The sequence below is a fragment of the Crassostrea angulata genome, chromosome 6, assembly GCF_025612915.1.
Source record: "Crassostrea angulata isolate pt1a10 chromosome 6, ASM2561291v2, whole genome shotgun sequence".
NCBI classification, from domain to species: domain Eukaryota; kingdom Metazoa; phylum Mollusca; class Bivalvia; order Ostreida; family Ostreidae; genus Magallana; species Magallana angulata.
The window spans coordinates 43,614,840-43,668,268 of NC_069116.1; the positions used below are offsets into that span (position 1 = coordinate 43,614,840).

The 53,429-nt window shown below is 35.7% G+C and overlaps 4 protein-coding genes and 1 long non-coding RNA gene across 9 annotated transcripts; 3 read left to right on the top strand and 2 right to left on the bottom strand.

Moving 5' to 3' along the window:
• The first annotated feature begins 4,661 nt into the window (after nt 1–4,661).
• Nucleotides 4,662–8,215, top strand: LOC128189590 (noelin-2-like). The gene is made up of 2 exons (XM_052861250.1): nt 4,662–5,884; nt 6,843–8,215. Exons 1-2 carry the CDS (start codon nt 5,215–5,217, stop codon nt 7,631–7,633), a joined length of 1,461 nt encoding a protein of 486 aa, XP_052717210.1. The 5' UTR covers nt 4,662–5,214; the 3' UTR covers nt 7,634–8,215.
• A 603-nt stretch (nt 8,216–8,818) lies between these two features.
• LOC128189591 (uncharacterized) lies at nt 8,819–13,245 on the bottom strand. Its single transcript, XR_008244254.1, has 5 exons — nt 13,033–13,245; nt 12,863–12,925; nt 12,678–12,761; nt 12,181–12,279; nt 8,819–10,748 (listed from the first exon to the last, which is right to left on the bottom strand). It is a non-coding gene; the product is annotated as an uncharacterized LOC128189591 (long non-coding RNA).
• A 691-nt stretch (nt 13,246–13,936) lies between these two features.
• LOC128187204 (glycosyltransferase 1 domain-containing protein 1-like) lies at nt 13,937–18,039 on the top strand. Its single transcript, XM_052857476.1, has 6 exons — nt 13,937–14,011; nt 14,172–14,290; nt 14,615–14,769; nt 16,667–16,769; nt 17,203–17,384; nt 17,902–18,039. The coding sequence occupies exons 2-5, from the start codon at nt 14,217–14,219 to the stop codon at nt 17,270–17,272; spliced, it is 402 nt and encodes a 133-aa protein (XP_052713436.1). The 5' UTR covers nt 13,937–14,011; nt 14,172–14,216; the 3' UTR covers nt 17,273–17,384; nt 17,902–18,039.
• On the top strand, nt 17,535–47,215 carry LOC128187202 (GAS2-like protein 2A). Of its 4 annotated transcripts, XM_052857473.1 has the most exons (11): nt 17,535–18,057; nt 18,498–18,547; nt 18,695–18,738; nt 18,905–19,025; nt 19,235–19,333; nt 19,435–19,560; nt 24,179–24,838; nt 37,519–37,626; nt 37,850–37,946; nt 40,849–41,455; nt 43,170–47,215. In XM_052857473.1, the coding sequence occupies exons 1-11, from the start codon at nt 17,877–17,879 to the stop codon at nt 46,522–46,524; spliced, it is 5,448 nt and encodes a 1,815-aa protein (XP_052713433.1). In that variant the 5' UTR covers nt 17,535–17,876; the 3' UTR covers nt 46,525–47,215. The 4 variants fall into 4 exon arrangements, with proteins under 4 accessions (XP_052713433.1, XP_052713431.1, XP_052713429.1 ...); XM_052857471.1 differs by lacking the exons at nt 17,535–18,057; nt 18,498–18,547; nt 18,695–18,738; ... (1 more) ...; nt 19,235–19,333; nt 19,435–19,560 and adding an exon at nt 23,349–23,694 and having other exon boundaries at nt 24,010–24,838; XM_052857469.1 differs by lacking the exons at nt 17,535–18,057; nt 18,498–18,547; nt 18,695–18,738; ... (1 more) ...; nt 19,235–19,333; nt 19,435–19,560 and adding an exon at nt 23,349–23,694 and having other exon boundaries at nt 24,026–24,838.
• Nucleotides 47,216–47,745: 530 nt separating this feature from the next.
• LOC128187203 (sodium/nucleoside cotransporter 2-like) lies at nt 47,746–52,763 on the bottom strand. 2 transcript variants are annotated; one of them, XM_052857474.1, is made up of 11 exons: nt 52,582–52,763; nt 51,890–52,193; nt 50,942–51,083; nt 50,326–50,517; nt 50,010–50,171; nt 49,614–49,739; nt 49,363–49,496; nt 48,919–49,090; nt 48,416–48,574; nt 48,093–48,273; nt 47,746–48,001 (listed from the first exon to the last, which is right to left on the bottom strand). In XM_052857474.1, the coding sequence occupies exons 1-11, from the start codon at nt 52,631–52,633 to the stop codon at nt 47,904–47,906; spliced, it is 1,722 nt and encodes a 573-aa protein (XP_052713434.1). In that variant the 5' UTR covers nt 52,634–52,763; the 3' UTR covers nt 47,746–47,903. The 2 variants fall into 2 exon arrangements, with proteins under 2 accessions (XP_052713434.1, XP_052713435.1); XM_052857475.1 differs by lacking the exon at nt 52,582–52,763 and having other exon boundaries at nt 51,894–52,002.
• Nucleotides 52,764–53,429: the final 666 nt, after the last annotated feature.

The following is a 53,429-nucleotide window of genomic DNA, read 5'->3' on the forward strand; positions in this document are numbered from 1 at the left end:
CAGAGCTTGGATTGATCTCGATCGTACGAACAGGTTGCATGTGTGCCATTGCCATTAGGTTGTATATCCATGCTTCGAAGCAAATGCTTTGTTTACGTTTTATTCATCTCAGGTGGAAGAATAGAATATAGGATAAAAGGGACAGGAAGTAAACGATTTCATTAGAAACCACCTGTCTCGGAGGACGGTGGGTAATATTCGGCGTTGCACGAAAGTTCCAAACGCAGAACTCCATCAACAGGTATCTATCGAAGGAGAAATCAAAGTGTATATACAAATGATTTAATTTGAAATGGAAGATACTTAATTCATGTATAAGATTGAAGAGAGAGAGAGAGAGAGAGCGAGAGAGAGAGAGAGAGAGAGAGAGAGAGAGAGAGATTTGTTAAGAAAAAAGAAGTATACGAATTAAACTTCAAAAACAGATTATATCAATCTTTACATCAAACATCACAAACAGTGTAGAATACTTTTTTGTTAGGCACACTTCTTTTCTCCTTATTTGATATGAAAAGTATAAGAGCGAAACTTTTTTCCCTTATATTGGAAGGAACACTTGGTGAACCTCGCGCGTTGATTTGAGTAACAGGGAGAGAGTTCCTGGAGTTTGCAATGATCGCTTCCTTCATAACCCGCATAAATAATCAAAGAAAGCATTATATATTGTTTATTCTTACATCTTTCTTTCAACAAATTAATTGATTGTAAAAAGTAAGTAATAGTAACTAATCATTGTTAATATACATCAATATGCTAGATGGGAATTTGAGTCTGACATCATCATGATTATTCCATGCACTCTGTGATTTTTCTTAGATTGCTGAAAGTTTCCACCGATCGAAAAATTGGTTAGAACTGGATTGTGTAGATTTCAGTCCTGTCAGTTTCTATGTATATAGCTGTGAATTCCAATTAATTTCTGTAAGAAGCAGAGAGAATCATACTTAATATTAATGTATGTAAATATACATGTACATTTATGTATCGTTTGTCTAACCAGTAGCATTGTGAATTATATATAGTGAACTCAACACTCTTGAAGTAAAGCTATAATTTACCCTTGACAATAGTACTCAAGTAATCCCATTTTGTAGGTGCCTTTCATAAATGATGTTTCTGAGAAAATTATCTCTAACCTTCGGTTAGCAATTAACCTTACACCAGTCACACGAGTGCCTACATTCAACAAGATAACAAAACTTTTTCCACTCGTTAATACAGCATTCAAACAAATTTATTCAGCAGTAAAATTAATATTCATGGTATAATTTCAGCTACATACGAAAAAAAAATAAACACAAAATACTAACACAGTAGTTACTAGTATAGCTGGAACAAGGACAAGAAATGGTAAAGCAAGTTCGCAAATATTGTTGAAAAACAGATTATAATTAATTAATCTGACTCCTACCATCTCATTGGTGATCGGTGTCGATTACGTAATACGTATACCGTCAATGAGTCGATGTACTAATGATAAAATCGCGTTTCAATCGGTCCGCGTTGATTAAATCCATTAATTATGCAAAAGTATTAGATTAATGCAATTAATGGCTACTATATTTCACATGGACCTTGTTAGGTTAAGGTCAATTTCTTTAGAAATTCAACCTGATATGGCATTGCAGTTACTCCATCTGCACAATATGAAGGTTAGACACGTGAAGGCATTAAAAGGCATTCTTAAATCTGCATATAGAAAAACGAATGACCATCATTGAGTTCCCTCCCCCCCCCCCCCCCCCCCCCCACTTTTTTGGGGAGATGTAAGATATTGAGGTGAATATAAGAAAATAAGGAAATTAACAGTGCAATTGAAGTTAATATACCCCCCCCCCTCCCCCTACGGATTAAGTTTTTTATAATTTAAAAATTTCTCTTTTTTTTTTTTGCTTCTCAAAATATTTTGGATGAATCTGCCCGCCCCCCCCCCCCCCCCCATTTCAAAAACGATTCTGTGCCTGATTAAATGTTGATACTGTGAATATAAAAATAAATAGAAACATTTATTGATGATATTTTTCTCTATAAATATTAATGTAGTTTAATTTGCATATATTTACAAGATATAACATTGGTTTAAATTTTTTTAAAGATATTGGTGTAATAAATCAAACTCCAAACAGACAAAGAAGTCATGCTCGAGATCCAGTTACTGGAACCATCAAGGTTTGTATGAAATTATGATGATAATGTGAATATGAACTCATACGCTGGCTTTCATATTACACGAATGTACTACAAAGCACCACATGAATTAAAGATTTTTTGATTCTGAATCTCGCCAAATCTCGCCGGGCCAAGATTTGATCTGATGAGTGAACATCTTTTAAATAACGCGTTTGTCGAAGATACATGTACATGCAAAGTGCATGTTATTGAGAAGAAGACGCATGCTGTATGAATACTCAATTCTATTTTCAAAATTTCAATTCATTTGATGTAATTATAATACAATTACATGTGCAATATGGCTTCGTATTTACACTTTCCCATTATATTCAATCAAGGTAGTGAAAGCATTAATCATTCTATCCTCTATATTTGTCAAACCCCCTATTTAAAATATGATTAATTAAGCTATAAAATATTATTAAGTGAAAAGAAAAATCCACAATTTTTAACGCTTTTTAAAAAATATTGTCCTTTATTTTTTTTTATAGAGTTCTTCTTCTAAAGGAGATCAAAACAGTCTAAAAATGGCCACGACAATCGAGGCCTCTTAAACATACATCCACATCGACTGATGGTCGGGGTTGTTTTAACTATTATAACAAAACAACAATTAACTCCTAACATAAGATACGAGAATTTATTAAAAACAAAACGTTAAAAAAAATCAAGGAACTGAGCTTTGTCGGTTTGTTGTCTTCGTTGGTTCATATAAAAAAGGTGTATTGCAATTGATTCTTTAAACAAGACTCCTTTAAAGAGTCATATAAATAAGTGCTCAATGCATGATGGAAGAAAACTGCCTAAAAGCACTAAATCATTCGTTGATCGAGCGGTGTTTGTTTCTTGCAATATTCTAAGAAAAGTGAATTATCTACAGCCCATCTCCCACGAAACGGGGATTGTGTAGCGGAGAGAAAAGATTGGGTTAGCCTATCAGATCAACAATTTGACTCACAATGAATGCTGACGAGAATATATGGACGAAAAAATAATGTGTATTCCTGAATAGACCCTGCAATGGGCAAAATGGACAAATATATATTGTATGCGCCAGTAATTAGTAGCACTACAACGATGGAGATCAATTAATGCATCATAATTTTTACACTGTCTTTATAGTTGTGCTTTAATTTAACTTCTACGCTCAAAATGTGGGGCATAATCACTGGAAGAAGTACGGATTACCATACACAATTCACCAATCAGCAAAGTACTCCAGCACTGAAAAGTGCTAGTCTTGCATTGTAACTATCACAGTATATTTCATTGATCATCAAAATTGTAATTTAAATATTTGTTGGTTTTTTTTTGTGAATACATTATCAAAAATGGTTTGTCTTATGAAAAGACTTTTTCATCTAAAAACCTATTAAAAATCTTAACTTGCAAAGCTTTAATGATAACTACGAGACGATTGAAATACTCATTTCGTTGCTGATGTAGCGTCAAATGCGCAGATGATATGAACAATAGATGTTGAATATTGCTACTACACGTATTATCTCAAATGTATAAAATTTCACATACATTTTACATGATATACATGCAAATGTTTAAGAGGTATTTTGTTTCATAGTTATTCAAACTGCATTCTATCACTATGACACTTCCGGCGTTGTCAAATTAATTGGGAATGAAGCGGGTAGCTAGAGGACCAATCTGGTACTGTGATGAGAACTTTCGACGCTAGATGTCGTTCAATTAATTCTTCCGGTTTGTGGGCAATGCCATAAAACGTTGTGAACAGTGTATTTACAGCTGAAAAACTGTTTGTGATAATTCAGACAATGTTTATGAATACCAAATGTTGCTTTTAAGTGGTCATAGCACTATCTTAAAGTAATGTGTAAATGCACCAATATCTTGTCAAAAAAACATCATAAAAATGTACATGTATTACGATGTCTTCAGTTCCAACACTTTGCAAGATAAAATCAAATTTGGGGTTTTACTATTTATTTTATATATAATGCTTCAAGTATCAAAGGGAAAAGGGACTGTAATAATTCGGAGATCAATAAGTCTCTTTTTAAAAAGTTCTGTACACACCTATATGCAAGGAAGAGAGATTACCCATTAAATCGTGTGTTTAATGTGCTTAGAAGTACCATGCTAGCATAAAACTGTTATGCATTAAAAAGCAATATTTTTTGATGAATAAAAATTTAAACGGTTCGAAATGTAAAACGTTGATTGAAAACGCTTTATACGCTTTTATCATGCATTGAACATCTATTCTGAATAAAATTTAATGATTTTTATCCCAACACTTGTTTACTTTTAAATCGCGATTGTTCCTTTATAAACAGTGGTTGATTTCAAAATTTTCATTGTTACAAACCCATTCGGATGTTTACAATTGGTTGAGCCGTTTATATTTTTTCCTATCCCATTAATCATTTTTTGTGCTATGTTGAATTCAAACAAATTCATCAAAAAGTGTTCCGAATAATAAAACGGTGGTTTTTTTTTTCTATCTTTAGAACGACGACTGCAGACATAATGAATTATTGATATCATACATATAATTTGGATCAAATGGAAATAAGCACCTTTGTGTGGTGTGATTTGGAAGCGTTTCTATAACCTGATATCGGGCATCCCAGTCTATATGAACCGACGAACCGGATTCTGGGCGGGCGATAATCTTATCATAATTCATTATTTGTTAATTATTTTCTCATTGACTGCTCTCTGTGGATTTGATCTCGAGTTGCTCCTTGGATAGTCCGCAAACAGCTCTGTGGATATTGGCCATTATTCATACACGGGAGGTGACATATGAAATCCCAGGGACCCGTATTTTCTCACGTCGCGAAATTAAACAATCAAATTAGGACATGGATTTCAAATTGGCTTGAATGTGTACAACAGATGACTGAGATGGGGGACAGTAATTGAATATTTACTCGACTGAAAGGAAATAACCCCTACAGAGCTCTCAGCTTGTTGTGTTTTCAATTGATGTTATTTGTTTAACGAACGGAGAACGGCTCTTAATTTCATCATCTGAGATGTAACGGTCCGCAAGAACAGACGATGGAGTTCTATATTTGGGTGTTTTTAGCTTTTATACCGTGTGTGTACAGCTCTATACCGGTGAAGAACGACAACTGTACCTACTTGTTTGACATGGAGAGGAACTCCATTAAAGTCACTTGTTCCAAAAATGTGACCGTCACAATCCGCGGCAAAGGGAACACTAAGTTACTGACCGGCAATGACCTAGCAATGCGGTACTGGTTCGAGGCCAACCAAAACGCTCACAACAACAAAACCATACGTTCTGGAAACTTTAACACGAAGGCTCTGAATAAACTGAAAGGCGCCAATCGGATTCTGCGAAAAACCAAAAAGATTCTGGGTAAACGGTTAGTTGCTCTAAACGTGACCTCCGGGGACCTGGAAGAGGGGGACGTAAAATTGAAAAACGATGTCGAAATTTTGCAAAGGTATCCCCCTGGGTCCATATTCGCTCACCAGTCCATTGTCGCGGCCATTTTGAATCAGTACAAGTATCTGCAGATGGCGATGCTGACGCAGAACAACGAAATGAAACAGGTCGTCAAGTCCATGACGTCATTAGTTTCGGCCACCCAGAAGTCCATCCGTAGTGTTATGACGATGGGCGAGGAATTGCAAGAGCAGCTGGTTCTTCTCAATACGGCACTTGTTCGTTGTAATATGACAATCGTCAACAAGCAAAAAGGTGAGTAATTTTCATGTTCAAGGACAAAAAGATCTTTTATGAAATGATTCCATTAAAAAAACGTTGGAAATATAAAAAAAAAAATGTCTTTTCACTTGCAGTTGTAATTTGGATGGGGTAGTGTGTACCATAATAGAATGAGTAGCAATGAACTGATGATTATTTTTGTCAGTATATAATAAATAATGAAACAAGTCTGTCTCAAGGGAGAAAAAATGGACTGATACATGTAGTACGATCGTGCGCGATAGGAAGGTACGATAGATCTTGTATACGGAAGATGGCAGAGTCGCTATATACTGTCTAATATTTGGCTGAGTGGTGGTTTTGTCGACCCTTTGTAGCTATAGCCTTCGTGTACTCATTCATCCCGCGATATTGACAACTCGTCAAGGAAAATGATTGAAGTTACTTAATATAAACAATCTGATAAATGAAGGGACGCAACGGTTAGCCGTCCCCTCTCTTGGTATAGGCCATGAGCCTTTGGAGAAGGAATGTTATTTTTTTTTCTTTATTGCATACAATGTATCCTATCAACACTCTAAGATGTTGAAGTGTTATGTGTAAAAGAACGAGGATTGGGAATTACACAGGGGATATACATGTAGAGCGATATCTATATCAAATATTTAAAGCAAATTTAAAAATAATGTTTATAAATGTATAGAACAAAAGAAAGAACGAAACGTAATTTCTTTTCATCTAACAATTAAATTAATATCATATCGTCATATGGACATATTAGATGCATTCTAGTGAAATGGCACACACGATGCACCGTCTGGTATTTTGCTACGTAATCTTTGTATATTCCATTTTTTTTCACATTTCACTCTTTTTTTCCTCAAATCATTAACACCCCCTCCCCCCCCCCCCCAAAAAAAATCATCGCATGCATGCATATATATACATCGTTTACTAATGTTACGTATCTGTTGTTTATATATATATATAGACTACTGTCCCCGGAGACTGACGGCTATCTACCCCTCCACAGACCGAGTGGTCAAGGTGGGAATCACTGTGGGCGCCATCATGAAAGATCCAGTTCCAGCCGGTTTGTACTGGGTGACGTATGACTTCAGTGACATCAACCAACTGGTCGGGTATAGGACGCTTGAGGACTTTGAACTGGACCTTTCCCCTGAAAGACGAAAGCTTCCCTTTTTCTGTGAAGGTACTGGTCATACGGTGTACAAGAATCAATTCTTTTGTCAAAAAATGATGACGAACAAAATAGTGCGTTACAATCTCATGGAATCTCGTTGGTTGGGAGAATTAGAACTTCCGGGAGCCGGTGCGCATGGTGCTTTTCCTTACCAATCGGACCGGTTTAGCGACATTGACTTTGCAACGGATGAATACGGACTCTGGGTAGTATATGCTTCCTCGGCGTCTAACGGGAACATTATGATCAGTAAGATTGACGAAGACAATTTCACGATATCAGAAACCTGGACAACTTTGATACCCAAACGAACTGTTGGAAACACTTTCATGATTTGTGGTGTTCTGTATGCAACGGAATCTTACACAAAGTCGCCAACGTTTATAAAGTATGTGTATAATACCCAAACTGGAGGCAACAAAGAACTTCAGAGCACAGAGCTTCCGTTTTCCAATACGATAAGGAATGAGTTTGTCTCCAACTATATGCTTGACTATAACCCGCTTGACCGGAAGTTGTACACTTGGAATCACGGGAGAATTGAAATATATTCAACTATGTCCGCAACAACGGATTAGCAATAAATTTCATATTTTTAGAAGCATTGGGGAGGGTGTCGGGGCAGATATTACAAGTCGTTTTATCTTTTTTTAGGGTTTTGTATTTTATCATTCTTACTACATGTAGTTATATCTATGATATGGTGTATTTATGTGTGGGTAAAGTGGACATGAAAGAGACTATTGATTAGCGCATCGTCAATAATACATACACCGGCTCCCCTCAACAGTACCCTTATCGTACTGTGTGTTATCGGGAGTGATTTATGAGGGTACTATCTCTAATTGCATTCCCTCGAATTAATTTTTTTTTTGCTACACACAACACAACACAATGGTACTTTTCTGCAATGACTCCATGAGGATTTAGATTCATTGTGTAATGTTTCCGTAACATCTGTTCGATATAGAATAGCATCCTTTGTTTTTTGTAACTTGTAAAAGTGTATGTAAGGAATAATTTAAGTGCATTCACTGTTATTATTTTTGTTAGATACTTGGTAATACAATAGTAGTGGAAGGCAATGAATTTATGCAATGACTCCATAAAAGGATTTTGGTTTCATTAACATCTGTTCAATAAAGAATTTTATTCCATTTTATGTGGCTTGTAAAACTATGTAAGAAACAACAAGGGTACTTCCTCAAAAGTTATTTTTGCTAAGTACAACACAATACTAGTGGAAGACGATAAATTTGTGGTTTACGTCTTTTAGACTTTGGTTCGTTAAGTAAAGTTTCAGTAAAAAATAGCATCCCTTTTTTGTAATATATAAATGTGTACAGTATAATTATGTATGTTAGGAATAACTTGGGTGGATTCCCTATCTATAGATTTGCTATTTGCAACTAAATTGCGTGGAAGGCAATGGATTTGTGACTCTTAAATGACTTCGTTCGTTCTGTAAAGTTTCAGTAACATCTGTTCTATCTATAATTGCACCTTTTGGTTTTGTAACCAATTTTATAAAGGTGTAGGATAAAAATAGTTCCGGGGGAGGGAAACAAGTACATATCAGGCACATTGCATCAGGGGGCCAGACACCCCCCCCCCCCCCCCCTTCGTTTTTGCGCAGCAAGTTTTAAAGATTTTTCTATACAAAAAATTGAACAAACATGGAGTGAACGGTAAACTTGCCCCCCTCATGGATTTTGATTTTCAGGGTTTTGTAAAGTAACATTTTTCCCTGTTTTTTTTTGGGGGGGGGGGGGGTTAGTCTGCCACCCACCCCTCATTTCAGAAACAATGCTACGTGCCTGTATATGTGTACAATGCGTCTTGGTCTTGTCCCTTAACACTGCAAGCAGCCATTCTGTTTCAAAATACAAGAGAAAGTGTTACTACCATGTCTCTTTGATTCTTTAAATGCTCGTCGACATGTTTATTCTTGACTTCCATTAGAACCCTCTTTAAGGACCATTACAGAAAATTTACTCTGACATCTGACAAGCCACATTTCCTCTGCATACGCATGTAATCATTTCCTCTATACTCATGCAGCTGCAGGTTCAATCAATTAAAAAAATAAGATTGAAAAGAGAAAGAAAAATAAAACGGACGGTTTCTGTTAATCGGATTATTTTATTGAATAAACTTAACGAAATTTGAAATGTTGTGTGGAAGTCAAGTTTTGTATATTCTTAATATTGGAGATGACAAATAAAAGCACGTATCAGAGAATTGACACCTCTCTCTCTCTCTCTCTCTCTCTCTCTCTCTCTCTCTCTCTCTCTCTCTCTCTCTCTCTCTCTCTCTCAACTCTACACGTACAAGGCCAAATTGATTAGAACTGAATATAAGAATCAAATGTTTTGTGATATCAAGTTAATAACTTAGTTATAATAAAGGAACGTTTGTAATATCATCCACGGTATGAATTTATGACTCAGTTCTAACTAATACATGTAACATTGGGGTGAACTTGTACTTTACCAAGAAAAATGCGCCTTTGTAATCTACTAACGATAAATGCATATTTGCAATTTCTAGATTATATCCCAATGCAGAAATTACTGATTATTTATCTATTAAGGCACACAACTGGTTATTAATTCACACAATTGGATATTAATTTGATTGAGACTGCAACAGTCTCTGGCATAATCAAATTAATGTTCTCCAACCTCTCTAGTATTAGTCTTCCTGGCGGGATATATCGATATAAAAAATCACTAAATTTCTTTTGTTTATGAATGAAATTAGAATTGCAGAGAAAATACGATCTAAGTCTTATGATTAGAACAATGCAGACGAAATAAACTAAAATCAACCTTTTGATTAAATTTTTTAGAACTTTGCACCTTTCTAGAGAGAGTTTTTCAGATCAGTTTACCCAAGGCGAAAGCCCGTGTGAACTTTTCTGATCGCGATGGCAATTGGAATCATTTCTATTCGCGGAAAATGGCGAAAGTCCACATTTACCTATGAATTTACACCCCCCCCCCCCCCCCCTCGAATCATGAAATCGATTTCATAATTCATGCAAGTAAATCTACGAAATTACGTCATAAGGAAAATATGGAACAAAAACCCACGAAATCTGATACCCTACGAAAATTTATGATTCCATGTAATATTTGTTTTTATGGTGTCTTCTCACATATCAATGTTTTTTTATCAACTTGGTCTACCTGGATGAATTATTATAAAACCAGAACGGCAAAATTAGTGAATTTAATATATATTTTTAAAGGCATTTTACAATTTATTCATTGGGCCAATTTGCAGGTCATTTTTGTTAAAAGCTTAATAAGTAGAATCAGTTTGTTCAAACCTCAACCTAAAGGGCTTAGGAGGGATGGGGGGGGTGAGTAAAGGTTTAGTCTGAAAGTAAGAAATAGAAATAGTTTTCTTACTTTTCCCTGATATAAGATGTTTGTAACGGGATTTAATATCAATTGCAAATAGCTTTTAAATGCTTTTGGCTGATGCATTTTAACAATATTATTCTGATTAAGATTCTATCTTGAAGTATCTTCAAAATGCTTCAGAAACCGATACTCGATATATCGCGAACGATTAAAATCATATCTTGAAATATATCTATGTACACAATCATGCATTTTTATATTATTAATATCCATTTTAATTCTCTTGTCTCTTTCTTTTCCATTTCGTAGGAGTTTCTTTAACCTAAAACAAAAATTAAATATGTCACACAAACGAACAACAATTAAGACATATAGATCTATGCACGTACTAGTATTACTTAATCACATGTATGCATGTATATACTGTTTTTTATATCTTCTATATAGCCTGAGAGAGTCCCTATAATATGAACCATAACTTAACATTGCACGGATCTATAAAATTATCAAGGAGGTCCGATTGATAATTATGAATGCCCGGAGGAGAAGGGGGCAATAAAGGAGACCTTTTTTTGGTAGTTTTGTTAGTTTTACTATGTGAATTGTGAATTCATGTAATTTTGAATTTTCCAGGGGAGGGGATCCGAAAATGGAAGAAAAAAATTCTCTTTCCATGGGAATAGCCTATGCAGCAATCCACAGGCTATGTACAAGTTGGCAATGTTGCAAGTTTGTTTCAATCAAAGTCTCTCGGTGGCTTTTATACAGCGGACTAGAAGCATAATTATATATGCCCCCCATGAAGCAATATTGAGAAGAAGCAACTAATGCGACGAGCAAAGGGTTCTCAAGATATAATCTGAGTGGACAATATCTATAATCGGAGTATTTCAATGTCCTTTAACCATATCCACTCAAAAACTATATAATTACTCTCTTCTTATGAGGAACAAGTGTACCGAGTATGAGGGTAAAAAAGGGGTTCAAAGATTATAAAGGTACAGCATCATTCTATGTCCTAGATAGTATACATGTACATCGCACTTTGACATGTACCAAATTCGATAACATGGTCATTTTTTTAAATGATAATAATTCAAAATCATCATATAAGTATCATATTTAAAATTTTAATATATAATATAAACATAAAAAAATTTAAATATCATTTTTTCTCTCACAAAAACGCTTTCCCCCGTTATATGCAATTGAAAGAGAAAAGTAATGCAAACAATTTTTAAAATGGTCCCTACTAAAAATCTAGTTTGATTTTTATGTTATTTTTTGATTGATTTTGATATATCTTAAGTAACTTTAACTCATATAAAATTTTCATAAAAATCGCTATTGTGGAATTGAATTTGGTTCGCCGTACTTAAAAGGTTTTAACAGTCAAAATCTAAATCCAGATAGTTTGACCCTTGACCTTTTGGTCATGTGACGTTAAAATCAGTAGGTGTCATCTACTTTTTTAAAGTACTTTGGTATATATGGTACCGAGATTAATGTTTGCAAAGCAAAGGATTCTTACAAAACTGATAAAGCAGACAACATTTATTTCACCAGTCAGTGCCCTTAGTAGTTTGACCCTTGACCTTTCACCTCATGATCTCAAAAGGTGTCATTTACTCCTTAAGAAAAAAAAACACCTACTTTTTCCCCAAGTTGGATGTGTATAAATATTCAAATTGTATTAATCTTAACCTTTTTATTAAGATGACATTATATAATCATAAAAAAAATAGTAATGTTACCTTCAGCTTTCTGTGAATAGCCAGGAGTCTCTTAGCAAGAGTCCTGATGACATGATTTATTCTTGATGATGATTTCTTTTCCTTGGTTTTCTTTTCTTTCTATTCATCAAAAATAAACGCTATTAAACTACATGTGAGGATCCAGAAATTTTTTTTCGGGTGGGGGGGGGGGGGGTCCGAATTAGATTCAGGGGGGGGGGGGGGGTCCGTGGCATAGTTTTTAATATATCTATTGAAAAAAAAATCCATTCATTTTTTTCATGAAAATGATCAACTATCTCGCTGGACAAATGCTTCCTCGGGCAATGTCCTAAAACGTTAAACCCAGATGAGAGAAAAAAAATAGATCGAAAACATATAATTGTTTCACTAAATATACATATAATTCATGTACATGTATTGTATTTACATGTATGTGGTTCACTTCGGTTTTTATAATATAACATAAAAAATATTCCAGTGTCCTCTTTGCCATAAACTAACTAAAATGCACTTACTACGAGCGGCTCTTTAAATCTTTCATCGAAATACATAGATGTATAGAAATCTATTGGAATCCAATCTGGAAAGTAGACGTGCAACTGAAATTGGAAATACAAACGTGGCACAAATATTCTGTTTAAAACCCGTTCGCGTTCGATGAAAAATAAAAAGAAGAATGGCCAATAGTTAACAAACTTACATAACTGTTGGACAGGTGCATCAGAAACTCAGATGATGTCGGCATTTTGAGCTGTCTCCAATGCTGAAAATTAGTATGAATATGGATTCAAGTACTGTAACAGTTTTGCTATGTGCATGCATGCATCAAATAAGTTGTCATATTTCAGAGAATTTTAAATTTGTATATACCTTTGTTTTTATTACCGATAATCCTCAGGTGATTGGTTGTTTTTTTTTCTTCTTTTCAAAATGGATACCTTTTCTTTATATTACACACCTGTCGCATGTGTAACAGTTATAGATGCACTGTACATCATCTATTTATACTCTGCAGTGAACACAAATGCTGAAGCATAAAGAGGTCTATGCAATTGTAACAGCAAGGCGAAGTCCTATATTACATGCACTCGATACAATGGTGTTATATATATGTAGGTAAAGTAATGCATTATATTTATTCTTGATCATGAGTCAATTTACATCAATTTGTGTAAACTGCATGTTGATTGGGACGGCGAGACACGAACTGCAACCGTGACTGTACGTAAAAGAAAATAATATTTTAATATAATGAATGATCCATATTAAGGTTTATGGGAGACAGAAACCGCAAGAGGTTGGGGGATAAAATTTATATTTTTTAATTCGACTACAAAATAGAGAAAAGATACATGTAAAGATTATACATGTCTTCAGGTTGATTAGTATTCCGATAATGTACTAGTACTGTGAGTAAATATGCCTATATGATTTTTACTTAATTTAAACATCTACATTATAGATGTCTAAATTATCACTAAGGCGTGCATCTAAAATAAGAATTAAAAGATCCAGAAAACACCAAAACTGTATTTCACTTCAAAATCTGCCTTTCAGATGTCTGAATCTATCATGAAAGCGTGGGTCTAATTTTTATAAAAATCAAATAAAATCAAAAATATTATTTTTGACGCTACAGTATAAACACGTATTTTGCTGGTCCTTGTAAGCAAAGAAATTGATTGACAGTAACATGTTTAAAATCTATGATATTATAAAAGTTCTAAGTTATTTCACACCAACCCATATTTTTTTAAACCGGAATCGGGCGATTCCGAACAGAAATTTAGTGACCGCATATCAACATCCTGGTAACATTGTAATCGGATCAGCTGAAGATCCGTAGGTCGTAAGTTTGTTTCTCGTTCTAAGTCATTCCTAAAGAATATCAGCAAAAATCATTTTAATTCAACAGTAATTAGAATTTTCTGTAATTATTTTATCATTAAACTCTTGATAATGATTAGTGATATTGGGAAATCGTGTACTTTCGATTTCATCGAACACAGGTATGGAACTTGACCAGCAGTATGGTGACCTAGCACAAAAAGAAAATGCCATCTACAGTTCTGTTTTTATCACCACTTCGGAAAGCCAGTGGAAACCATTCCACAATACAAAGAATCAGGTATATTTACTTGAATTTTTCAGGAGAGTCGGACCCCCCCCCCCCCCCCCACTCCCCCCTCTATATAGTTCCGCGCATTGCAAATCACTCTTAGTTCAGTTTCTTGACAGTACTGTTTTGACAGTTACCTGACAGTTTTGTTTTGTCTTGAGATTTTGACACATTAGTGCATCTTTGATCTTTTGCCTATCTACAGAAAGTTTTATACAGATTAAAGAAATGTACAACCATCTGTAGTTTCATTTCTAAACATAATGTAAATTTGATAAATTACACTAGAAGGTTCAGATTCATCATCAATTTACATTATTTGGTTTATTACAGAACACTTCTAGAATCAGATGCACTTAACTGTCTGCAATGGGATCCAGCTGATTTCCATAATGAAGAAGAATTTCTTTCCAAATTAAAGGAAAGTCCTGTGGACTTTATCATAGCATTACATGCTTATAGAGCCGGGCAATTCCTTTCTGCTAAAGGTGACTACATGTGTAATACATATATTATGTATGTATGTATGTATAGTTTCATAAAGCAGTTCATAATTTGTGGACAGACAGACAGACAGATGGATATAGAGACCAAAAAAACTGTACAAAAGAACTGTCTAATATGGAATACTCTCTCACAAATTCAATTTTCAGGTGCAAATAAATATATAGAGAGAGAGAGAGAGAGAGAGAGAGACACACACACACACACACACACACACACACACACACACACACACACACACCTGGTACATATTGCATGCTAGTCTTCTTGGGTAGAATCGGAAACTGCTGACCAAGGTTAAGTAATGGTTGACAATGATTTTTCAAGGGATGTCAGACTAAGTTCCCTTTAAAAGTCACTAGGATAAAATATTTATTTTAATATACTGAATGCAATCCAAATTGTTAATGCAAGCACATTGCAAAATTTCAAACACTTCACTGGCAACAGACCTTCAGACAAGAGCTCAGTTGAATGCTGCACACGTTTGTGCTGTCAAAAAAATGTTCAGTTATATTAAACCATGTTATAGTGCATTGCCATGATGTATTGCTTTATATTCTTTCACCCTGGAGGTCATTGCTCCATCATATCTTTTCTTTTTTATATAGTTTGTTTCTCAATCAATCAGTTCAAACTACGTATAGCTTACAAATGAATTCAACCCTCAGTTGGCTCTGCATTGGAGCCTTTTATGCATATGATTAACTGGTTTTAGAAAATGCTAGAGTGAGGTGATTTGTGTAATGACTAAATGGTTAAGTGGTTATGACTTGTATGACTTCAAGAAAGGGAATGCAAGCTTTTACATGGAGAACTGTGTATTTAAGCTTAATAATAAATTCTAGCAAACAGCTAGCACAGCGTATTCTCTGTATAATTCTGGGTTCGTTTTAATCATTTTCAATGAGCAATTCAATGTTATTACACACTCAGCAAAAGGGGCAAATTATGAAAATCTAATGTGATCTTATGTCAGTGTAGTATCCTTAAACCAAGGTTCACTGACTCATATTTCTACATGTGGTTCATTTTGATGTTACTATTCTCCGTTTCTTCCGTGTATGTACAATTTATGTACCTGCAAGGAGCGTCGAAAGCAAATTGAACGTGGGGAGGGCGAGACTTATCAGAAATCTTGAAAAGAAAAAAAGGGTTACAATTATATGTCTAACTTTGCAAACAAAAGTGACGGAAGGGGGCTAACCCCCCCCCCCCCTCTAGCGCCCCACCTCATTTTTTCCAACGCTTAGACCTGTAAAATACATTGAGTTTAGTATACATACTTAGTCTAATAGATAATCTGTAATTGGTACTTAACGTTAAATGAAATAAAGAGACAAATAAATTTTTGAAATATATATGAATTAAATGAAATAAAGAGGCAAGTAAATTTTTGAAATATTTATGAATTAAAACATTTTCGCATTAATGTTTTACTGTGGTTATGAATCAATATTTGCAGTACCTGTTGAATACATTAATGTTTTACTGTGGTTATGAATCAATATTTGCAGTACCTGTTGAATACATTAATGTTTTACTGTGGTTATGAATCAATATTTGCAGTACCTGTTGAATACATTAATGTTTTACTGTAGTTATGAATCAATATTTGCAGTACCTGTTGAATACATTAATGTTTTACTGTGGTTATGAATCAATATTTGCAGTACCTGTTGAATACATTAATGTTTTACTATGGTTATGAATCAATATTTGCAGTACCTGTTGAATACATTAATGTTTTACTGTGGTTATGAATCAATATTTGCAGTACCTGTTGAATACATTAATGTTTTACTATGGTTATGAATCAATATTTGCAGTACCTGTTGAATACATTAATGTTTTACTATGGTTATGAATCAATATTTGCAGTACCTGTTGAATACATACTGATATTTGGCGGCACAGACATCAACCAGTTTCACGAGGATAACAACAAACTGAGGTTGATGACTCGAGCTGTGAAGGCAGCAAGGTTACTATGGATCTGGGTATCGTAATGTTACCAGGACCTCCCTGCATTTGTGATAGGATGTTTATGTTTTGTTTTTGTTTTTTCTCTACATGCACTGGCAAGCAAATGGAGAAAACAACATCAGGTTGAATAAAAATCATATCACATCACGAATCACGGGAGATTATTTTCTGCACATGTATGTGTTTTTGCGGTCTTAGAATCGAGTGTAATGTCAAAAATATATAGGCCTACAAGTTGTATGCAATATTGTGTTGAGTGGGTCTTGTTCCTAAACATCTGTGATCAGCATGAACTGGGTGAAGATATTTCTTTGCATGTTTGCATGTTGAAAAAATAGCCACTCTAACAGCCTTGTGAGAACGTAAAGAAGTATACAGTAACTGCTTTGCTTTCTCAAAATGGGTCAATTTGATTATCTTTTTTTTTTCAGATACGTTATTACATTCAGTGCCCAAATGATGGACAGGGCTCTTCAGATCTGGGCAAGTGCTGTTAAATGAGTTATTTCTATTTAGACTTCGTGACAACACTTGAATTTTTCATTAGAGTAACGCCCTTCCTTTTCCTTTCAGCCTGATTTGGACCAATCCAAAGCAGTTACAATTAAACAAGGTAGATTATAGATGTTTAATTTGTGGTTTTAAATGAATTATTTTTACATGAAAGACGGTGAAATTTTTGTTGTTGGTGCGAATCCTAATCTATTCTAGCACCCTATCGTGTTCACTGTGAGTATTGAGCAGGGGGTTGGGGGGGGGGGGGGGTGCTCTCTATTCAAGCAATATTTCATTTGTTGATTTTAATTCTTATATGGAATTATGAAGTCGAATTTTAATTATTTTGTAAAGATTAAATTCAAAGTTCATAAAATACCAGCAAGTAACGTCATTGAGTTTTTTAGGAACCCAATTCTATTTTTATCTCTATGGCCTATATAAACCAGAATGTAAATGAAAACCCCGTCTATAGAATTGGCACTTGTATAGAATGCGCTAACTTGACGCAGAAAAGGGATTTTTGTTTTTAATCTGCAATTTGGTAACATAAACTGCACACCCCACCATTGATAGAAGACGGGCTTTTTTAATTAGAACGTCATCTCAGATGTTGACGAATGATTACTCCATAGGTATACAAACTATGCCGTCTTCTTTGAATCTGCGAGACGTTTTAGTGGAGCGAGGGCACGTGTCATCTCCTGAGGCGGGAAAAGCCTATATTTTCCTGTTTGTTGGTAGCATACGACCCGTCAAGGATCCACTGTATCTCGTCAACACAATGGCAGGTATCGTCTGCTGAGGCAGAATTATCGTCTGCTTAAAAAATCAGTACATTGTACAACTACAGAACATGGATTTGAATAATAAGTAAACCAGTGTAAATCTGTGTTTCTGAAAAATCCGTAAATTGCAATCAAACAAATGGTTTCTACTTTATAATGAAGAAAAAATAATACTAGGCATACGTGTCTTAAACGTAAAGATACCAAAATACTTTGAAATTAAATTTCATTTTTTTTGTAATATACTTCAAATATATGATATTTGTTGTGCTGAACGTCGTGTGGAAACTGCTAGATCTTATTGGTAAAGCCACCATGCAGTGACTACCCTAACAAATACATGAAAAGTGTAGTATACTAGTACGTTCTATTTTCAAATTGACACATTATAATATATGATTCAAGTTAAATTGATTTTGAGAATTATATATTTTTGAATGAAGAATGGCATAAAGAGAGAAAAGATGTACTCTACGTAATAATCGGACCAAAGGTATGAGCCCAAGCAAAATCCTAATCTACATAGAGTCATAGATTTCGACAGTACATGTATTAGATGGAATTCAGAACCAAGTTTGAATACATATTTCTCTGATTTTGTAAACTTGATCAATAATGTAGATGCATATTCTGTTAGCAGCAAGATGAGGATTATTTCAGTTCCTTCAAAACCAAGATTGCCAGGTTTGTGATCCATTGATTAAAAACAGACAATTCTACATTATTAAATTATTCAATTCATTGCTTTAAATTACGTAAGAAAAAATGGATTTCTTGTGTTTTGGGTGTTTTTTTTTTGGGGGGGGGGGCAAAAACCGTTTTCAATTTGTTTGATGGTTTTCCTTTGCAGTACAACTGGTATCATATATATGGGAGAAATGAGCATCGAAGACACGCATGCGTGTATGAAACACAGCAACGCTCTGGTCAACACGTCTGAAAGCGAGGGCATGGCCGCTGTCGTTTTAGAGGTAGCTGATTACTTTGTTTTCATATATTGTTTTACGTCACAGCGAGAACATTTTAGCACTGCACCCAGAAGGCGTGCAATAAAAGCAATAAAGCAGCTATTTCAAGAAGTATTTTTAATATGACACAAAGTCATTATATATATGAATAGTTATGATAATACTCTTTTATTCATGATTAATGATACCCATCATCCATTGGTTGTTTTAAGGCCATGGACTTGGGTACACTTGTGATAGCAAGACGAAATGAAGGAAACGAGTCTTTGATTCAACATGGCGTCACAGGCTTCCTGTTTTCATCTCCTCAGGTATAATATTTTTAATTTGTCTTCCTGGTTGTGTCCACATCTTACACTTTGTAGCTATGCGAAAAAAAAAAATCTTCGTACTTATCATGTTTGTATTTCAGGAATTTAAAACTATTGCTGAGAATCTCATGGATGATGACGAGGCACAAAGCAGGGTAACTCTGGAAGCAAAAAATCAAATCCATAAAGAACACTCGCCAGAAACTGAAAAGGACGCCTACCTTAAAGTGATAAATGGCCTTAAAGACCGAAATACAAAATCATAACATAAACTCTTATGTTAATGGCGCAGCATTATTGTTATATATCGAAGCATAAATGATACATGCCATGATTTTTATCCTGCTAAGGGAGCTTAACAAAAGCTTCACACAATAGACTGTGGGATTTTTTAAATTAGAATAATTTTGTAAATACAGGGTATTTTATAAATTTTTGAAATATTTATATATTTATAGATTGGATGCTCCTAGCAATGAATAAATAACTGTGATATGTATCCACTATATAATATATAATATATGATTATATGTACTCTAGTTTGTTAATTGTTTGCTCAAATAATTCGTTGTAACGACGTTGATTACATGTCATATCAAAATTGATTGAGGTTAACTGTCGCAGAAAAATGTCTCAAGTTTTAGCATCATATTCACGAAGAATTTCTTTAAGAAAATTCTTGAACAAATATGCATCCAATAACGTGGTTCGGTATATTTTCTGCAAATTAAACTACATGTACATGTACAGTTGTACTGAATTAAATAAACTGTTAAATTAAAGGGTTCTAACGGAAGCTTTATACCTATACATGTATATTTTCAATCATATCTTTGTTTACCTCTTGATGCTGTGTTATTTTCTTTTATTCATTTATAATGTGTTTAAAGTGGCATATAGCCTCGACGGGCCGGTTGTTAAACCTACGCTTTTTGTTGTTGATATTACACTTGGAAATGTATACACATATCACTATAAATAAATAAATTACTTACTTACTACATACATTTACGTTCATATCTGCATGAGTATGAAACTCGAGAGAAGAGGACTGCCTGGGTAGTCGGGGTCATTTCAATTTTAAACGTATATATTAACCTCTTTAAAAAGAAGAGCTCTCTAAAAGTATGAAGGTTTATTGTTAATATTTAGATTTTAAAGCTGCATTATTTCGTATTTTGCTTTATTTGTCAATAGCTAACAGCTAAATATTAAAAAAAATCAAATCTTAGACAGATTTGAGGCAAATCATTTATCACTCATTGACCTGACGCTTTGACGTAATCTTTGTACTCATTAAAAATTATTAAATTAAGATGTTTAATTTTAAGGATAAAATCCCGTTTGTTAGACTTACATGTATTTGCTATTTGGATAGTGTTTAGGGTTTTTATTTGAAATAAAGTGCAAGGTGTAAGATAGTGTTCATGTAGTGTTGTATATATCAACATTTGTATACAGTATACATGTTAACTCCTCCCTCTAGATATTTTAAAAATATGATATACATGTACTGGGAGGTGCAACATGCGCGGGTCCATAATTTTTTCCATGGGGATAAGAGGGATGAATGTGTTTGCCAAGGATGGGGTGGTTCCAATGCATATTCTTTTTCGATAATTTTGCTGTTGGAATTAAGTGAATTTTATTTTCCGCCCCACCCCCTTTCTAGATTCGCGCATGTGCTATAATTGGAATATTAGGGATCTTGAAATGAATGCAGAATGAATGCATTTAGGCGTTTGTCCCAATACAAAGGTAAATAACTCTGCAAACCTTATCAGGTTTTTTTCTTGATCGAAAAGTTATAATTTATCCAATGTCAGACGAATACCGTTCGCGGCCGCACTTCTCCGAAACTTTCACGACACAAAATAATATTCATAAAAAAAAATAGAGCATTTGTTCCATGAAAATATCGAGAGATACATGTACATGTATAGTGTCACTTTTTAGGTCATTTTTCTCCTTCCACTTCATACGTGTACATGTTCATAATATTATGTAATTACCAGGTTATGTCGTTTGATATGCACCAGCAGGAAACCAAACTTACGCAGTACTATTTTCAATTTCGTGTTGAATTTGTGAATAATTTTGTAGAATATTAAATTATCATTTTTCGGGAGATTTTGGTTTCATTGTGTTTATCTTTAAGTTTTCATAAAGTGACCATATCTAATACTGTGGTGAAAATGTGTGACAAATGTTGCATTTGCAAACTTCCAAATATGAAAAAAAAACAAGTCTAAGTTAGTTCCATACGGAAATGGATATTTCACTGACACGATTCAATTGTTCACATCATCATATCAAAAATATCAAAGAGTTGTGTAATTTGGGCAAATGCCTTTATAAATGCTCAAAATAACGATAAAAATATATTGTTTTTTGTTTTGTTTTGAGAACATACTCTTCATTATCCTGTTTACTTTTATATTAATTATATCATCTACATTTTGTTATTGTAATACTTATGCACACTGCTGTAAACACTGCTATGTACACCCGCAGAATAATTTAAGATTGTGATGTTTTAAAAAGTCTACATATGTTTGTACACTTTATTTATGTATATATGTACTTGTTAAACCCTTGAATCGTATAGCTCTTGGTAATAAACAATAAGATACAATCTACTGATCCTTGTAAATAGTTATTCTCCCAATTGACCAACCCGAACAACGAATTTATACTTCGTCAACTTTTTAAAATTTCAAGGTAGTTTCCTACATTTGAATTATTACACATATAATTAAGCTGTCACGGTAACTTGGATCGTTAACTTTCAGTGTTTTAATTAATTACATTATTAGGCATGCCATTCGAGGAAATATTAAAAAAAAAAACGCGATGAATAGACAAGTGGTCTTTAAATATTTTGTTTTCTGTGATGTAGGCACATGTACAATTATTCAGAAGTTTAAGAACATCCACTGATCCTGTAGAAAATTATAAATGGCCATTTTTTGGTTAAGATTAAGAGTTTTCAATTCAAACTACCAATATGTGTTGTTTTAATTATTTTGATATTTGCTTATAATGGCTAATGTAGGTTTGCATGTACACAAAATACAGCGCTATTTACCAAAAAATTATAATGACAATAAGCTTCCTTGTTTATTGGAGATTTCTTAAAAGGAGATATTGAGTGTTTATTGAACTATTAGATCAGAAAATCAGGAAAGGAGCACATTTTCTGAGAGAAAGAGGGCTTACTCTGACAGAGTTAAAAACGGCACGATTTTGGGTATAAAAAACCCATTGTATACAAATTGTCCTAATTCTAAGAGTTTATTCAGGAAACAGCATACCATGTTTTTACGTAATGTTATCACAGAATTCGTATTGTACCTCTCTCCCACAATGTCCAGGAAGTGAAAATTACATGTACAATTTACATACACACTTGATACCCCCATATCCGTGTAGCTCTACTTAAAATTATCATAAATATTCTCTGAAATCATTACCATATTAATTATAAAAACCCTTTCGTATGTACTTTAAATTTTAATGATGAAAACAGTTTTTGACAAATTCCTGTTTGGTTTCGAAATCTTATCTTTCTTTGAAAATTTCTTTTATTAAAGTTTAGTGAATAATGCGCTAAGTGTTGAATGGTGGGGAGTAAGGTTGAGCAATGAAGTACCATTGGTCTCGAGTCATTGAATGAACATTACCATCCCATTAAAGTGAGATAAAGCCCGAGGCTCGAAGATTTAACATTCAGGTAAAATATTTTACGTTGTTTTTTTTCTTGATAGAAGCGCTAACTTACGATTATAATGTACTGATTTAATGTTGATCTTGTGAATCGAGATCGGCACGCAATGAGATGTGTGGATTCCACTGACAAAAATTAACATCCCCGCGCTTGAAATACAAGAATTTTTTTTTTTTATTAAAACTTGAATTGAAAAAAAAATCTGCTAATGCATAAACGTTATTAAAAATCTATTTTTAGCCTCGAGTGAGTAGTGGAAGCCTGAAATTGACGCTCTTCTAAACAGTACAGTTGTGAGTGTGCTGGCAGATGGCAAACAGCATTGGAAGATTAGGGGGTGATAAAAACATATGTTTATAGTGCTGTGGGAGAAAAAGGCAAAAACACGGGACCTTTTTCACTCAGATTTTCGACTATTTACTTTGGCGTACGCTTAATATCGATCTTTTTTTCGAACTTGCATAAGATAAATAATCTGTATCTGAACATGGGAATATCGACTGATAGCATGTCTGGTTCTGGCGAATGGCGGTTGGGATTTTTCATTCACACGTTCGGTCATCTTCTCTAACAGGGATTTTGTAAACGGAAATGTGTGCCGTGAATTTACGACATCCTTTTCATGATCATGGAGGTAAGTACGTGAAGATTTTCACTATCACTTTTTAAAGGTCTTCTCCTTGATATTCAACGCGCCTTGATCCGCCTTAAGGTGGACGTTCAAGCATGAGCGTGTATATCTGGGGACAGTTGAAGTATTTACTAGTATACTAGCGTACGTGGATACCGACGGAATCTACATACACTGGGTCGGTACTGGGGATTTTGTCGCGTTTTGTATGCTAAAGTATAATAATCTTTGACCGTGGGTTTAAACTGATATGGCGGGTTAGAAAATTATTACTCATGATAATTCATGCATGATCGCTACAACTTTAGATTATTACAGGCTTTTATTTTGCCAGTGACAAGCCGGCTGACGGAAGGTTTTAAACGGAGTGCTGTGAGAATAATGTAACGAAGAAAGCGTCTACCAGACGACCCCAAGGAGGGGATATATTATTTTTTATTTTTTTTTCTGGGGGGGTTGTGCTTTTTTATTTTTTCCTGGAAGTGAGAATGTGATTTTATTTTCCATTGGGAATTGCGTGTGTGCGTGGATAACGATGGAATCTCCGGGAACCACCGGGCCTAGCAACACGCTGCTAGTGCTCCAACTAAAGTCCCTTGTGGCGTACAAGTCCAACGACGAGTACCTATACGCCATGAAGGAGGACCTAGCCGAATGGTTTATGTGTCTTTACCAACTGGATATCACTGTCGACAACTTCTTCGAAATCTTGGAGACGGGGGTGATTCTGTGCGAGCATGCCAATAAGGTGAAAGGGTACGCAGACGAACAGCGCCAGCTGGGGAGACTGGCTGTCATCCAGTCCAACTTTGTCCGGCGTCTGGAGATTCCCCTGTACGAGGTTCCATATCGGAAGGAGGTGAAGCCCCAAACGTTCCATGCTCGGGACAACATATCAAACTTCATCACTTGGACCAAAGATTTGGGCATCCCAGACGTCTTGTCATTCGAAACGGACGATCTGGTGCTGCGGAAAAATGAGAAAAGTGTCGTGTTGTGTCTGCTGGAGATTGCCAGGATTGGCGCCAAACTGGGCATGCTGGCTCCAACTTTGGTCCAGATGGAAGAAGAAATTGACGCTGAAATAGAATCAGGGGAACCCCCACCCCAGATTATAACGTGCGACATCAAATCATTGGATGAAATGGTAAGTCAAATAGCACAGTCAGTGCAATTGTTTTTACTATATACTGTATGTTTGCATTTTTTTTCGAAATCAGGTCACACGATATCTGTTTTGGGAAACACCTTATTTATTATGTGTCCCCTAGGGGCAGCATAAATTAGCGGTTCGTTAAATAGTGTCCACTACAATGAGGTCCGTGCTTAATTTACCGGAAAATTTCATTTTGATGTACATTAAATCAGATAACGTTAAAAGAGGTTTAGATCAGATTAATATTGAAATGGTTGCTACTTCTAAATTAACCCTTAAATTGACAAAGGTAGATTTGTGTAAGAAATGAGGCGTCTAAACAGCTCGTGTTGTAAATTCGCTACTTGAAACGAGAATCTTAAAAGAAATAATACGTCAGGAGGATTTCTCTTTCTCTGTCTCTCTTGTATGTAAAACACTCTTTTTAAGCTACTGTTCGTAAAGAACCTCTCACAAGAGTTTCCTGTATAAGTTAATTGCTGGAAAATGATATCTTTTTTTACTGGCTGTGTTTACATAACATTGCTCTTTTCAAAATTGTAATGAAAAAAGAAGAGATAAGACAACAAATGAAACATTTGTCCCACCAGTGTCACCGTGAAATTAATGAGAGTGGTGCAAGATAGATATTGAGTGGTCTGGAATTTGACGTCGTTATGCAATTTGGGACATGTGTAGTTGGTCTCAAAGTGGTCTGTCTTTTTTTGTATGATGAGGAATAGAGGAAAGGGAATCGCTGACAGGCCTGACAATTACATACGTATATAGATGCAGGCTACTTGTGAAGAAAAAAAACCCGTGTGTTATGAGGGCCATTTCGTATGCTAAACAGCAGCATATTATAACAGGTATACATCCATTTCATACCTGAACACGATAGAACAAAAAACAGTTGGGCCCCCACTTGGCAGTTGATGGCGCATTTTGGAAGGTTTTAACCCCTATCTATTACCCCCTGTTTAATCAAATTGAATGCGCACGTTACCCCTTTTATAAAGCTTTTTATGGCTCTATATAATTTACAATGCCAAGCGACTTTTCAATCCTTCTTGTCGCTTTTGAAGTTTTGCCAGTTTTGAGTTCTTTCTTTTCGAATATGGTGGCGTATTTGCTCCATTTTTTATAGGGACCATTTTCCCCCAAACTATATATATGCACGGACAAGTTCTACAATCTATTAGTATGTTAGAGGGAAAGTATTATCTTTCAGTCAGAATAAAGATTAATTAGGTCTTTATCTTGAGCCTAATTCCGACCTTAAGTTTGGATAATCTGTGTTAATATTCAATTAACTGTAGGTGGTAATTGGCAAACTATAAAACGCTCTGAAGAATAGGGATTTAACACGAGGATTTAAACTGTCAGATTTCATTATTTACATTTAAAGTTTATTATCATGTTTAAATATATTTGAAATTTAAACTGACCCATGAATATGCCTATTAATCAAAACACATATTTCACATCATGCCTAATTAGCAATTAAGAGTTATTTATTGTCGTGTCACATTAACACGATAATTGCTGTCACATTCCTAAACACCTGTTATTTCTGAATCTGCTATGTGAAATGTCGGAAGACACATGACGTAACTAGTAAACCTAAGATCCGCCTAATGATTTCAGAAACATGCTCGTCCTTTATAAGTTAACACAGTGTATTATGCAAATAAGTGTTACACGTTTACACAGTTCATATATTTACATGTAATATGCTGTACATGTACTTAGAACCATTTTAACAAGACCTTGGACTTTCAGTAGGATGTAACGATCTATTTATTGCGTCAAAACGAGTTGAAATGACGCTCTTTTCAAGCGAAATAAACACCGATTGCGTAGTCTTCGCTCAAAATCCAGACAAATCGTGTTGACATCAAAAAGCCATGACTGAATGGCTCAAAATGAAATAGAAAGGCCTATGTCAAATTGCCGTTTGACTCAACTCTCCAAGTCCAAGCTCTTGTTAAAATGGTTCTATATTAAACTGACATGGGTACTATAATTTATAATATTAGTCCTTAGATCCGCCCCTATAATGATAAATGGCTTTTCGTTTCGTTGACACATGGCCCCTACTATTTCCGGATGTTTTATAACATTATATTATGCCTTATTTGTGTGTTTAAGCTCATGCTACTGTTATCGTCCGATAAATCCCCGTGTTAATATTATTCCATACAAAGAAAATACAGAGATTTCTCCCCTTGTCACCCTTATATCAACTACTGGTAGCAGAAAACACAATCTCTTCATAAATGTTTACAGGAATGGCTCTTAGAAAATTAGGATTTGTACTTCAAGGATTTCCATGCCAAAATGTTTACACAGAAACATTGAAAGTTCGTTTACTCAACTGTATTCGGGATTTGTTTTTCCTTACCAAATTTCAGGGTCACCTATTGGTAGACAATTTTCATTCCGCTGAGGTGTGTACATGTCTTCTGACAGCAAGATAATGTATTGGGTGAAGACAGTTGTTCTTTTTGGTGTATTTTATTGCTTTGGATTTCGTCTCTCATTGAGAGAAATACACAATGTAGATCTAAAAGTCCTTTGTCCTCAAAGGCCATATAATCGGATCGCCTTTATAGAAAACAAAACAAGCCATTATTCCGGGGCATATTTTGGGTTTAATGAAACCGTCAAAGCAAATAATCCTAATTCTTTCGTTTTCTTTGCACAACAATAGAAGAAAAATGGCTCCATGATAATGCAAACTTTATTGATCTGCCGATTAAATGCCTGAATGTGCATTATGATGTATATTCATAAAGTTTTTACACATACAAAGGTTATTACAGGTGGTGTATATAAATAAATATATATACCGATGTTAAACCTGCTCTTTTCATTGGAATCTATATCAGCTACTATGACATACTAGCGGATATGACTCATTCTAATCATTTTAATGGATTTTCTTTAAACATCTTTTCAATTCATTTCAAACTTTTGAAAAATGTCTCTTTGATGTGTTTTATTTGCTAAAAGCATTTAGGTCGTCCTGACTTTTTCAATCGCCTTTCAAATTCTCAAGTACGCGAAAGGGCTGATAGTTTTCTTTTGTTGTGAAACTCTCAAAAAGTGTAATATACATTTGTTGTGAAACTCTCAAAAAGTGTAATATACATTTGTCCTAGTTCAACCCAAAATGAAGTGTTTTCTATCCCATAGCATTCTCTCTCTCTTTTGAGATCACGCACCATCTTTCTTCTGCTTTAATTTTACTTCCCTGTCCAGAGAACAATCTTGATCCCATGAACCATTCATCGTTCGTTCGGTTACCATTTTGTCATATGTCCATTAAGGCGAGAGAGAAATCACGCCCCTCCATTCCTCCCCATTTTGTTCAAACGGTTAGAGGTTCTAGAACTTTTCGTTTATTTCGTTAAGGCTTCTGTGATTTGCAGACTTTCCTGCATGTCGGATCACAAACAAACAACCTTAATTGCCAGTCTCCCTGATACAGCACACTGCTTTGATAGCTTCTCTCAGTCTCTATCCGCTGCAAAAGAAAAATACACACGGTCTTTATCGAGTTCATTTGTTGTGCAAATTATGCGCAATGCAAGAGTAAAATTAGAGCCGTAACGACGGAAAATTAAGGAAAATCGGCATATTGAAAAACATCTGGCCGCGCTCTTCAGCAGCAGGCGGCAGGCGATAGAGACAGACACGAGTTTCTTCTCCAACTTCGCGTCATTCTTGGACGACCTTGCAACGATTTTCCGTAGTAATCCAGCGACTAGTCATCAAATATATCATTCATCCTATCATTGTACATGTATGGCTCATCAATCAATAATGTTATTCTCTCTCTTCGTCTCTCTTCCCATTTTTCTCATACGTTTACGTATGTAACAGACGTACAGTACTCGTGCAGTTACATTGTACATGTATATGTCACAATTCAGCATTTCACAATTTGTTATCCATAAGTGTTCGTTACAATACAGCAGTACATCAAAGAGGATGTATAGGAGAGGTCTTGAGAGTGGGGGAGACAGCATTCAGTCGTCTGCTATTATACAGTCTTTATTTTGACACTAAGTGCACTATACAAACAGTAGCAGTAGTAGTAGTAGCGCTAGGTTCACGGTTACAATGTTCTACAGTGTGTCTGACACGACATTTGATGGTAGGCGCGATATGTGATGAACATAAAAAACAACAACGCCCTGTTATAATACATTTTATTAATACGGTCAATGGGGATACATATATATCACGCTAGACGATCTTGCTCTAATTTTGTAGTTTGTGCAGCACAGCATTGCATAAGAGATTTTTTTTCGGGGGGGGGGGGGGGGGGGTTCAACATTAACTCAAACCCCCGCCCCCACCGAAAACGAGGAAAATAGCGTTTTACAGGAGTCATGTATGTATATGATAGTAGCTGCAGGTTTGTAGACCGGGAGCTACAGACCTGCAGCTAGTATGATAGGTGGTCTGGAGAAAAAAAAGCAAACAAAGACTATCAATTTTTCGTTCATTTCAGTTCATATGTAAATTTGATTGCTCACAAACATGGAATTCAACCTACACGGTTAATAAAACAACGAAATACACAACTATAAAATTACATTGTTTGACAATCAATTATACTCGCTCTTGTATGACATATTTTTATGTATTGTCATCTCAACTGTTGCCATTTATAGGGTTTTTTTTTTGTAACTTCAGAATGGGTGGCAAGTTTCAAGGATAGGTGACAATGAATCCAGGTGTTGTTCGTGTATTACAGATACTTATCTCAGCAGGTGTAAATGACACTCGTTTACATATCTGAGTATCTACATATCTTACTTATTGATTTCCGCTAACTCTGTCCCCTGATTATCTCGGACACATTTATAGATCTCCATAGGCGTCCCTAGTAACTAAGGACGCTATTTCCCCCTCGGACATCTTTGGAATTTACTCTATCGACAGATTCTGCGGTTGGCGGAGCCGTGGTCTGACACCGATCCATCTTCTTTCATTAACTGTAAAAATCTTGAGGTGACCCAAAACACAAACCTATAGACATTGGCGGATTGCCAAGGTTTTTTTTTTTCATTTTACGTGAAATATAGATGCACCGTTTCCGCTGCATGCAGCAAAAACTCGTGCTTGTACATTTCTTCTGTAGCAGTATATTCGTCATGTCACTGAAAACATGTGCATCTCGATGTTGTCTGCTTCTGACTACAATAAGGACCAATAGATCTTTGTATCAATCATTTTTGTCTCGGCGAAGGGTGTTTTTGTAATCAGTTCGTACGAAATATGAATCATTTTTATCCACACATATGTTTATACTGTGATTATTTTATTCAAGCGTAGTTTGCCTGCCACCACAGTGCTATGAAACAGTTTGTCGTTATCAATAGTTCCAACGAACCTTGGCAGGCCATCAAAAGTGTGTCAGTATTTTCAGCAATATTTATACACAATGGATAAATTTGTATTTTTATGTTTAGAATGGCATCGCAAATCAATGTTCTGGTAAAAAAATAAGACCAAGATATAAAAGACACGTTTGCCAGATTTTTTATTATTTGTGAAGGAGTTCTGTACACTAATTCGTTTTAAAATGAACTCGTGAGATAGGAATTAAATAAATATCATATCTTTGGGAACGATCTTGTTAACGAAGAAGTGAAAATCGATTTTATATACATTAAATTGGCTTTCCAAAGTACCTTACGCAATATCTTTATCCTCTAAAAAGCACACGAAACAAAGAAGTCTACAGTTTTGTTCACGAAATTTGTCTTCCATTATTTGTTCAGTCCGTTATTTTTGCTGTTGTTTTGGGTGTTTGCTTTGTTCTTGGTGAAGAGTTTTAAAGTTAACTTTGTGTATATCTACTTTTGTTTAAGGGATTTTCCATGTTTGCCAAAGTGATGTTATATAAAGAAAATTGACAAGAAGATTTGTCACTAGGAGCGAGTTTTTTTTTTCAGACAAAAAACAAAACATGCCACTGAAAAAAAAGTTGGCAACCATGTTTACGTATACAACTATATGGATTTCACCCTTTAGAAATCAGTTGCATACAGGATATGCCTAAAAACTTGAATGAAAGTAAATGCAATTGAAAAAACTTAGTTTTATTGGGTCCCTTTTATAACTTTACTTTTATTCGCCATATTTTTCTTAGGTAATAAAATGCATCCTTGGACCCTGTTGAGTTCTATAAAAAAAGTGATTGTCAAATAGGGGTATTCTAATCTAAAAGTTTTTAACAATTGTGTGGACAAATTTACATTTAACGCACACGGTGGCAATTACAAAGTAGGGACGTTGAAATTAATCATTAGATTATGGTATACGGTGATCTAGCGATCTATATACATTATACATATGATTAGCAGGTGCACTGTATTTTGAGAATATGGAATTTTTTTATGTAATTAAACCCCTATTTAAATCTAGCTTAGTTTTTATCATTAGCTCTTTGAGTTCTAGCTTGACGAGTTTTCATTGTCAACTTGCATGCCAAGACCAAAAGATCAAAGTTACCCTGGTATGGAAATGCGATCATTGCCTTTTAATGCCCTCTAAACGTTATAAAAACCCATAGATAATTGTTTATTCTCTAATATTACTTAAGGATATGATTAAAGGGTTAATCTGGGTAATGCACCAAAACAGACAAAATATGCAAATAAAATACAAATATTGAAATGAACGATTTACCTCAAAGTGAGGAACATGTAAAATGCATGCTGTATGTTTCTTTCTTTGGTTCTCTTGTCGCTCGTAAAAAGCCATCAGAGCAAAGTGCAAAAGTTCAGATTATAGATAAATGAACAAAGAATAAGAAACTCAGCTATTTTTTCGATTAAAAGCAGTTTGGGTTTTTTGTTGTTGTTTTTTAACCAATCATTTGCAACATGACTTTCGTGCTTTTAAAAACCTCTCACAGTCCTGGTTTGCTGCTTGTTCAGAAAACTAACCCAAAACAAAAACATGAAACAAGCAATTAGCGTAAAACTGGATAATTAACAGTAATGCCAGAAACGGAGACGATTTTAACAAATGGCTGTTAGAACTGATCTTTTGCTCCTCGTCATCGGGGAACAATGATGGCCGAACCATCTGGTGGTGCTTTGTCTTGGAAAACTCATTGTCATAATTGTTTTGATTGGTGCTTTGTCTTGGAAAACTCATTGTCATAATTGTTTTGATAAAAACCATAGGACTGCAATTTTTCTGCAAAATTACCGTCCCTGACGCTTACTTAGGATTCCCTAACATTGTCCGCAATTTTAGCGGGAGACACTGTCACGTATGATGCATCATTGTCGTCTGCCTTTCTGAGTTCTGTTGTCGCCTAAATAAAAGTGATGACTCCATCTTTGACACGGTGTAATATTTCGGTACATGGGGGGTATCAAATTGAATTATTGTTAGCCCGAACCGTGAAATTAGATATGCACTTCGTAAATTAATTTTAGTCGTTAAGACGCAGCCAAGACCGTGTTATGTTGCACCAAAACAAACACATCAAAGACTATTTGTTTTATGAACACGCAAGTCAAAACCGAGCTATGCAATGGCCGAAAAAAATCATAATTTGCACGAACACATAGATAATCTTATCTCTAAGATACTTTTGACTCATGCCCTGTCTGGGTGCTGTTCTGTAGTATACCAATTTTATGGTTCGTTAGTGCCTCCTTTCATCACGTTGATTTCCTGTAAGCAATATTGGTCAGTTTCACTAGGGACGGCGATGGAAATTGAACAGTGCCACGCAAACATCCTATTATAGATAATCAATTGTGATGTCTTTCAAAATCAACATTTTCCTTTATTTCAATTATGCATTTTCAATTCCAGTAAGCAACCTAACTATTGATAAAATGTCATTGATGCAAATGGAACATTCACAGTGACACAAACTAGTTTTGCTTTTGTTTCGAATCTTTTCTCTTTTTGTAATATATATTGGGGTCTATTCTTTCGGAGAGCAAAGTCGATTTTAATCGAATAATTATTCGAATTTTTTTCCGTCGTGGCAAAATATTTTGAACAGACCCTTAATCTCTGCGATGAAAGTCAATCGACTTGCAATTTTGTGCATTGTTCTTTGTTTTTAAGGCATTTGACACGGTTTTTCATAATTCTGAATGTCGTCTTGTGGCAGCCTAAGATCCTAATCAATGTTTAAACTACTAATTAAATCCATATAAAGCGTGCCCTCAACAGCGTGCGCACAACTTCACGTCCGCATGCAAGACATCAATATTGTTAAAAACTTGGCATTGTTTTATACCCCAAAATATACCCCCGAGTTAAGATTTTTGATTGCGATTAGGTTGTACCTAGTTTTGATGGTTAACACTAAAGGGTTGTGTATTGCTTGCCAAGACTATGAGGTTTTATTGTAATATTTCATGCACCCTCTGATCTTGATCTTGGAGATACGATGAAGAAATATAAAAATCTATCTTCCGGTCCGGCTAATGTTTGGTTGTTAAGGGATTCCACTGATGAAATCTTGTTGTCGCAAATATCTTGAAAATTGAAGATTCAAAATAGCATAAATAAACAAGTTGTTCAAGTGATTGTCCATCTTGAAGGCCCATAATGCCAGTTGTCTTGGAGAGCAAGTCTATTGAATCAAATGGGATTACGCGGGATGGAGAGAGCAATCCCAGGGATTTAGAAAGTCCTTGGAGGTGGGATTGTGATGAAGAGGTAGGTTGGCATGAGTAGAGAGCTCTTTTATTGAAAGGAGGGGAAAGTAGCCCCAAGATCCTGGCAGGTTATTCCATGCAATGACCCCGATCAGGCAGATGCCCCCTATGTCAATTTGGTTGTCAAGATAACAGTGGAACTAGATCCCTAAAGGGCCGATATTCTAGATAGATTTATTGGACGAGCAGACGTTTCTCATTGAGGACAAGTGTTTGGTGGTATGGTTTTTTGGCAATAGGTGTCAGAAATGTTAACGACCATAACAATGAAGATCAGAAGACATTCTTGGCAAAATGAATAACTTGGTATCGTACTATTATAACCCCTGTGACTAGATCACAAACTTGTGTTAAAAGGGTCGGGTGTAGATTTTAACGATGAAATATGTTGATACATAAATTCATACAGGTATGAAGCAAATCTGATATATGGGGGACGATTCACATCAAACGTCGTGAATTTGTTTTCTGATGTTTTTAAATGATGTCACGTTTGGTATGAGACTACACTATAAACGTAAACATGTACATACTATAAATGTTGGCAACAAATGGAATGCCGGATCGACTGTTCCAGTGAGTGAACTGAATGCCTTGTATACTTTTGGGAATGTGTTTATAGATAATGGTTTTGTATACACAACTTTACAATTGTTGAAAACATCGTCGCGTTTGATTTGAAATGAAAAAAAGAGATGGGTGTGTTTGATAACATACCACGTAAATGATACGAACGCCATTGTAAAAAAAATTGCACGCCATTTTCTTTCGTAAATTAAGAAAATATGCACGCTTTTTTATACCCTCAAACAGCAAAGAAGTTTATTTATGAGCATGCGATCGTAATGCAATCTTTCTTTCGACAGAATTGATTAGTTATAATTTTCATGATGTTAGTAAAACAGCTGCTGAGTAATCAATCGACGAGGATAAAACAAAATTCTGCTATGTCACGACAAATAAAGTTTTATAGTATTAGAAACGAACCAATGGAAACGTTTTTGAGTTGTAGACCCCCTTTTTATGGCGGCTGGTGCATATCACTTTCATGAATCTATAACACAACCTGAAATACAAACTTTGCGAAATCTTGTTAATCGGTTTTCTTTATCTCGTTTTTGAATAAGAATGTTCGACATCTTTTTCGACTTATTGTCAAGTACAATTCACAAAATATATTTGCATCAGTTTGAACCTAATCAGAGTTTTTCTTGGCAAGAAATCATGATTAATTATCTGTAAACACGAATTCTTTTAACCCGGAATATCATTTTTGTGTGAAATATGGAACGAACATCTCAAAACACAGCATGAAAGCCAGTACAAAACTTCAAAAGATCATCAAAACTATTTCAAAGCGTTCGAAAAATAATCTTCTTGTCAAATGGGGGGCTTCAGGAAGATCTACTTTATCAGCCGCGTATGCATATAATGTAAGCTGGACATGACTAGAAATAAGGCAAGGTAATAGTTTACGCGTATATATTGACAGATAATGACTTAGCAGCAGTTTTTAATTAAATGCAGCGGAAGCTCTCTTGCGTCATGTTGTGACGTTCCTAACAATTTTCAATTCAAAATCGATGTCCCTACTTTTGTGTAGAGCCGGGGTTTATGGCCCATGTTGATCTCTCTCTACTGACCAAATCAGTGGTCTATGGCGCTGATTGCTGGCGCAAACAGAGGTTTGGTTTGGAATGTTGAAGTGACTTTACTGGGATTAGTCTTATCAGGTTTTGAAACTTCAAGATAAATCAATGAGAGATCCAATCGAACTCGTCGACATTGCTTTGAGATGTGTCAACAATAAGACTATTCATTTCCACATCGAACTCTTTTTAGAATATTAGATCAACTGACCCAACGTTTACATTGCATCCCTAAATCTTTTTTTTTCTTTATTGAATGTACCGTAAGTTTAATCAGCTAAAATGTGTGGGAAAATACTTAACGGGAGTTCAATCAAATACAAAGGATCTTGAAAATCTCTTTACATATATTATGTATGTAGTTGCAAACACAATTCGAATCAAATATTTAAAGAAGGATAATAAACAGAAATGCTTTGCGGGTTTCCGTTTAAACCTCATAGAATATACATTTACTTAATATAACAGAAAGAGGGGCAGCGCCCCGTGAAATATTAAACAATGAACATTTGTCTTAGGGTAAGGAATTTGTCGTAACACGTTTTTTGCAACAACAACAAAAATCGATCGCAATCGGAAAAGTGAAAGGCGCTGGTAAATAAAACAGCCATTATGAATATTCCAGACATTTACCTGACAATTCTAAGTCATCGATTCCACAGCCTCCCGGGCCATTCTGTTGACAGTGCACACCATAAGTAGCCATGTTTTGTCCGCTCTGGGTTATTCTTTTCTTCTGACTTTTTTTTCTGGAAAGGTACTTCGTGTGCATTATCCATGATGTCCTATGCTTTTTTCTCATAGAAGTGTTCTTTTTCTTGTTTTTACACAGTTTTTAATAGTGTCGTTTTAAATTGTGAGGAAATTTGCATCACTGTGGTGTGACAATGGATTCTAATCATTTTCTTACTTGAAAATCGACTGATGAAAATTTTGTCTCTTTTGCAATTTGTGTTGTGATTTATATTTATATCTAGCAGAAAAACAAAAGTTGCGGATTAAGAGTTTGTACCAAAGGTTGTGTAATGTGATGGGAGTTACAGTGTCAATAGAGAATGGAATTCTAACTGCAAAAACCGAAAATGTGCAATGTGCAGAAATAAATACTCATGAACCGGGGGTTATTAAGTTGTCGTCTGTTGATGACATCATCAGAGTTCTCCAGAAACTGGACGATGCTCGCTTGGAGAGCATTCCAGTTCATCCTGATACGGATGATAAAGTAAGTTGATGTGAAGGATTTGTTGTTGAATTTTAGAGCTTGTGTTACTCTAGATTCCTTGTGGTTTCTTTACTCTAGTCATTGGTGATAAATGGTTTTCTCTCTTTTTAGTGTGTGTATGTGTGAATGATTGACTGAATTCAGTCGGTGATACTTTGATAGAAAAAATATACATAAAAGAAGTCACGCCCTGTCGTGTAAGCTTCTGAAAAGATCGTGAAACCAGATAGGCGTTCTCATTTGATTGTGTCGTGTCGAATATTGTAGGCTTTCAATAATCGCTCTTATATATAAGGTTTGGCGTGGAATTAAGACGTTCCTATTGTCCGATTGAATAGGTGCTCTTAAAAAATCAATTATGTCTTGAACTATTTTTGCTAGGTCGCATTACCAAATATTTTCTTATAAAAATTAATAGCCGAAGGCATTTTTATTGGGGCTTTTTGTAGGAGCAACAATAAATACAAAACCTGGAATATTACTTTGAAATTAAAACAGCTGATTTATTGAAATTGCTCAAATATTGTGCCATAGTTCACGAACTTCCGAAATCTCACCGAAATAATCAATGGTTGGCCGTACTTCATCAATGACACACTATATTTCCATTATTAAAAACCAATTCGACCTAATGATATAGTAATTGTTCTTTTGAATTTGGGAAAGCTTCTAAATCTATATGTCATGAAATAGACCAATGTCATTGTCCGTCAAAGGGTCATAACCGACGCATAAGTATGTCACTTCATACATCATTGAAAGAGAGATAACTCCAACTCCTCACTTACAGAGTAGCACGTTGATCGATCATGTCTCGCAGTTGGGGGAGGGGGCTGACGCCTTCACTCGTTGAAAAAAAGAACAACTTCCTTTTATTTTTTTATTAAAAGAAAATGTATTTAACGTCAAAGACAATTGGCCCCTCCACTTTTTGTCTGATCCCTCTGTCCTTTTATTGAGAATCAAAATCTGTACATGACCAAAATTTGAATCTCAGTAATTTAATTTTTGTAAAGGACACCTTTACATTAAAAATGATGCTTCTTGCCTTTGTAATGAAATATATACTAAACTAACATCGTTAATTATTTTGATTTCTTTCTCTAGGTGAAATGGCTGGCAGGTCGATGTACTTGCCCTGTACAGTTTCCCATCGTCAAAGTCGGGGAGGGGAAATACAAGATTGGAGATTCCCAGACACTCGTATTTGTTCGGGTGAGTGACCAACCCTTTATATATCTTTGTCTGATTTATTTACTTTTTCTCACAGTCCCGATAGTTTCAGCGAAAACAATTTACTTTACATATTGGACGACCGAAAAAAAAAGATTTGCTCTTTGTTACTTATATTTTATTGCGTTTATAAACTGACCAAATGATTTGATTAAAACATCAGCAGAATTTGAACGATATTATATTTATATTGTTCTATTATTAGATATTACGTAACCACGTGATGATCAGGGTGGGTGGAGGCTGGGACACCCTGGAGCACTACCTGGACAAACATGATCCCTGTCGATGCGGATTTTCCGGTAAGAATTTTTGTGGACTTTAAATTACAAACATAAAAACCAATATTATCAATTAAGAACAAACTCTACCTCAACACAAAAAACCTATACTAGTACTTAAGAAATATTCACATTAATGCATAGATATGTGTATATGCATTGAACATGTATCTGGAAGAATCTACTAAACAAAAATGTGAAACTGCTTTCTCTGAACCCACTCACTGCAACAAATTGGGATTCACACAAAGTGCATTAAATTCAGCACCGCATTCGTGATTTAATGATTCTGTTACTATATGTACATATATGGGAAGAACAATGAAAAAACAATTATAATGACTGGGTTTTTTTTTTTACCTTTAATGAAATAACTAATAAAATATTTCACTGTGTAAATAATTTCTTCATGTTTTGTGATTAATTACATATAAGTCCTGCTTCTTTAACAAGACACTCCTTCCTCAAATTCAATATTGTTTTTAAATATTTAACTTAGTATTTAGAAATCAAAAAGATTTATGAATCATTGTTGATCGTAAACAGATAAATAAAGGTCCTTCCCTGATTATATTCTGTAAATAGTGTACATGTTTTAACCTTTCGTCACAAATTTTTAAAAAATCATGTCCTTTTAAGAAATAAATGTCCTATCTGTCAATGACATCTGATTCAATTGAAGCAAATTCGATGATTAAACGTTTTCTTTTTAAACTATAATCCGACCTCAATTCCAAGTGAAAACAGGCCTATAAAAAGTGGTCCATTTAACTGTGACGTCATGGGCGAGACCGGATGTATGGAAATTGTATTTACATCTCAAAAAGGATCGAAAAATATATAAACACTCCATATCAAAAGGAGTACTTCAAGTTAAAAAGAAAGGGACTTCGGAAGTGCAAATAAACAAGATAGAAATCTTGTGTCTGATGTTTTTGTGTCGACATGTACTTATTTCAAGACTCTCAAACTGAAAAGTTCGAAATTAAGTACATTACATAATTATATGCTTACAAATTTTAATTTTCAGAATGTTTGGGGGGGGGGGGGGGGGGTCCAGACACCAGATACAAAGATGTAAATCGTTTTGAAAATTCATAACATGTAGCCCACTTGGCGCAAGTTTTAAGAGACAGTTAATAGTATATATAAGTATGTGTATACAGACCAAAAGACATAGTTATCGAGTACATGTAGGTACATCGATGAGTTCTTATCAAGTCTTGAGTGTTGAATCAATACAGTTTAACGAGATTATTCGGCCACTTTAGCTAGGGATTTATGGGGTCCATGGCCACCAAGAAACGATACTTTAGTTTTTAAGATGGTTGTACATATTCATTTATAAGTCTATCATTTTAATAGCACTGACCAACAATTTACTGTCAGAACGCTATTAACATATTGAAATATACTTAATATTGAAATATACACAAATCAGCTGACTGGCCTTATTTCAATCCCAGTGCTTGTAAATGGGTTTTAATTAAATCAAATGCGGGGTTTTTGATAGCAAGAGTAAATTCAGGTGCGATAATCCCCTCCGTTGGTTATCAATTTGAATTTACCTGGATATTCGGTCAATAAATGGTATCTTTCTGTTGATTATTGCTTTCGTTTGACGTTATTAGAAATCGTTGAAATCCCTCTTTGTTAGGTACATGTACATATATAGACTCTACATAAATGCACACGTTTGTTATGAAGCTAATCGCTTTACTATAATCAAAAAAAGAGAAATTTATCGGTAAGAAAGGTGTGGTTTTTTTTTTTAAAAGAATGAACAAACGAGATTTTGTCCCACTCAATTCCCAAGCTCATAAATATACTTGCGCAATTAATCACTCTTGTAGTAATGATTTTATAATGAGATTATCAATGATTATCACCCGATAACTAAAAGAAAACCATTTGGATTTGTGCCGAACTGAGTTCAATAAGATCTGTAGATAAATTCCAAAATACCACACCACGTAAATCTGAGCAAGACATTTTAAACAGTCATTGAACTTAAAGCTTAATGTCAGGACATGCAGCTCGAATGATTTTTTACATTTTATTTAAAACACTCCTCAGACATCTGATTAAATCTTGCAGATGTAAATTCTTTCTATGCACTGTTTCACATATGTATTTAATTTTTATTTGAATTATCATCCCTGTTTTGTTAAAGTTTTCAAAAGCTTAACTATGAATTATATATGATGAATCACAATGATACAGTTCATGATCACACAAATTTTTAACACTGGAAAATGTCATGCAGATAAAATTAGATTTTGATAGAGAACGAAACTTTAAATGCCTTTTATATATATAATTTTTTTATCTATATTTACATGTATATGCAAAGATTTAAGAGGCATGCGTAGAAAGAAAGTCATATTGACTTTCATTTTTTATTGCGTCCTATTTTTCTTTAAAATCCGTATGTTAAAGTATTTTTTCGACTTGTTCTTCCGTCTCTTGGGAATGAGATGGGGTATCAAATGCATCTAATCAGACTATATTTCTCGTCACACACACAATCAAATTTATTGTTGTGACCTTAATATTGACATGATTTTGCGTTGAAATGTTCATTTGTCAAAGTTTTAGAAAACTTTGGTGTAGAAACATCATAGACCATGTTAAGGAAACCTTCCATGGGTTAACGCCTTCACGTACTATATATATATATATATATATATACTCGTATATCTTTTAAAAAAAGAATTGCTAAATTCAACACGTCTCGTATTGGAAGACAAGGTTACCTTTGTTTGTCTGAATAAACATTTGAAAACAATAAACAAAGGTCAACCTTCCAAAGAAATCTTTCCATATTAATGTCTGCTTCATTTGTCTTCTTGAATAAGCATTTAAATTGCTTTCAGGTTAAAAGTACAAAAAACTGAACGGCGTATCTTTTCTATTTGTACAGGTCACAGGAATACCCCAATACCTCAATCCCAGAGAACCCCCACCCGTCGGGCTAGCACCCCAAATGTGTCTCAGACATTACCAGCGAAGTCCCCAAGAAAAATATCTGTTGGTCCAGTGTCACATTCCATATCGGAATCGTCTGAAAGAACAAATTCACCGGCGCCGCGCATGCGTAGCGCGTCACCTGGCCCTTCTCCAGGAAAGCTAAACATTCAAAGTGTCAGTCAGAACTATGGAACCAAGCCCCCGGTTTCTCCGTTATCGCCTACTACGGGCAATGTAAATAGTCCCGGTTTTAGTGGTCAGCGGACGAATACTGTGCTTGCCAATTCACGGAGGAGTCAGTCCCCTGCACCCGTCAGTCGTCTGCGTTCGCCCTCACCCGTTTCAGGAATCAATAAGGCTCTACAACCACGTGAACAGACCAGTAAGGTACCGCGGCCAGCCTCTCCCTCCAAGAGATGCCCCTCCCCCTCCCCTTCCGCTAGGAGTGCTTCCCCTGGCCCCAAGAGATGCACGTCACCGTCCTTTCAACGAGCGGTGTCCATGTCTCCGGCGCCGAGTAGGAAAAACAGCCAAGCAACTCTTGTCTCAAACTATTCAAGGTAAGGGATTTATTCTGCCAATAAAATCAATTTTTTAATTCTCTATACTGGAAATGAAAAGTAGATTGAACACTTAATTGTCGGCAGGTTACAAACTAGAGAGTGTCATTTTGTTCACGTATTGATTTCTTACCTATTTCGGGAAAAACAAAATAATATCGTGTATTGAAGGCTCACAACAGTTCTTCGATTTTTTCACGATCCTTTAATTGTTCATTCAAATTATTTATTTAATAGGTCGTTGAATTACATGGCTATTTTAATAGAATGTGGTGTGGATATTTTTAGTGGCCTTTATCCATATTCAACTGTTGTCGTCTGTAAGCATTTATCATGAATTTTTAAAGATATCGAATGTCTGACATGCAAGTTAGGACCTCTGCCTGTTTATCAAATTAAGGTACTACCATTTAAAATCCTTTATTTCTAAATGAGCTCAGGGGGCTAGAAATTACCCTCCTTTATGTAACAGCGACAACAAATCCCTTTCTTTTCAATGAGCATTAGATAGCACAGAACCCGACAGAAACCTTTCGCTAATTTTCTAAAGATCTTCACACACACAAACCAAAAACGGAATGTTTGTACATATACTGGAAGGTATTTAATCGGACCCTTTCCGAACATGCACGAACGCATCCAAGAATTTTATGCCTCAGAGTAACCGTGCGTTTCTTTTGACATTTAAAATTTGTTTTCATAAATTTACCTTTAAACTTTACATATAGGGGAATATTCAAACCTTCAACACAGGGGTTTATATATATGCCTGCTTTTCGATTCGGAATTAAGATAAACAGATCTGCAATATATTTCTTTTGTCTGGAGACAGTGTACATGTGGAAGACCAGGAACAGTTAGGTAGTGTGTGTGTGTTTTATTATTTTACGACCCGAATAGGCATATTAAAACAGACACTAACCGCCAAAGACGGGTAATTATTGACAACTGACTACAGGGCCCCGTTTTAACAATTTAGCAGTAGGCCTGTCAAGGATTTGGAATTTCGACAGGTTTTCATCGTGATCTGTTACAAATAATATCGATTTGTCTTTCCCCTTTGGCGTCTTCTGAAGGTGTTGTGGGGGACACTATCTCTCCACAACAAAGGAGCGCCACGCCAGGGATAACCATTTCTCTCGATAAGGAGGAATTCATCAAGTGTATTGGAGAACTAATTTCATTTTGAAATTGGAATAGATTCTAGAGCTCCAGGTAGAAAAAAGCAATCCATTTAAATTGATTTCTCATAAATAATTTCATATAAATGGGTTGAGGTCAAGTTTTTTCATCAGAGTAGATTATAAAATTGCAAATAGTTATTGTGTAGCCGTAGTTCCATTAACAGGTATTTTAAATGCGTCAACATCCAAGTATATCAGTAGAGATTTGTTTTGTGCTGAACAATTGATCATGGAAAAGCATGAAAACCGAATGGTTGAAATGCGATATGAAATTAATATTGAGTACTTCATTGTTGGACACCATCCATCTAAGACTTTAGCATGACCATTTCAGTTTCGGGTATTTTCGTATCAATCATTTTGTTATTCGATAAATTCTCTTTCTTTGACACTTACTCTTTGTTGAGAGATTATTATACAAAATGAAGTTTAAAATTTTTCACTGCTTCTAGGTCATGTATTTTCTACCTTAAACCAAAGGTATTTTTTGTATAAATTAAATTGCAAAAATTTGTTCGGTTCTTTTACAGATCAAAATCCATTCCAAATACTCCTCGTCCTGATCGTCGCCAGCTTCCTCAGCGACCAAGTATGGATTCTGAAGGAAACGACAGCGTCGGAACAGACGACACATCGGGTTCCAACTCAATGCAACCGTCTGTTGACATAAATCAAATCAGTACGATGACTCTGGACGAATTCAAAAACTTGCTGAATAGTGCTCTTTCGGTCCCTAACGGGAATGCGTCGGAGGGTAGTTTAGAATCTCCAAGATCCCAAAGTAGTACTGATAGTTCACGGAACATATCATCTTACGGAGCAAACAGAGGTGGTAAAAAGCCACCGATTAGTGAAAAACCGTCCCGATATAAATATACGGGGAATGCCAGCCGTAGTTTGGATACCAAGTCTTTCAAGGATCAGTATTCAAGTAATGGTTATTTCGAGATGGAGAAACCGAAACGGACAATACTTGCTTCTTCAACAGTATCGAGACCTAAAACACCAGTGTCAAATTCTGTGTCTAGACCTAAAACACCTGTAAGTTCTTCGGTTCAAAGACCTAAAACACCGGTCAGTTCTGTTCAAAGACCAAAGACACCGGTCAGTTCTAATACAGTACAGAGACCGAAAACCCCTGTCAGTTCTATACAGCGTCCGAAGACGCCTGTCAGTAGTGTACCTAGACCCAAAACAACTCCAGTAAGTTCTGTCCAACCTGGTTCAGTTCAAAACGTGTCGAGACCAAAAACACCGACATCTTCATATTCGATGCCTCGTCCAACACTGAACACAACTAGAACACTGCAAACTAACGAGATCAACACTGTTAAACCTCACACAAAACTCCACGAATCTAAGTCAGACTCTGTGCTCAGTGAACGAGAACGACCAGTTCAAAATGTGAAACCTAATGTAAGCTACGTGTGCATTTCCTCCGAGGAACCAAAAACAGTGCCGTCTGGTGAATTTAAAGGAACGGAAACCTATACTTTATCTAACGATAGCGTAGATTCTTCATGTGACTTTAACGGTACGTCTTCATCGAGCATGACTCGCAGTATTACCGACCCTGGACCGGAAAAGGTGCCTCAATCCACACAAGAAGTACCGAAAAGCAATACGAATGACTCTCTCATTGCAAGCTTCAATGCATTACAAAAGTCAATTCAGGAGCTTCGGAATCGAGCCCAACAAGCCTGTATAGCAGTGGAAAATAACAAAAAGACAGAATCTAAACAAAATGAAAATAGTAAGATGGAGTCAACAAATATTGTTGTAACGTCTAGTTCAAGCCAACCAACAAATGAAACCACCACTATCAAACGCCCTGCAACACCAACTGGCAGACCTTCCACCCCCTCCCTAATCCCCAGACCGATGACACCGGTAGGTAATGTTTCCAAATCGCTAAGCTTGACGCAAACAATTGAGCCAGTGCAACAAGAAACGACTAGACAAGAGAGGCCGCCTACTCCTAAGAAGGCCACTATTCTGGCTAAATCACCATCTGCAAACAAAGTAACGGCAAACACCCCTAAAAAGATTACATCCTATACTGCAATACATGCACAACGTCGTTCAACAACTCCGGGTCCAAACGAGTTATCGAAAATAAAGAAGGATGATACTGGTGCTGAAATTCCACGATCAAAGACTCCGGGTCCAGGAAACAGGATAACCAATACTGGTAGTCAGCCGAAATCCTACGTCAGTCCAATAAGACGACTGACGCAGAACCAACAACAAACCTCAACATTTACAGCTCGAGAAATCCCAGAATCTGACTACAATAATCCAAGAGAACAAAGAAGTGTGTCTGCTAGTCCAGCCACACCAAGGAGGTCAAGTATCACGGGGCTGAAAGCAAAAACTCCTGTGAAACAAGACTCTTCTGAAGAAACCATCATGGTGACTGTAAATCGAGACAGTGGGCGACACAAAATCAATGTGAAAGACGGTGAGGAAACCAAATACAAAACATCCAAAACAAACACTGGTAGAATCATTGCTCGAGCCCAAACTCCCACGAACCAAAGGACATCAACTGAGAGTTTGGACAGGTCAAGAAGTGCAAAGCCTGCAACAGAGCCTAAATATAGACCAAGACCCAGAAGCGTCGATCCTGAGAACTGGAACCGGGGAGCAAACAAAGAGGAAGAAGTTTTACGAGTCAAGAGAAAAGATTCTGGTTCTCATGTTGTGTTAAACAGAACAGAAGCATGGGTAGAATCGGCCGCAAAGACGGTTTCAGCTGGGAAAACACCCTCAAAGAATAAAATTCCAGCTGGAATATTACGAAGATCCAAAACCCCTAATCCTTCTGATCTGGACCAATATAACATGGAATCGCGTCCGCTGGAGGAAATCAAAGCAGCCCTGACTCTTCCAGTCAATGGTTTACGAGATATTGCTGCAGACGAACTAGAGGCACCACCAGAGGACCCTGAAATGTATGAAACCATGGAGAAACTCTTCCAGAAAATGCGCGAAAGAGAGTTAAAGGCGTCTGTCAATGAAACGCCTGGTGGTGATCTCATGGGAGATATTGATGTTAACTGTATGGAAAATGAAGACAATTTGGGTAGTGATGAAATGTCTTTAGACAGTAATGAAAATATAAAGAGAAGAGGAAACTCTCCAGCTAGTAAACCCAGTTCTCATCAGTCGCCGGCATCTAGTGCAAGAGGTTCTGTTCCTTCTACTCCAAGATCTAAAACACCTTCGTTTTCTCGGTCTAGTTCGTCATCTCAACCAATCAATAGGCCTGTTTCAACTCCACCTCGACCAAGCACTCCGACCCGTTCTTCTGTCAATTCTTCCAGACGATCTAGCATGAAGTCAAGTAATGGATCCGTCCCAGAATCCCCAACCACCGCCAATGTTGATCATGCAGTTATTATTGTATCCAAAATCAAAGAAATCCTGAAAACAAACCCACGCAAGGACAATAAAGAGGGACCAAGATCTAGAATTCCAGCCCCAAAGTCACTTAGTGCAAGTGGAAAATCCAGGTCATTTTCCAATTTATTTAACCTTAGCTCCGCAGAAAGTTCATATCAGAAAGAAAATTCGCCAAATCACAAATATATGAACGGCAATACAAATGGGGAATATTATGATGATGAAATGGAAGAAATTTCAGGCATTACTGCGCGAGCTGAACAAAACGATCAAACCGAGAACGTGCGTAGCCAATCCGGAACCAAGACACCAGTTCCAAAACTAGCCACTCCCTTAACAACTGGGCGGACCGCCGTCCTTAATCGAGAGACCAGCACAGATAAGTCTAACCGACTCGTTCGCGCAGTGTCCATCTCTAGTTTATCCAGTTCTTCGAACACACTGTCTTGTACCTATGGCGAGGAGGAAGAATTTGTTTAGAACTTCGTCTGCCTTTTTGCATGATAATTTATCTGTGATATTTTGGACGTTTATGTGTTTTGTGTGCGTGTGTTATGCGAGGGTCCATTTTCTTTTTTTTTATGTTCCTAGATTAGGGAGAATTCACGAGTACTAGTATATTGTAGGCATGAAGAAGTCATTGAGTTGCTTATTTGTTCTTGGTCTAGAGGAATGTTCGGGCTATTTAAACACCTTTCTGCAATATAGATCAGATACTGACAGAATTACCAGTTCAAGCCATTTATCTTGCGTTTTGTATTCTATTTAGTTAGCACATTCCGGTTATCATTCCATAATGTCAGACAAGACCGTCGCCCATGGCTCAATTGTTTTCTTCTACCCTTCCCCCTTGGGGCTTTATGTGATGCCTTAATGTATTCTCAACAAAGTACTTAAAAAAGTGAAATCGTTATCTGTTCCAATGGCTGTAAATGTAAATAACGACAAAGTTTTGTTGAAATTTTAATTGTGCCAAAAACAACCTCTGTTCTGTCCAATCAGCATTCACAACTATATTACGTGAGAGTGTAGAGATCACGAGCGCATGCGCAGTAGATGCAACACCTGAAATCGTCCATGAGAATGTTTTGTCTGTGATCATTGCTTATTTATGTCTTATTTATTTGAAATCGAAAATATTATATAATGCAATAAACATTATGAAAAATAATTTTACGACGTCATTTTTTATTACGTGATCCATGAAAGGGATTATGTGTTGACCTGTAGGTGGAAATATCCAGGACGAAATAAAATATATTCAAAATGAGTAAATGAGCAATAAGCACCTAGTCATCAAGTTCTCTAAGGAATCAGAAATCATTATAGACGATAGAAAAATTGGCGATGACAAGCTTGAAAGGCATTTTGTTTATTGTCGGTCTCGTTCATAATAGGACCTTATTATGTCTTTGAGAAGGTATTAGGAACTTGCACTTGCTTACACAGGAGCTTTGTGTCCGATTAGAAACCAATAATGAAGTGTTAATACCTATATACTGAGTATATTGCAAGGAAAGGCTGGCCGTATAACCTACCGTATCGCTCGTTCAACAATTGTGCATTTGTTTGAATATATACGTGACACATTAAAAAGTAAATCTTGTGAAAAAGAAATTCATTGTTCAAAGAATATGGACTCAATCTCAACTGCTTTACAAATAAATTTTCTATCACACTAAATTAAAGAGAAATGTGCACTGTAAAAAAAATAATTTTTAATAAATTCGTAATGCTTCATACAAGTAGAATGAGTAAATTTGATTGTATTTTCTACTTAAAAGTCATATACATGTAAATATAATGCCAGAGATTAATATAAAATTCCAAATCCAGTGTATGTTATGAATCTTTATATATTACGTTGCAGTTGGAATCGTTGTAAAATTTAATGTAACATTGGATGGGGAAAATGGAGTTCGAAGAGGCTCATTTTCTGTTTCTGTGTACATCAGACCTGAAATATATGATGCAAAGTAATCATTAAATATTGTTTGATATATCTATTTTTGAAAAATATGATCTATTTAATTAATGCCGCTATTTACCTGCAAAACAAGCAGTCAAAAAACAGGCGATGCTTCCAGCAACCCATGACGTCATGACTAGTTTTGCCAAATCCTTCCGCCTCGAAGGGATTAGTGCACCGAGGCCGGATAACGTAATACCAACAGTTGTCGGGTTCGAAAACCCGCAGAGTGCATATGTTGCTATTGTTTCAGCTTTTTTCTGAGGAAAAATAGTCTTAAAGTATAAATTCTCATCTTACTGTGACTAGATCATAAAATCCAGCAAATAAGACCGCAAGGTATATTCTATTGAACTTTGGTCGATCTCATTTTTATTGTTGAATTGCAAGAACGTTCATTACCGATATTTGGTTCGCCTTGATGTATGACCCGAGTCTCTGGTAGCCTACAAACTCATTGATTACGGTTTTTAGCCCGACCACCTCTCCCACAACTCGACAATCTGACCAAGGCACACCCATCAGAAAGGTAACAGGAATCAGAGCAAAGGACAAAATCACCTAATGGAGGGAATACACGATTATTACACGATACAAGAAAACACAGGTGTAGTGTAGCGCATGTGACGAAAGATTTTAATTTCTGAAAAAATTAATTCGATACTAAGATACAATTAGTTTAAAATACAACTGTAAGTTTTTGGAATGAAACTGACGTTGCTTTAGACTTGAAATATGTTATTTTTGTGTTCTCTGTAACCGTGTTTCACTGTATGCTATATTTTTACAATTATTCGTTTCCCTGAATATGTGTGATTGAGCTTGTTTTGTACTCATTACAGCATTTTGGAAATCCAATGAAAATGGCAAGAGTATTATATTTTTTACTAGACAAAAATACTTGCATCAAGAGATAGGTCCTCTATGTCTACGAGACTTCCAAGGTAGGCAATAACGGCGTTAATGAAATGTAACAAGCTGAGGAAAGCGATCAGACTAGCCACCACCGCGAACACCACAAAGATGGCGTCCGTCGCTCCCCTAGCAGCCGCATCGATCAGGTTGGCGGTTTCTTTGCTGAAAATGTCATAAAGTAGCATTTATTTAAAATCAAAACATGATTGTTGCATTATCATGCATGATTATTGTTATATATATTGCATTAATTGATTAATCGAAGTTCTTGAATTGTAGAAACAATTCTTCAAATATTTTTAGTGTCGCTCATTAATTTCATGTTACATGCATATTTTCCCCTGTTTTCGTAATTTTGTTAAAAAGTGCATTTTCAAACCAAAACCGTAGATTTATCTAAAGAAAAAAAAGTGACAGTGAAGGGAAACAACAACCTGTCTTCTTGATGTTGCATTTTTGAAAGATCTCTCGTTTCCGGTTCTTCGACTTCCGGATAAATAATCTTAGAGACGGCTAGCCCCGCTGGCGCTGACATCAGAACTGCCGTCAGAATGTGGGCCGAGGATATCTACTGAATCAAAATCTCTCCTACATCATGCGTTCTTAAAATTTGAGATTTCATGTCGTTTGAAATATACATGTACATGTATCACAATGGCATTGTATTTAATATTTGTTAACTTACTCCGTAAACGACAAAAAGACCAAATACGTCAGCGGTGACGCTGGCAAATCCTGCCGTCATGATGGCGTGGAGTTCTGATTGCGTCATTTTCTCTAGGTATGGACGAATCGTAAAAGATGCTTCCGGCTGTTTAAATCAAGTTTTAAAAATTCAGGCATCGGTTTATAAAGATATTGCACGTTTCGGTCTTCACAATCAATGATGAACATTTGCTATCTTTGAACATTTTTTTCCTCAAACAATGCGTTTCTCTAATACGAACATATTCATGATATTGACGATTCAGTGTCTTTGGGCGATGTTTAGAGATTCAAAGAAAGCGTCTCTCTTCATGTAACTCGTTTTAAATGAATATTTGTTCATGACTGGTGGATATAAGACGACTGTGACAGGTACCTGCCCGAGGAAGATACTGGAGGCCGTACAAAGGGTCTCGGCGGCTGAGGTCCCCATGGTATAGTGCATGACCACCGCCAGCTTCTGGATCACCGCCTGCATGAGTCCACAGTGGTACAAGATGGACACGGCAGAGTTCACGAAAATCACTGTTGGCATCAGCTGTAAATGGAATACTGAATAGTTAAAGCAGTTTACTATTAAAATACTATCGTGTATTCTTATGCGAGCAAACTCTACAATATCATTTATCAAAAAGGCCTAGGGTATAGTGTTTATACTTTTTTAACAAACTTTCAAAGAAAAAAAAATCTACCTTAAAAGCAAATTCAAAATCCACGTAGTTTTCCCCGAAAACAAACTCCACACCAGCAATCACGTGACTTAAGAAGAGTTCGACTTGTTTCCCAAGGAAAGAAAAAGTCTGCTGTCCGACATTTGTACGGAGAACAAAAAGTCCGAGGAGAAACTGCAGGGCCAGACCCCATACTACGGGGCGGGGATCTATCTATAAGAAAAGGAAGTTGTTATATTTGTGTCGAAATTGTAATTCCGAAAAAATATCTCTAGAAGCAGGTAAACATGTGCACGCAACATGGCAATCCCTCTTCTATACTAGAATGTATTTTGATCATGGAAACGACAACTGCCTATTTTTTGTGATAGCAAATAATATTCACAAAATATTTCTCTTTTCTTTTATAATGTATACAAAGGAAGACTACTCCGTCTGACTTGCAACTCCTCTCTATCAAATCAGGTTAATTTCAATCATTTATTATCAAAAAAAAAGATTTTTGCAAAATTCACACATTTTGATTTTTTTCTAGTTGAAGGACGTGTTTTTTTTAAGTATCTTTAAAATGAATGTCCATTAAGAATACAATCTAATTTAACATTAGATTCGTTGATCCGCTCGCATATGGACGTACCCTTGTTTTGTGGTAGGAGATTAACCAACTGAATAGCAGCAATGCAACGATACCGGCCAGGGACACGAGATTTCCGGGAGAAGATAGATTGATGAGAATCATGGCGGCTGTTAGCACCAAGGATATCCCACTGAACACAATTCTAAAATCAAACAACGTGTACATATACATCATGTACAATTAGGATAAAATTTAGGGAGGCTGGGTGGTCAACGAATTAACCCTCAGATCTACCTTATATACACTTTTAGAGATGGTTTGCTTATCTATATATCATATATAATTAATAAAAAAAAGCATATTTTTTCATTTTTGAATTTAAATATTTTGCTATATCTTTATACAAAACTCTTCTGTTTAAGGAGATTGATAAAGTCTAAAAATAACCACAACCATCCAGCACTGTTAAGTAAATCACCCTTTTTTTATTGGAGCATTTGAGTTTGAGGTGCTATGTACAAACCTATGTTTTGATCATGAATCATTCGAATTACACATTTTTTTTATAGTCGATATAGCTCTTTGCTTGAACACAGTATAATAAGTAACACTTATAGTAATTAAATAAAGTAAGAAGCGAAGAAGAGACTTTGGTTTTGTTTTCCTAAAATTAAATTTAAAATTAGTTTATCCAAATTTAGTATGTTCAGGAAGAAAACTAATTTGAAAACATTAATTTGTTGGGCATTTGTTTTTTGTCAATACCACTATATTTCCATTAGTGTTTTGCTAAGCAACGACGAAATACTATACCTAGTGCTCACTTGAATGCAATTGTGTAAATTGGAATCAAGTAATTTGCCTGATTTAAATTTATATTTCATGACAATAATTTGGGTTGAATTGATCTCCGCAAAAATGTATATAAAGATTTGGCTACAATTTGTAACGATTTTTATAGACAAGATGCTGCCTTTTGTCAATATTCATTTGTCATTGAATACATACATACTGAGTTTTCTTGACAATGGACTGCAGCAACCTTTTAACCATGTAATGTGCATGCTTTTTGCAATTCGACTTCCAAACTTCCTCTTTACGAGCGCATAGCTCGTGCAGAAGCAGACGAATGCAGTGATGCATAGCAACGGAATGGCCTTCTGGAAGTTCATTGCCATGGCGAAAGAAAAGTAGACGAAATAGGCTAACACAGTTGCACACAGGAGCCCTCTCTTGATGGTCTGTTTAACTGTCGCAGAGTGAGGTCCCTGCTCAGAATCTGGCTGTGGTGGCTGAGGCTGATCAAGGGTTTCTGAGGAGGAAAAATTAGTCGATACAATAGCTTTGAATTTTATTTTACCACAGGCCCATATAACATTACGTATAATCAAATGCACATGCTTCTACTGCAGATACTGAATAATTCCGTTTTTAGTTAAGGAACTTGTAGTCTAATTCAATCAGAGCTGCCGTATAAATTGATTTCCTGTGATAAGCATGTGCATTATTTTTATCAATATGCATGGTAGGCTTCTTGATCTAGAAAAACCACGATTGATTTTCAAGCATATTCTTGGGCTATCCAAAATTCAAATGATTCGTGCCACAGAGTGCTTTTGCATCTGGACTCTTTGTAATGCACTGCGGTCTGATAACAGATGAACAAGTAGATGAACAAGTAGTAAATGTAGAAACCTTACCAGTAGGACTAAGTATGATGTCAGCCGACTCCATTGTTAACCCTCGTGGCATGAATATTTGGGATTTTTTGGTAGTTAAATGGTGGCTAGGCCTAGCGCCCGTGTCATCTACCTATGTAGGCATGCAGCACTGTTGTAACATTTCAAAACCACGTGGATGCCATGCTCGTAAATCCCGAGTGGCGGGATTAAGTTCTCGTTCGACCTTTTGGAGAAGTTACATGACCTACATTTTGTCTTGCATTTTCAACTTATACGAGAATTGCATAATTAGGGGATATAAAGTCGATTTTTAAAATGTATATGCTCTTCAGATTTGTTTACATATATTACTTTTTTAAAGATTATAAAAGCATATCGAGCAACACACTGGTAACTTATATGAATCAAAGTACTGAAGAACTGACGGGAGTTGATTTTGTCGATGTTTATTTATTTTAAAATCAATGATATGTTATTTTGCATGACAAGTACAGGTATGCGTAGTTTCATATTAGAATTACGCATATTTTTATAATATGAATTTTTGAACTTTTTCGACTAGAATGTCGAGAAACCTCCACATGAATCATGTTAAATAATATTTAAAGATAAAATTAATTCAATCAAACTATGCATCAGTGGTAGAAATATTTCTATATAATTGTATGGATCCAAGCAATATTGAACTCTAGTCTCGTTCAACCAAACGCTCGGCTGACACCGTAAATCTCCGACAAGGGTTTACGAAGACAGCCGAGCGTCGAGTTGAACGAGACTATGTTGAGCTCTGGCGTAGGAATACATACGACTACAAAAAATATTTAAATTGTTCGTACCATTTCTGAAAATCTGACTATTTTCAAGGT

Coding starts and splice junctions, on each gene's coding strand:
- LOC128189590 (XM_052861250.1), top strand. CDS start 5,215: ATGGAGTTCTATATTTGGGTGTTTTTAGCTTTTATACCGTGTGTGTAC. Junction 5,885..6,842: donor AATCGTCAACAAGCAAAAAG/GTGAGTAATTTT, acceptor ATATATATATAG/ACTACTGTCCCCGGAGACTG.
- LOC128187204 (XM_052857476.1), top strand. CDS start 14,217: ATGCCATCTACAGTTCTGTTTTTATCACCACTTCGGAAAGCCAGTGGA. Junction 14,291..14,614: donor TCCACAATACAAAGAATCAG/GTATATTTACTT, acceptor GGTTTATTACAG/AACACTTCTAGAATCAGATG. Junction 14,770..16,666: donor GCAATTCCTTTCTGCTAAAG/GTGACTACATGT, acceptor CAATATTTGCAG/TACCTGTTGAATACATACTG.
- LOC128187202 (XM_052857473.1), top strand. CDS start 17,877: ATGTTGACGAATGATTACTCCATAGGTATACAAACTATGCCGTCTTCT. Junction 24,839..37,518: donor TCAAATCATTGGATGAAATG/GTAAGTCAAATA, acceptor TTCTTTCTCTAG/GTGAAATGGCTGGCAGGTCG. Junction 37,947..40,848: donor CTGTCGATGCGGATTTTCCG/GTAAGAATTTTT, acceptor CTATTTGTACAG/GTCACAGGAATACCCCAATA.
- LOC128187203 (XM_052857474.1), bottom strand. CDS start 52,633: ATGCCACGAGGGTTAACAATGGAGTCGGCTGACATCATACTTAGTCCT. Junction 51,084..51,889: donor TTGTCAAGAAAACTCAGTAT/GTATGTATTCAA, acceptor GTTTGATTTTAG/AATTGTGTTCAGTGGGATAT. Junction 49,497..49,613: donor GTCTTTTTGTCGTTTACGGA/GTAAGTTAACAA, acceptor TTGATTCAGTAG/ATATCCTCGGCCCACATTCT.